At 46.5% G+C, this 67,500-nt stretch overlaps 3 protein-coding genes across 3 annotated transcripts in view; 1 reads left to right on the top strand and 2 right to left on the bottom strand.

Moving 5' to 3' along the window:
- LOC139405156 (multiple PDZ domain protein-like) overlaps positions 1-7,237 on the top strand; it is a 140,462-nt gene extending 133,225 nt beyond the window's left edge. Inside the window, 3 exon segments of the mRNA XM_071147575.1 lie at positions 2,115-2,218; positions 3,382-3,505; positions 6,646-7,237. Coding sequence (XP_071003676.1) covers positions 2,115-2,218; positions 3,382-3,505; positions 6,646-6,792 — 375 coding nt within the window. The 3' untranslated portion in view covers positions 6,793-7,237.
- Positions 7,238-14,629: 7,392 nt separating this feature from the next.
- On the bottom strand, positions 14,630-20,779 carry LOC139405159 (leucine rich adaptor protein 1-like). The gene is made up of 2 exons (XM_071147578.1): positions 20,365-20,779; positions 14,630-16,563 (listed from the first exon to the last, which is right to left on the bottom strand). Exons 1-2 carry the CDS (start codon positions 20,572-20,574, stop codon positions 16,471-16,473), a joined length of 303 nt encoding a protein of 100 aa, XP_071003679.1. The 5' UTR covers positions 20,575-20,779; the 3' UTR covers positions 14,630-16,470.
- A 9,631-nt stretch (positions 20,780-30,410) lies between these two features.
- Positions 30,411-48,094, bottom strand: LOC139405157 (5,6-dihydroxyindole-2-carboxylic acid oxidase-like). The gene is made up of 9 exons (XM_071147576.1): positions 48,030-48,094; positions 44,210-44,568; positions 41,836-41,944; positions 40,614-40,827; positions 39,825-40,029; positions 33,619-33,786; positions 32,344-32,523; positions 32,076-32,222; positions 30,411-30,661 (listed from the first exon to the last, which is right to left on the bottom strand). The coding sequence occupies exons 1-9, from the start codon at positions 48,041-48,043 to the stop codon at positions 30,462-30,464; spliced, it is 1,596 nt and encodes a 531-aa protein (XP_071003677.1). The 5' UTR covers positions 48,044-48,094; the 3' UTR covers positions 30,411-30,461.
- Between the last annotated feature and the right edge of the window lie 19,406 nt (positions 48,095-67,500).

Here is a 67,500-nt window from a genome sequence, read left to right on the forward strand (position 1 = left end):
TGCTCCAGTCACTACACTGTGGTTGTCTACTGCTCCAGTCTCTACACTGTGGTTGTCCACTACTCCAGTCTCTACACTGTGGTTGTCCACTGCTCACCAGTCTCTGCACTGTGGTTGTCTACTGCTCCAGTCTCTGCACTGTGGTTGTCCACTACTCCAGTCTCTGCACTGTGGTTGTCCACTGCTCCAGTCTCTGCACTGTGGTTGTCTACTGCTCCAGTCTCTGCACTGTGGTTGTCCACTACTCCAGTCTCTACACTGTGGTTGTCCACTGCTCATCAGTCTCTGCACTGTGGTTGTCCACTGCTCTCCAGTCTCTGCACTGTGGTTGTCCACTACTCCAGTCTCTGCACTGTGGTTGTCCACTACTCCAGTCTCTGCACTGTGGTTGTCCACTGCTCACCAGTCTCTACACTGTGGTTGTCTACTGCTCCAGTCTCTGCACTGTGGTTGTCCACTGCTCACCAGTCTCTACACTGTGGTTGTCCACTGCTCACCAGTCTCTACACTGTGGTTGTCTACTGCTCCAGTCTCTGCACTGTGGTTGTCCACTACACCAGTCTCTGCACTGTGGTTGTCCACTGCTCACCAGTCTCTACACTGTGGTTGTCTACTGCTCCATTCTCTGCACTGTGGTTGTCCACTGCTCCAGTCTCTACACTGTGGTTGTCCACTACTCCAGTCTCTACACTGTGGTTGTCTACTACTCCAGTCTCTACACTGTGGTTGTCCACTGCTCCAGTCACTACACTGTGGTTGTCTACTGCTCCAGTCTCTACACTGTGGTTGTCCACTACTCCAGTCTCTACACTGTGGTTGTCCACTGCTCACCAGTCTCTGCACTGTGGTTGTCTACTGCTCCAGTCTCTGCACTGTGGTTGTCCACTACTCCAGTCTCTGCACTGTGGTTGTCCACTGCTCCAGTCTCTGCACTGTGGTTGTCTACTGCTCCAGTCTCTGCACTGTGGTTGTCCACTACTCCAGTCTCTACACTGTGGTTGTCCACTGCTCATCAGTCTCTGCACTGTGGTTGTCCACTGCTCTCCAGTCTCTGCACTGTGGTTGTCCACTACTCCAGTCTCTGCACTGTGGTTGTCCACTGCTCTCCAGTCTCTGCACTGTGGTTATCCACTACTCCAGTCTCTGCACTGTGGTTGTCCACTGCTCTCCAGTCTCTGCACTGTGGTTGTCCACTACTCCAGTCTCTACACTGTGGTTGTCCACTACTCCAGTCTCTACACTGTGGTTGTCCACTGCTCACCAGTCTCTGCACTGTGGTTGTCCACTACTCCAGTCTCTGCACTGTGGTTGTCCACTACTCCAGTCTCTGCACTGTGGTTGTCCAGTGCTCCAGTCTCTACACTGTGGTTGTCTACTGCTCCAGTCTCTGCACTGTGGTTGTCTACTGCTCCAGTCTCTGCACTGTGGTTGTCCACTACTCCAGTCTCTGCACTGTAGTTGTCCACTACTCCAGTCTCTACACTGTGGTTGTCTACTGCTCCAGTCTCTGCACTGTGGTTGTCTACTGCTCCAGTCTCTGCACTGTGGTTGTCCACTACTCCAGTCTCTACACTGTGGTTGTCCAGTGCTCACCAGTCTCTGCACTGTGGTTGTCTACTGCTCCAGTCTCTGCACTGTGGTTGTCTACTGCTCCAGTCTCTACACTGTGGTTGTCCACTACTCCAGTCTCTGCACTGCGGTTGTCCACTACTCCAGTCTCTGCACTGTGGTTGTCCAGTGCTCCAGTCTCTCTCCAACCAATGTCTATATGTGTGTTTCAGGGGGGTTGGGTATGTTGTTATATGTAATATGTAATATATATGTCTGTAGAGTATGTTGTTATATGTAATATGTAATATATATGTCTTTAGAGTATGTTGTTATATGTAATATGTAATATATATGTCTGTACAGTATGTTGTTATATGTAATATGTAATATATATGTCTGTAGAGTATGTTGTTATATGTAATATATAATATATATGTCTGTACAGTATGTTGTTATATGTGTGTTTCAGGGGGGTTGGGTATGGTGGTACAGTATGTTGTTATATGGGGTACAGCAGAAGACACCGTTTCAATATGGATTAATAACGTCTCGTTGTTCTTCAGGTGCTGACTACAGGGTCGGTGGATGAGGACTGTGGAGGAGGACAGGGTCAGAGGGATGTAGGGCTCCCCTCCACAGGATCAGCTACCCTACACAACAACATGAGGTAGGACTCTGCTGCTATCCCATGTTATAAAGAGGGAGAAGGTAGAGGAGGCTGAGGACAGGGAGAGGGAGAGGGGGAGGAGGCTGAGGACAGGGAGAGGGAGAGTCGGTAGAGGAAGCTGAGGACAGGAAGAGGGAGATTAGGTAGAGGAGGCTGAGGACAGGGAGAGATAGAGGAGGCTGAGGACAGGGACAGGGACAGGGAGAGGAGGATGTAGGTAGAGGAGGCTGAGGACAGGGAGAGGAAGAGGGGGAGGAGGCTGAGGACAGGGAGAGGGAGATGTAGGTAGAGGAGGCTGAGGACAGGGAGAGATAAAGGAGGCTGAGGCCAGGGACAGGGAGAGGAGGATGTAGGTAGAGGAGGCTGAGGACAGGGAGAGGGAGAGTAGGTAGAGGAGGCTGAGGACAGGAAGAGGGAGAGTAGGTAGAGGAGGCTGAGGACAGGGAGAGGGAGAGTAGGTAGAGGAGGCTGAGGACAGGTCCAGGGCCAGGGGGATGTAGGTAGAGGAGGCTGAGGACAGGGTCAGGGCCAGGGGGATGTAGGTAGAGGAGGCTGAGGACAGGGCCGGGGAGAGTAGGTAGAGGAGGCTGAGGACAGGGTCAGGGAGAGGAGGCTGAGGACAGGGTCAGGGAGAGGAGGCTGAGGACAGGGAGAGGGGGATGTAGGTAGAGGAGGCTGAGGACAGGGTCAGGGAGAGGAGGCTGAGGACAGGGAGAGGGGGATGTAGGTAGAGGAGGCTGAGGACAGGGTCAGGGCCAGGGGGATGTAGGTAGAGGAGGCTGAGGACAGGGCCAGGGAGAGTAGGTAGAGGAGGCTGAGGACAGGGTCAGGGAGAGGAGGCTGAGGACAGGGAGAGGGGGATGTAGGTATCCTCTCCACAGGATCAACTACCCTTCACAACAACATGAGGTGGTTATGTACTGCTGTTTATAAATGTTTAGCTCCATAACACATTAATTCTCAACTATTTTGTCCCTCGGGGCCACCGTACAGCAATATTTTAACACTTATTTAATCAATGCTGTTATAAAAAAATGGTCACATGGCAGACAGTTTGTTTAACACTTTTCACAAATGCAAAAATGTTTGGAATGACATAATTTCAGATAGAGAACCGCAAATCTGACATGTTGTTGTTGTTGTTGTTGTTATATCTCCCACAGTCCCCAGTTTTATAGAACCATCAGTCTGGACAGAGGAGCTCTGGGTCTAGGCTTCAGTATAGTAGGAGGGTTCAGCAGTCCCCACGGAGACCTGCCCATCTACGTCAAAACTGTCTTCGGAAAGGTAACTGTCGATTTCATTTATAAAGGTAACACAGGCCTCTATTTCATTTAGAAAGGGAACACAGGCCTCTATTTCATTTAGAAAGGTAACACAGGCCTCTATTTCATTTAGAAAGGTAACACAGGCCTCTATTTCATTTAGAAAGGTAACACAGGCCTCTATTTCATTTAGAAAGGTAACACAGGCCTCTATTTCATTTAGAAAGGTAACACAGGCCTCTATTTCATTTAGAAAGGTAACTGTCGATTTCATTTAGAAAGGGAACACAGGCCTCTATTTCATTTAGAAAGGTAACACAGGCCTCTATTTCATTTCGAAAGGTAACACAGGCCTCTATTTCATTTAGAAAGGTAACTGTCTATTTCATTTCGAAAGGTAACACAGGCCTCTATTTCATTTCGAAAGGTAACACAGGCCTCTATTTCATTTAGAAAGATAACTGTCTATTTCATTTAGAAAGGTAACACAGGCCTCTATTTCATTTAGAAAGGTAACACAGGCCTCTCTTTCATTTAGAAAGGTAACACAGGCCTCTATTTCATTTAGAAAGGTAACTGTCTATTTCATTTAGAAAGGGAACACAGGCCTCTCTTTCATTTAGAAAGGTAACACAGGCCTCTATTTCATTTTAGAAAGATAACTGTCTATTTCATTTAGAAAGGTAAGACAGGCCTCTATTTCATTTAGAAAGGTAAGACAGGCCTCTATTTCATTTAGAAAGGTAACTGTCTATTTCATTTAGAAAGGTAACTGTCGATTTCATTTAGAAAGGTAACACAGGCCTCTATTTCATTTAGAAAGGTAACACAGGCCTCTATTTCATTTAGAAAGGTAACACAGGCCTCTATTTCATTTAGAAAGGTAACTGTCTATTTCATTTAGAAAGGTAACTGTCGATTTCATTTAGAAAGGTAACACAGGCCTCTATTTCATTTAGAAAGGTAACACAGGCCTCTATTTCATTTAGAAAGCTAACACAGGCCTCTCTTTCATTTAGAAAGGGAACACAGGCCTCTATTTCATTTAGAACGGTAACACAGGCCTCTATTTCATTTATAAAGGTAACACAGGCCTCTATTTCATTTATAAAGGTAACACAGGCCTCTATTTCATTTAGAAAGGTAACACAGGCCTCTATTTCATTTATAAAGGTAACACAGGCCTCTATTTCATTTAGAAAGGTAACACAGGCCTCTATTTCATTTAGAAAGGGAACTGTCTATTTCATTTAGAAAGGTAACACAGGCCTCTATTTCATTTAGAAAGGTAACACAGGTCTCTATTTCATTTAGAAAGGTAACACATTATTTTAGTCCTCAATGTCAATTCAATATACCTATCATTCTACTGTAAATTCCTTGTTTCTTACAACAACCAGTAGAAACTCAACAACCAGTAGAAACTCAACAACCAGTAGAAACTCAAACAACCAGTAGAAACTCAACAACCAGTAGAAACTCAACAACCAGTAGAAAGTCAACAACCAGTAGAAACTCAACAACCAGTAGAAACTCAACAACCAGTAGAAACTCAACAACCAGTAGAAACTCAACAACCAGTAGAAACTCAACAACCAGTAGAAACTCAACAACCAGTAGAAACGCAACAACCAGTAGAAACTCAACAACCAGTAGAAACTCAACAACCAGTAGAAACGCAACAACCAGTAGAAACTCAACAACCAGTAGAAACGCAACAACCAGTAGAAACTCAACAACCAGTAGAAACTCAATAACCAGTAGAAACTCAACAACCAGTAGAAACTCAACAACCAGTAGAAACTCAACAACCAGTAGAAACTCAAACAACCAGTAGAAACGCAACAACCAGTAGAAAGTCAACAACCAGTAGAAAGTCAACAACCAGTAGAAACTCAACAACCAGTAGAAACTCAACAACCAGTAGAAACGCAACAACCAGTAGAAACTCAACAACCAGTAGAAACTCAAACAACCAGTAAAAACTCAACAACCAGTAGAAAGTCAACAACCAGTAGAAAGTCAACAACCAGTAGAAAGTCAACAACCAGTAGAAACGCAACAACCAGTAGAAACGCAACAACCAGTAGAAACTCAACAACCAGTAGAAACTCAACAACCAGTAGAAACTCAACAACCAGTAGAAACTCAACAACCAGTAGAAACTCAACAACCAGTAGAAACTCAACAACCAGTAGAAAGTCAACAACCAGTAGAAAGTCAACAACCAGTAGAAACTCAACAACCAGTAGAAACTCAACAACCAGTAGAAACTCAACAACCAGTAGAAACGCAACAACCAGTAGAAACTCAAACAACCAGTAGAAACGCAACAACCAGTAGAAACTCAACAACCAGTAGAAAGTCAAACAATGCAGCTGTGTTTGATGCCGTGTCTCTCCCTCTGCATCTGTCTCTCCCTCTGCATCTGTCTCTCCCTCTGCATCTGTCTCTCCCTCTGCATCTGTCTCTCCCTCTGCATCTGTCTCTCCCTCTGCATCTGTCTCTCCCTCTGCATCTGTCTCTCCCTCTGCATCTGTCTCTCCCTCTGCATCTGTCTCTCCCTCTGCATCTGTCGCTCCCTCTGCATCTGTCTCTCCCTCTGCATCTGTCTCTCCCTCTGCATCTGTCTCTCCCTCTGCATCTGTCTCTCCCTCTGTCTCTCCCTCTGCATCTGTCTCTCCCTCTGCATCTGTCTCTCCCTCTGCATCTGTCTCTCCCTCTGCATCTGTCTCTCCCTCTGCATCTGTCGCTCCCTCTGCATCTGTCTCTCCCTCTGCATCTGTCTCTCCCTCTGCATCTGTCTCTCCCTCTGCATCTGTCTCTCCCTCTGCATCTGTCGCTCCCTCTGCCTCTGTCTCTCCCTCTGCATCTGTCGCTCCCTCTGCATCTGTCTCTCCCTCTGCATCTGTCTCTCCCTCTGCATCTGTCTCTCCCTCTGCATCTGTCGCTCCCTCTGCATCTGTCTCTCCCTCTGCATCTGTCTCTCCCTCTGCATCTGCATCTGTCTCTCCCTCTGCATCTGTCTCTCCCTCTGCATCTGTCTCTCCCTCTGCATCTGTCTCTCCCTCTGCATCTGTCTCTCCCTCTGCATCTGTCTCTCCCTCTGCATCTGTCTCTCCCTCTGCATCTGTCTCTCCCTCTGCATCTGTCTCTCTCCAGGGAGCAGCGATTGAGGACGGCCGGCTGCAGCGCGGGGATCAGATCCTCGCCGTGAACGGTCACAGTCTGGAGGGGGTCACCCACGCCGGCGCCGTCGCCATACTGAAGAGGACCAAGGGAACTGTAGTCCTCACCGTACTCTCCTGAGTGTCAGTCCTCACACAACCGTCTGTCGCCCTTTGATGATGTCATTAGCAGACTACATCAGGGTTGTGTTCATCAGGAAACAGACAAAACAGGGAGGGACTGTCTGAACTTTTTTTTCAATAAGAAACATTCATTTATGTGTTCTGTTGCAAAACGTTTTGCTACGGTGTGCGCGCTAATGAACACGACCCTGTTTATCTCTAGAAGGAGGTGAAGATTCTCACAGAAGAATGTCTTCTATATGTCCTCCTAGATGTAACTGGTTCTCATTGTAACAAAACTATGAACCCTGTAATGCATGTCTATGTGTCTGTGTACATCAATATGGACCTCATCATACCAGACTACTGACTACTCACATCACTGTGTCCTTCTAAATGGACCTCATCATAGCAGACTACTGACATCACTGTCTCCTTCAAAATGGACCTCATCATAGCAGACAACTGACTACTCACATCACTGTCTCCTTCTAAATGGACCTCATCATAGCAGACTACTCACATCACTGTGTCTCCTTCTAAATGGACCTCATCATACCAGACTACTCACATCACTGTGTCTCCTTCAATATGCACCTCATCATACCAGACTACTGACTACTCACATCACTGTGTCTCCTTCAAAATGTACCTCATCATACCAGACTACTGACGACTCACATCACTGTGTCTCCTTCTAAATGCACCTCATCATACCAGACTACTGACTACTCACATCACTGTCCCCTTCAATATGTACCTCATCATACCAGACTACTGACTACTCACATCACTGCCCCCTTCAATATGTACCTCATCATACCATACTACTGACTACTCACATCACTGTGTCTCCTTCAATATGCACCTCATCATACCAGACTACTGACGACTCACATCACTAACTAACACACTCTAATGACGCAAGAACAAATGTGGCAATAGATGCCAAGACTCTTCTCCAATCTTTTATATTGGCGTTTAGGTGTAGAATTTACATTCTAATTAAGAATTCAAAAGATAATTCATTTCTCTCTCTTTCTCTCTGTTTGTTAGTTGCTACCTGAACTACATGAATAGGATACGGTTTATTTCTTATTTCATTACGTAACTTCATACTTCGATCATGTTCATGAATGTTATTAATGTGACTGTTGTTTTAACCATTTATTTATTCTGTTTTATATGTTTCCTGTAGGAAGGCCTACTAACCTGTACTTTTGTTTTATTATTTTAATATGAATGTCATTTAGAAAGAAACTATTACAGTTTTAGGAGATGAATTTTCTACAGTATAGATAGAATATTGGTATTTTAAGCTCTTCGGCTGCTAATACTGAATACTTAATGTTTTGTAGTTTTCTGATATACTGCCAGCTTACTATAGCTACAGCTATTACTAATGCTATATACAGGCTGGATGACAAGGTGCCGCGTGCATCGATGAGGCAGAAGGTCACGTGGTGTTATGATTCTGAACGGTCCGATACCCTAGCAACAATGACAACAAGCCGCCACGTGGGGAATCGTAGGTGGCTCGTTTCAGCTCGTTCTATCTTGTTGTTGATACCAGGTTTTGTTTTGAGGTGTTTTGACTCATTTCACGTTTGTGCTAATATAGTAAAACATCATCTAGCTAGCTAACCAACAACTGTAAGGATGTTTTTTGTGACAACAATTGCTCATTGTGTAAATGTATTTATGTTTTCAATAAAAAAATATAGTTTACAACACGCTAAGGCAACTTAGTCCGTTTTGCCCCATAGTTGTGCACGCGTCGGTTTTGTTGCTAAACAACCAACCCGTCTACGTGAATAGATCAGTACAACCAAAGAATTGACGAATCAACCAAAGAATCGCCGAATCAACCAACCAATGATGGGCGCTGGTCTGTTTTGCATCGGTATAGAATAGATGACAACGACTTGTCAGTATCTAATTTCTGCAATGCAATAGTTATTTACTTTATTGATCTATTCATTGTGTTTTATATATTCTCTGTAGGAACCTGTTTGCCAATAGTTTTTCAGTTCTTCCCTGCTAGAACCTAAAAGGTTATTTTAGGTTCTAGAACCTTTCAGTGGAGTGTTTGTATAGGAGAAGGTGATACCTGTATTCTGTATGTTACTCCATATGTCATCTGTAGACAAGTCAGTTCTTCCCTGCTAGAACCTTTTTAGGTTCTAGAACCTTTCAGAGGAGTGTTTGTATAGGAGAAGGTGATACCTGTATTCCGTATGTTACTCCATATGTCATCTGTAGACAAGTCAGTTCGTCAAATGTGTGCCCCGCTAAGAGCTGCCTCGGTCAACTGTAAGTGCTGTTACTGTGAAGTGGAAACGTCTAGGAGCAACAACGGCTCAGCTGCGAAGTGGCAGGCTACACAAACCATTCCGGCGTTGCTTTGTCTGTATGCTTGGGGTGATTGTCCAGTTGGGACGTAAAATCCCCCCCCCCCCCCCAGTCTAAGATTGTTTGAAACTCTGAAGCAGGTTCTCATCAAAGATTTGCCTGTATTTGGCTCCATTAGTTGTTCCCTCTATCCTTACCAGTCCCTGCCGCTGAACAGCATCCCCATAACATGATGCTGCCGCCACCACCATGCTTCACGGTGGGGATGGTGTTTTAAGGGTGATGACCCGTGCCTGGTTTTCTGCAGACATAGCGCTTTGCATTCAGGCCAACAAGTAACATGTTTGTCTCATTAGAACACAGAATATTTTGCCTTATTCTCTCAGTCTTTCATGTGTCTTCATGCCATCTCTAGGCGTGCTGTCATGTGCCTTTTCAGGAGTGGCTTCCATCTGGCCACTCTCCCATAAAGCCCAGATTGATGAAGTTCTGTAGAGACTGTTGTCCTTCTGGCATATTCTCCCATCTCACCCAAGGAACTCTGTATTTCTGTCAGAATGGTCATTGAGTTCTTGGTCACCTCCCTGACCGAGGTCCTTCTTGCCCCGTTGCTTAGTCTAGTAGCACAGTCAGCTCTAGGCAGAGTCTGGGTAGTTCCATATTTTTTCAATTTCCCAATGATGGAGACCACTGTGCTCTTGGAAATGTTCAACACTTTAGCAATGGTTTTATACCCTTCCCCAGATATATGCCTCATCAAAATTCTATCTCAGATATCTATGGACAGTTCCTTGGATTTCATGGTATAGTTTCTGACATGCACTGTCAACTGTGGAACCTTATATAGACAGGTGTGTTTCTTTCTAAATCACGTCCAAACGATTGAATTGGCCACAGGTGGACTCCAATCAAGTTGTAGTGACATGTCAAGGATGATGAAAGGAAACAGGAAGTAGCTGAGCTCCGTTTGGAGCGTCAAAACAAAAGGGGTGTGAATACTTATGTAAATGAGATATTTCTGAATTTCACGTTCAATACATTTGCAATAATTTCTAAAAACATGTTTTCCTTTTGTTATTATGCGTTATTGCGTGTAGATGGGTGAGATATTTAAAAAAAAAAAAAATCCATTTTGAATTCAGGCTGTAACACAACAAAATGTGGAATAAATCAAGAGGTATTAATACTCTCTGAAGGCTCTGTATCTCACAGCAGACTGGAGCTATCAGCTCACTGCACAACCCATAATGTGTGAATGAATGGGATGGCCTGGTTAACTACGGTCCTGATGGTTGATGTAGGGAATAGGGTTTCATTTTCAACCCATAATGTGTGAATGAATGGGATGGGCTGGTTAACTACGGTCCTGATGGTGGAATCCTTTCTGAAGGAGCTGTATGTAGGGAATGGGGTTTCATTTGGGACGCACGCTTGGCCTTTTGAGGGACTGCATTACCAATTAAACACACTGCTCACAGAAAACATGTTCACAGGAGGTGAGGGACAGTAGGAACACTAAACTACAGGAGGTTATGTACAGTAGGAACACTAAACTACAGGAGGTTATGTACAGTAGGAACACACTAAACTACAGGAGGTTATGTACAGTAGGGACACTAAACCACAGGAGGTTATGTACAGTAGGAACACTCTAAACTACAGGAGGTTATGTACAGTAGGAACACACTAAACTACAGGAGGTTATGTACAGTAGGAACACTAAACTACAGGAGGTTATGTACAGTAGGAACATTAAACTACAGGAGGTTATGTACAGTAGGAACACTAAACTACAGGAGGTTATGTACAGTAGGAACACTAAACTACAGGAGGTTATGTACAGTAGGAACACTAAACTACAGGAGGTTATGTACAGTAGGAACACTAAACCACAGGAGGTTATGTACAGTAGGATCATTAAACTACAGGAGGTTATGTACAGTAGGAACACTAAACTACAGGAGGTAATGTACAGTAGGAACACTAAACTACAGGAGGTTATGTACAGTAGGAACACTAAACTACAGGAGGTTATGTACAGTAGGAACACTCTAAACCACAGGAGGTTATGTACAGTCGGAACACTAAACTACAATTATGTACAGTATGAACACTAAACTACAGGAGGTTACATACAGTAGGATCACTAAACTACAGGAGGGTATGTACAGTAGGAACACTCTAAACTACAGAAGGTTATGTACAGTAGGAACACTAAACTACAGGAGGTTATGTACAGTAGGAACATACTAAACTACAGGAGGTTGGTGTACAGTAGGAACATACTAAACTACAGGAGGTTATGTACAGTAGGAACATACTAAACTACAGGAGGTTATGTACAGTAGGAACACTAAACTACAGGAGGTTGGTGTACAGTAGGAACACTCTAACCACAGGAGGTTATGTACAGTAGGAACACTCTAAACCACAGGAGGTTATGTACAGTAGGAACACTAAACTACAGGAGGTTACATACAGTAGGATCACTAAACTACAGGAGGTTATGTACAGTAGGAACACTCTAAACCACAGGAGGTTGTGTACAGTAGGAACACTAAACTACAGGAGGTTACATACAGTAGGATCACTAAACTACAGGAGGTTATGTACAGTAGGAACACTCTAAACCACAGGAGATTGGTGTACAGTAGGAACACTCTAAACCACAGGAGGTTGGTGTACAGTAGGAACACTCTAAACCACAGGAGGTTATGTACAGTAGGAACACTAAACTACAGGAGGTTACATACAGTAGGAACACTAAACCACAGGAGGTTGGTGTACAGTAGGAACACTCTAAACCACAGGATGTTATGTACAGTAGGAACACTAAACTACAGGAGGCTATGGACAGTAGGAACACTCAACCACAGGAGGTTATGTACAGTAGGAACACTAAACTACAGGAGGTTATGTACAGTATGAACACTCTAAACCACAGGAGGTTATGTACAGTAGGAACACTCTAAACCATAGGAGATTGGTGTACAGTAGGAACACTCTAAACCACAGGAGGTTGGTGTACAGTAGGAACACTCTAAACCACAGGAGGTTATGTACAGTAGGAACACTCTAAACCACAGGAGGTTATGTACAGTAGGAACACTAAACTACAGGAGGTTATGTACAGTAGGAACACTCTAAACCACAGGAGGTTATGTACAGTGGGAACACTCTAAACCACAGGAGGTTGGTGTACAGTAGGAACACTCTAAACCACAGGAGGTTATGTACAGTAGGAACACTAAACTACAGGAGGCTATGTACAGTAGGAACACTCTAAACCACAGGAGGTTATGTACAGTAGGAACACTAAACTACAGGAGGTTATGTACAGTAGGAACACTCTAAACCACAGGAGGTTATGTACAGTGGGAACACTCTAAACCACAGGAGGTTGGTGTACAGTAGGAACACTCTAAACCACAGGAGGTTGGTGTACAGTAGGAACACTAAACTACAGGAGGCTATGTACAGTAGGAACACTCTAAACCACAGGAGGTTGGTGTACAGTAGGAACACTCTAAACCACAGGAGGTTGGTGTACAGTAGGAACACTCTAAACCACAGGAGGTTATGTACAGTAGGAACACTCTAAACCACAGGAGGTTGGTGTACAGTAGGAACACTGTAAACCACAGGAGGTTGGTGTTACCTTAATTGGGGAGGACGGGTTCGTGGTAATGGCTGGGGCAGAATGGTGGAATGGTATCAAATCAATCAAACCCATTGGTTTCCATGGTTACCATGTGTTTGATGTCACTCCGTTCCAGCCATTATGATGAGCAGTCCTCCCCTCAACAGCCTCCACTGCCATTGATCTAAACATCACATGGTTAAAGGTTGGGGGGGTGGAAGGCCTGAAATATTTAAACATCACATGGTTAAAGGTTGGGGGGGTGGAAGGCCTGAAATATTTAGCTTTTACAAAATGTTATGCAGTTTTTAAATGAAACAGAATACCTTGTTCTTGTTAAATATTTTGGAAATGTAAACCCCCTAAATCTTTAATGCCTTGAGGGAATTGTATGGTACAATACATTTCTCTCTCTCTCACTCACTCACTCTTTCTGTCCACATTTCCCCCCCTCTTTCTCTGTTTTCCCCCTCCCCCTCTCCCTCTCTGTCCACCTTTCTCCCCCCTCTTTCTCTGTTCTCCCCTCTCCCACTCTCTTTCTCTCTCTGTCCAACTTCCTCCCCCCTCTTTCTCTGTTCTCCCCTCTCCCACTCTCTTTCTCTCTCTGTCCAACCTCCTCTCCCCTCTTTCTCTGGTCTCCCCCTCTCCCACTCTTTCTCTCTCTGTCCACCTTTCTCCCCCCTCTTTCTCTGTTTTCCCCCTCTCCCTCTCTCTCTCTCTCTGTCCACCTTTCTCCCCCTTCTAGCTCCCCCTCTTTCTCTGTTCTCCCCCTCTCCCTCTCTCTCTCTGTCCAACTTCACCCCCCCTCTTTCTCTGTTCTCCCACTCTCTTTCTCTCTCTGTCCAACTTCCTCTCTACTCTTTCTCTGGTCTCCCCCTCTCCCACTCTTTCTCTCTCTGTCCACCTTTCTCCCCCCTATTTCTCTGTTTTCCCCCTCTCCCACTCTTTCTCTCTCTGTCCACCTTTCTCCCCCCTCTTTCTCTGTTTTCCCCCTCTCCCTCTCTATCTCTGTCCACCTTTCTCCCCCTTCTAGCTCCCCCGCTTTCTCTGTTCTCCCCCTCTCCCTCTCTGTCCACCTTTCTCCCCCTCTTTCTCTGTTCTCCCCTCTCCCACTCTCTTTCTCTCTCTGTCCAACTTCCTCTCCCCTCTTTCTCTGGTCTCCCCCTCTCCCACTCTTTCTCTCTCTGTCCACCTTTCTCCCCCCTCTTTCTCTGTTCTCCCCTCTCCCACTCTCTCCCTCTGTCCAACTTCCTCCCCCTCTTTCTCTGTTCTCCCCCCTCTCCCACTCTCTTTCTCTCTCTGTCCAACGTTCTCCCCCTTCTAGCTTCCCCCTCTTTCTCTGTTCTCCCCCTCTCTCTCCTTTAAAAGTTGATGGATTCGTCTAAAGGCCATATGTGGGTTACTAGAGGATGAAAGGATGATGTGTTAACATGATCTCATTCTTCTCTCTCGTTAAGAAAGAGGGAGAAACCTGATCAAGGGGAATTGGATAGAGTCAGGTTCAAATTCCTCTCCCCCTCTGTTAAATTTATGAGGTCCCATGCCTAGGGGGGGACAGAGGTACTACCGGTAGACAAGACCATGTTATTCATGAAGTGAATCTATGTGAATCTAAATGTGTGTGTGTGTGTGTGTGTGTGTGTGTGTGTCATGCCTACAGAGGACTGTGGAATGTCTCCCTCTAACGTTCTCCTCTGAATCCCTCTTGATACAGTGGTTGTCGTGGAAATTCTAATCAATAACGAGGAGAGACAAGGTCAATTTACCAATCAGGATCTTTACTTTATTCAAAACGTATTAATAACATCGATTGCAATAATGAAGCTGGTCGACGAACCACCTTTAGATGATTCGTTGAGAGCCCCGACAAACACCTTTTTATAGTAAAGATACACCCCCTTAGTCTACATGACAAACAACAGATGTGTGGAACGGGTCACAAGGTGGTGTGACTTGATACATGAGAAAGGAGTATCACCCAGCCAGATAGCATTTGCTATGAAGACGGTTCTTATTGTACAGAGTTTGGCCCCCTAAGATCTCGTCCCTGGTACCTCATAGTACAGCAACACTAACTCATTCTATGGCATAAATCAATTGTCAGCTCCAGATACCCCCATCTCAAGTAAAACCCATGTCCGTGACCACACGCCTAGACGGGCTGACTGAGGGGAGTGAGCCTCTGGGTCATACAGTATCCCAGGATAGGTGCAACATCAGAGAGGACGTACTAAGGTTCCAGACACTACCCCACACATCCTGTCTCAGACCTTATCTCCCCCAGGGCCCAACTCAGAAGACCCCAGATTGTTCAAACACCTCTATTCTATTCCAGAAAAACAACCATTTGATGCAACAACAGAATCATAACATCATCTTGTAATTTCGCTCTCACACTGTTCCTGGACTCTCACCCACTAACGTTGTCCTCTCAAACCCTCAGGATACAGTGTTCCTAGACTCTCTCCCACTAACGTTGTCCTCAAACCCTCAGGATACAGTGTTCCTGGACTCTCACCCACTAACGTTGTCCTCTCAAACCCTCAGGATACACTGTTCCTGGACTCTCTCCCACTAACGTTGTCCTCTCAAACCCTCAGGATACAGTGTTCCTGGACTCTCCCCCACTAACGTTGTCCTCTCAAACCCTCAGGATACAGTGTTCCTGGACTCTCACCCACTAACGTTGTCCTCAAACCCTCAGGATACAGTGTTCCTAGACTCTCACCCACTAACGTTGTCCTCAAACCCTCAGGATACAGTGTTCCTGGACTCTCACCCACTAACGTTGTCCTCAAACCCTCAGGATACAGTGTTCCTAGACTCTCACCCACTAACGTTGTCCTCTCAAACCCTCAGGATACAGTGTTCCTGGACTCTCACCCACTAACGTTGTCCTCAAACCCTCAGGATACAGTGTTCCTGGACTCTCTCCCACTAACGTTGTCCTCTCAAACCCTCAGGATACAGTGTTCCTGGACTCTCTCCCACTAACGTTGTCCTCAAACCCTCAGGATACAGTGTTCCTGGACTCTCCCCCACTAACGTTGTCCTCAAACCCTCAGGATACAGTGTTCCTAGATTCTCACCCACTAACGTTGTCCTCAAACCCTCAGGATACAGTGTTCCTGGACTCTCACCCACTAACGTTGTCCTCAAACCCTCAGGATACAGTGTTCCTGGACTCTCTCCCACTAACGTTGTTCTCTCAAACCCTCAGGATACAGTGTTCCTGGACTCTCTCCCTCTAACGTTGTCCTCTCAAACCCTCAGGATACAGTGTTCCTGGACAGGCACAGTACAGGTAGGTTACAATGTGAGCATGCTTTTTTTCCAGGCAGCCCAACACACCTGATTTAACTAATCATCATACCTTGATTTTAGGCCAGTATAGCTGAATCAGGTTTGTTAGAGCTGGTCTGCAATAATAGTCTGGATATGCACAGTAGTTTTCCAGGACCCAAACACAGGGTTAACTTTCCCTCCAAGCCTCCTTCTCCAACTACCCGGTCAGCGGGTGAGAGAGGGCCGGTATCACCTCTGGGTCTTCCCTCCAAGCTACCCAGATAACTCCCCACAGACATCACATCAAAACCCCATCTCTCCCCTAGTGCAGACTGGACACGCTGCTTCGCCGGGATGTAGCCTGGCCGAGAGACAGGACGCTCTCTCCTGGCTAGTCACCGCTACCATCCCCAACCTCAGTTACACCTCCAGGTCCCAGCGCGTCGCCTCGATGCCGTCGTTGATCGACAGGAGCTGGCACATCAGACGGACGTCCATGCCCCGCAGGTGTGACTGTGTTGTTAGGAGAGGACAGGACAAACAGGTGTGACTGTGTTGTTAGGAGAGAACAGGACTAACATGAGTTAGGGCAGGTGTGACTGTGTTGTTAGGAGAGGACAGGACAAACATGAGTTAGGGCAGGTGTGACTGTGTTGTTAGGAGAGGACAGGACTAACATGAGTTAGGGCAGGTGTGACTGTGTTGTTAGGAGAGAACAGGACAAACACGAGTTAGGGCAGGTGTGACTGTGTTGTTAGGAGAGGACAGGACAAACATGAGTTAGGGCAGGTGTGACTGTGTTGTTAGGAGAGGACAGGACAAACACGAGTTAGGGCAGGTGTGACTGTGTTGTTAGGAGAGAACAGGACAAACACGAGTTAGGGCAGGTGTGACTGTGTTGTTAGGAGAGAACAGGACAAACAGGTGTGACTGTGTTGTTAGGAGAGGACAGGACAAACATGAGTTAGGGCAGGTGTGGCTGTGTTGTTAGGAGAGAACAGGACAAACAGGTGTGACTGTGTTGTTAGGAGAGGACAGGACAAACATGAGTTAGGGCAGGTGTGACTGTGTTGTTAGGAGAGGACAGGACAAACAGGTGTGACTGTGTTGTTAGGAGAGGACAGGACAAACATGAGTTAGGGCAGGTGTGACTGTGTTGTTAGGAGAGGACAGGACAAACAGCTGTGACTGTGTTGTTAGGAGAGGACAGGACAAACATGAGTTAGGGCAGGTGTGACTGTGTTGTTAGGAGAGGACAGGACAAACATGAGTTAGGGCAGGTGTGACTGTGTTGTTAGGAGAGAACAGGACTAACATGAGTTAGGGCAGGTGTGACTGTGTTGTTAGGAGAGGACATGACAAACATGAGTTAGGGCAGGTGTGACTGTGTTGTTAGGAGAGAACAGGACAAACAGGTGTGACTGTGTTGTTAGGAGAGAACAGGACTAACATGAGTTAGGGCAGGTGTGACTGTGTTGTTAGGAGAGGACCGGACTAACAGGTGTGACTGTGTTGTTAGGAGAGGACAGGACTAATATGAGTTAGGGCAGGTGTGACTGTGTTGTTAGGAGAGGACAGGACTAACATGAGTTAGGGCAGGTGTGACTGTGTTGTTAGGAGAGAACAGGACTAACATGAGTTAGGGCAGGTGTGACTGTGTTGTTAGGAGAGAACAGGACTAACATGAGTTAGGGCAGGTGTGACTGTGTTGTTAGGAGAGAACAGGACTAACATGAGTTAGGGCAGGTGTGACTGTGTTGTTAGGAGAGGACAGGACTAACATGAGTTAGGGCAGGTGTGACTGTGTTGTTAGGAGAGGACAGGACTAACATGAGTTAGGGCAGGTGTGACTGTGTTGTTAGGAGAGGACAGGACTAACATGAGTTAGGGCAGGTGTGACTGTGTTGTTAGGAGAGGACAGGACAAACAGGTGTGACTGTGTTGTTAGGAGAGAACAGGACTAACATGAGTTAGGGCAGGTGTGACTGTGTTGTTAGGAGAGGACAGGACTAACATGAGTTAGGGCAGGTGTGACTGTGTTGTTAGGAGAGGACAGGACTAACATGAGTTAGGGCAGGTGTGACTGTGTTGTTAGGAGAGGACAGGACAAACATGAGTTAGGGCAGGTGTGACTGTGTTGTTAGGAGAGAACAGGACAAACATGAGTTAGGGCAGGTGTGACTGTGTTGTTAGGAGAGGACCGGACTAACAGGTGTGACTGTGTTGTTAGGAGAGGACAGGACTAATATGAGTTAGGGCAGGTGTGACTGTGTTGTTAGGAGAGGACAGGACTAACATGAGTTAGGGCAGGTGTGACTGTGTTGTTAGGAGAGAACAGGACTAACATGAGTTAGGGCAGGTGTGACTGTGTTGTTAGGAGAGAACAGGACTAACATGAGTTAGGGCAGGTGTGACTGTTGTTAGGAGAGGACATGACAAACATGAGTTAGGGCAGGTGTGACTGTGTTGTTAGGAGAGAACAGGACTAACATGAGTTAGGGCAGGTGTGACTGTGTTGTTAGGAGAGGACAGGACTAACATGAGTTAGGGCAGGTGTGACTGTGTTGTTAGGAGAGGACAGGACTAACATGAGTTAGGGCAGGTGTGACTGTGTTGTTAGGAGAGGACAGGACTAACATGAGTTAGGGCAGGTGTGACTGTGTTGTTAGGAGAGGACAGGACAAACAGGTGTGACTGTGTTGTTAGGAGAGAACAGGACTAACATGAGTTAGGGCAGGTGTGACTGTGTTGTTAGGAGAGGACAGGACTAACATGAGTTAGGGCAGGTGTGACTGTGTTGTTAGGAGAGGACAGGACTAACATGAGTTAGGGCAGGTGTGACTGTGTTGTTAGGAGAGAACAGGACTAACATGAGTTAGGGCAGGTGTGACTGTGTTGTTAGGAGAGAACAGGACTAACATGAGTTAGGGCAGGTGTGACTGTGTTGTTAGGAGAGAACAAGACTAACATGAGTTAGGGCAGGTGTGACTGTGTTGTTAGGAGAGAACAGGACTAACATGAGTTAGGGCAGGTGTGACTGTGTTGTTAGGAGAGAACAGGACTAACATGAGTTAGGGCAGGTGTGACTGTGTTGTTAGGAGAGAACAGGACTAACATGAGTTAGGGCAGGTGTGACTGTGTTGTTAGGAGAGAACAGGACTAACATGAGTTAGGGCAGGTGTGACTGTGTTGTTAGGAGAGAACAGGACTAACATGAGTTAGGGCAGGTGTGACTGTGTTGTTAGGAGAGAACAGGACAAAAATGAGTTAGGGCAGGTGTGAATGTGTTGTTAGGAGAGGACAGGACAAACAGGTGTGACTGTGTTGTTAGGAGAGAACAGGACTAACATGAGTTAGGGCAGGTGCGACTGTGTTGTTAGGAGAGGACAGGACTAACATGAGTTAGGGCAGGTGTGACTGTGTTGTTAGGAGAGAACAGGACTAACATGAGTTAGGGCAGGTGTGACTGTGTTGTTAGGAGAGAACAGGACTAACATGAGTTAGGGCAGGTGTGACTGTGTTGTTAGGATAGAACAGGACTAACATGAGTTAGGGCAGGTGTGACTGTGTTGTTAGGAGAGAACAGGACTAACATGAGTTAGGGCAGGTGTGACTGTGTTGTTAGGAGAGGACAGGACTAACATGAGTTAGGGCAGGTGTGACTGTGTTGTTAGGAGAGGACAGGACAAACATGAGTTAGGGCAGGTGTGACTGTGTTGTTAGGAGAGGACAGGACAAACAGGTGTGACTGTGTTGTTAGGAGAGAACAGGACTAACATGAGTTAGGGTAGGTGTGAACTTGAACGAGAACAGATTTTAATACCTGATTTTCCTCCCCTCCCACAGATTCCATTCCAATGCCCTATTTTCTCTCTCTAAACGTGTAAAGGCTAAACGGTATTATAGCCCATTAATGTAACTTCTTACTAACATTTAACTATTTAAAATAATACAATTATGAGGACAGTAATTAACATCTTTAAAACCAACTGTCCTCATTACATGTTTTTGTTCCTGTGACAATAAAGCCTGTAAACACTCTACAGGACTTGGATAGACACTCTACAGGACTTGGATAAACACTCTACAGGACTTGGATAAACACTCTACAGGACTTGGATAAACACTCTACAGGACTTGGATAAACACTCTACAGGACTTGGATAAACACTCTACAGGACTTGGATAAACACTCTACAGGACTTGGATAAACACTCTACAGGACTTGGATAAACACTCTACAGGACTTGGATAAACACTCTACAGGACTTGGATAGACACTTAGACACAATAAAGGTGAAATAAAATGCTTACCATTTCTTGTCTTAGGAGTCGCATGTTGCTCTGCAGACTCTGGGTGGAGGACATGTCTTCGACATGGCCAGGCCAGTCCCACTCGTCTCTACCATGTGTATTGTCGTTCATCATCCTTCCATCTGGGGCAAAAGGAAACAGACTCTCTGGAATCTCCCGACCCATCTTTCTCTCTATCTCGCTCAGATCCGTTCCGATGGTAACATCCATTACATGGGAAATACACACTCTTCACCTGATAATAGTCCACGGTAATATAACGTCATAGACTACTGTTACGCAAAGTTGTGCTGTTCCAGGGGCACACGCGTAATAAACGCGTCAGAGATCTGGCTGCGACCAATGGAAAGATACAGACGAGAGTCATACCATTCGATTCCCTCTCGACGCCAGCTGACTTTAAAACGTACTTTTGAAATGCGTTTATCGTCGAACATAAAGATAATGCGTTAACACACATTAAATGTGGGAGAGGAGGAGATGCATTTCCATATGAGGAATTCCATACGGCCAGTGACAACCGTAGGAATTCATGTTACGTCATTCAACCAACCAGCCCTATAATTGTGGGAACGAAGCATAGACTGACACAAACCTCGAGGGGTGGGTGTTCAACTATGAGTGAACACTTGACTGACTTGATTGTAGAGGTGAGTCACCCCGCTCAACACCATTGTGCTTACACAAGGTGTCACGCTGCTCAATTTGACACAATCTGCATACATTCTAGTAAGATTTAGGACCTTTCAGCATTCATATCATATCAATATACACAATAATAATTATAATAATAAACATTGAATATTGGGCAAAAGTTGACTTCCCCAATGGCGTCACACCAATCAATAACAGTGCGCACTTGTGGCATGCGACCTTCTTTGGCTGAATCATAGAGATAGATAGAGGACTCATCTTTGTATCTCTGCTATTAAGGCATATGTGACAGCATGGGCAACGCTATTGAGGCTTTCTCTAATTTTAAAGTAGTCCATTTTCTTATTCACAATTGGCTGATCCTTCCCGATGACTCGGTTGGACATGACTCCAAAAGGGTCACGAGGAGGGATCAGCCAATGAAGTTGAAAGTCCCACCCAGTTGTCTACATTAAAATGGTGGAAGCCCTCAATGGCGCTGCCTATGCTAACACAGGCCTATTGGCTACTAGAGGCCTCTATCATTCTCTATGGGCTGAGCGGGAGGAAAACAGTTGATCAGAACCAGGAAATAGTCATGAGTTTGAACTGTTTGTTAGATCGCGCTAAACAACAACAAAACACGAGTTTTGCAAACATATGGTCCCAATAAATATATGTTAACAACAAGTATATGTGTTTTCCTACTGAATTGTAGGATGTGGAAACGGTGACAAATGCTGAACAACTATAAAAACCTAAACGCACGTTGGACTGTCACTATAGAATCATTGTAGCCTATTGGGCTCGAGGAAGTCCTAAATAGCGATGTTACGTAGAGTAGTCTAAGAAAACACATTTACAAGTTGTAAATTGACAGGTTATATTAAGACGGGAATGTTTTAGTCCGTGAGCAGGTTGTCAAAAGAGGAGAATTGGCATTTTTCTAAACTAAATGCGTAAGTGATTTCAGACCTACTGGCTACGGTCCACATCGTCACTGGCAATCGGAAAATATTAGTTTTCTTATTAGCAGGCGACCTATTTTCATTTGAATTGTTTTTCTTCCATTACTGTCACGTAAAGCATGTTAATGTGGTGCCTCGGGTTCAGACTAGCAGCTACAATGCCTGTCTGATGGGTGGTGCCTTGGGTTCAGACTAGCAGCTACAATGCCTGTCTGATGGGTGGTGTTGTGAAGCGCTGGACAGTATGTCTGTCTGATGGGTGGTGTTGTGAAGCGTAGGACAGTATGTCTGTCTGATGGGTGGTGTTGTGAAGCGCTGGACAGTATGTCTGTCTGATGGGTGGTGCTGTGAAGCGTAGGACAGTATGTCTGTCTGATGGGTGGTGTTGTGAAGCATAGGACAGTATGCCTGTCTGATGGGTGGTGTTGTGTTGTGAAGCGTAGAACAGTATGTCTGTCTGATGGGTGGTGTTGTGTTGTGAAGCGTAGGACAGTATGTCTGTCTGATGGGTGGTGTTGTGTTGTGAAGCATAGGACAGTATGCCTGTCTGATGGGTGGTGTTGTGTTGTGAAGCGTAGGACAGTATGCCTGTCTGATGGGTGGTGTTGTGTTGTGAAGCGTAGGACAGTATGTCTGTCTGATGGGTGGTGTTGTGTTGTGAAGTGCAGGACAGTATGCCTGTCTGATGGGTGGTGCTGTGAAGCGTAGGACAGTATGTCTGTCTGATGGGTGGTGCTGTGAAGCGTAGGACAGTATGCCTGTCTGATGGGTGGTGTTGTGTTGTGAAGTGCAGGACAGTATGCCTGTCTGATGGGTGGTGTTGTGAAGCGTAGGACAGTATGCCTGTCTGATGGGTGGTGTTGTGAAGCGTAGGACAGTATGTCTGTCTGATGGGTGGTGTTGAGAAGCGTAGGACAGTATGCCTGTCTGATGGGTGGTGTTGTGTTGTGAAGTGCAGGACAGTATGCCTGTCTGATGGGTGGTGTTGTGAAGCGTAGGACAGTATGCCTGTCTGATGGGTGGTGTTGTGTTGTGAAGTGCAGGACAGTATGTCTGTCTGATGGGTGGTGTTGAGAAGCGTAGGACAGTATGCCTGTCTGATGGGTGGTGTTGAGAAGCGTAGGACAGTATGCCTGTCTGATGGGTGGTGTTGTGTTGTGAAGTGCAGGACAGTATGCCTGTCTGATGGGTGGTGTTGTGAAGCGTAGGACAGTATGCCTGTCTGATGGGTGGTGTTGTGAAGCGTAGGACAGTATGCCTGTCTGATGGGTGGTGTTGTGAAGCGTAGGACAGTATGTCTGTCTGATGGGTGGTGTTGAGAAGCGTAGGACAGTATGCCTGTCTGATGGGTGGTGTTGAGAAGCGTAGGACAGTATGCCTGTCTGATGGGTGGTGTTGAGAAGCGTAGGACAGTATGCCTGTCTGATGGGTGGTGCTGTGAAGCGTAGGACAGTATGTCTGTCTGATGGGTGGTGTTGAGAAGCGTAGGACAGTATGCCTGTCTGATGGGTGGTGCTGTGAAGCGTAGGACAGTATGCCTGTCTGATGGGTGGTGTTGTGTTGTGAAGTGCAGGACAGTATGCCTGTCTGATGGGTGGTGTTGTGAAGCGTAGGACAGTATGCCTGTCTGATGGGTGGTGTTGTGTTGTGAAGTGCAGGACAGTATGCCTGTCTGATGGGTGGTGTTGTGAAGCGTAGGACAGTATGCCTGTCTGATGGGTGGTGTTGTGTTGTGAAGTGCAGGACAGTATGCCTGTCTGATGGGTGGTGTTGAGAAGCGTAGGACAGTATGCCTGTCTGATGGGTGGTGTTGTGTTGTGAAGTGCAGGACAGTATGCCTGTCTGATGGGTGGTGTTGTGAAGCGTAGGACAGTATGCCTGTCTGATGGGTGGTGTTGTGAAGCGTAGGACAGTATGTCTGTCTGATGGGTGGTGTTGAGAAGCGTAGGACAGTATGCCTGTCTGATGGGTGGTGTTGAGAAGCGTAGGACAGTATGCCTGTCTGATGGGTGGTGCTGTGAAGCGTAGGACAGTATGCCTGTCTGATGGGTGGTGTTGTGTTGTGAAGTGCAGGACAGTATGCCTGTCTGATGGGTGGTGTTGTGAAGCGTAGGACAGTATGCCTGTCTGATGGGTGGTGTTGTGAAGCGTAGGACAGTATGTCTGTCTGATGGGTGGTGTTGAGAAGCGTAGGACAGTATGCCTGTCTGATGGGTGGTGTTGAGAAGCGTAGGACAGTATGCCTGTCTGATGGGTGGTGCTGTGAAGCGTAGGACAGTATGTCTGTCTGATGGGTGGTGTTGAGAAGCGTAGGACAGTATGTCTGTCTGATGGGTGGTGCAGTGAAGTGCAGGACAGTATGCCTGTCTGATGGGTGGTGTTGTGTTGTGAAGTGCAGGACAGTATGCCTGTCTGATGGGTGGTGTTGTGAAGCGTAGGACAGTATGCCTGTCTGATGGGTGGTGTTGTGTTGTGAAGTGCAGGACAGTATGCCTGTCTGATGGGTGGTGTTGTGAAGCGTAGGACAGTATGCCTGTCTGATGGGTGGTGTTGTGAAGCGTAGGACAGTATGTCTGTCTGATGAAGCGTAGGACAGTATGCCTGTCTGATGAAGCGTAGGACAGTATGCCTGTCTGATGGGTGGTGTTGTGAAGCGTAGGACAGTATGCCTGTCTGATGGGTGGTGTTGTGAAGCGTAGGACAGTATGTCTGTCTGATGGGTGGTGTTGAGAAGCGTAGGACAGTATGCCTGTCTGATGGGTGGTGTTGTGTTGTGAAGTGCAGGACAGTATGCCTGTCTGATGGGTGGTGTTGTGAAGCGTAGGACAGTATGCCTGTCTGATGGGTGGTGTTGTGTTGTGAAGTGCAGGACAGTATGTCTGTCTGATGGGTGGTGTTGAGAAGCGTAGGACAGTATGCCTGTCTGATGGGTGGTGTTGAGAAGCGTAGGACAGTATGCCTGTCTGATGGGTGGTGTTGTGTTGTGAAGTGCAGGACAGTATGCCTGTCTGATGGGTGGTGTTGTGAAGCGTAGGACAGTATGCCTGTCTGATGGGTGGTGTTGTGAAGCGTAGGACAGTATGCCTGTCTGATGGGTGGTGTTGTGAAGCGTAGGACAGTATGTCTGTCTGATGGGTGGTGTTGAGAAGCGTAGGACAGTATGCCTGTCTGATGGGTGGTGTTGAGAAGCGTAGGACAGTATGCCTGTCTGATGGGTGGTGTTGAGAAGCGTAGGACAGTATGCCTGTCTGATGGGTGGTGCTGTGAAGCGTAGGACAGTATGTCTGTCTGATGGGTGGTGTTGAGAAGCGTAGGACAGTATGCCTGTCTGATGGGTGGTGCTGTGAAGCGTAGGACAGTATGCCTGTCTGATGGGTGGTGTTGTGTTGTGAAGTGCAGGACAGTATGCCTGTCTGATGGGTGGTGTTGTGAAGCGTAGGACAGTATGCCTGTCTGATGGGTGGTGTTGTGTTGTGAAGTGCAGGACAGTATGCCTGTCTGATGGGTGGTGTTGTGAAGCGTAGGACAGTATGCCTGTCTGATGGGTGGTGTTGTGTTGTGAAGTGCAGGACAGTATGCCTGTCTGATGGGTGGTGTTGAGAAGCGTAGGACAGTATGCCTGTCTGATGGGTGGTGTTGTGTTGTGAAGTGCAGGACAGTATGCCTGTCTGATGGGTGGTGTTGTGAAGCGTAGGACAGTATGCCTGTCTGATGGGTGGTGTTGTGAAGCGTAGGACAGTATGTCTGTCTGATGGGTGGTGTTGAGAAGCGTAGGACAGTATGCCTGTCTGATGGGTGGTGTTGAGAAGCGTAGGACAGTATGCCTGTCTGATGGGTGGTGCTGTGAAGCGTAGGACAGTATGCCTGTCTGATGGGTGGTGTTGTGTTGTGAAGTGCAGGACAGTATGCCTGTCTGATGGGTGGTGTTGTGAAGCGTAGGACAGTATGCCTGTCTGATGGGTGGTGTTGTGAAGCGTAGGACAGTATGTCTGTCTGATGGGTGGTGTTGAGAAGCGTAGGACAGTATGCCTGTCTGATGGGTGGTGTTGAGAAGCGTAGGACAGTATGCCTGTCTGATGGGTGGTGCTGTGAAGCGTAGGACAGTATGTCTGTCTGATGGGTGGTGTTGAGAAGCGTAGGACAGTATGTCTGTCTGATGGGTGGTGCAGTGAAGTGCAGGACAGTATGCCTGTCTGATGGGTGGTGTTGTGTTGTGAAGTGCAGGACAGTATGCCTGTCTGATGGGTGGTGTTGAGAAGCGTAGGACAGTATGCCTGTCTGATGGGTGGTGCTGTGAAGCGTAGGACAGTATGCCTGTCTGATGGGTGGTGTTGTGTTGTGAAGTGCAGGACAGTATGCCTGTCTGATGGGTGGTGTTGTGAAGCGTAGGACAGTATGCCTGTCTGATGGGTGGTGTTGTGAAGCGTAGGACAGTATGTCTGTCTGATGGGTGGTGTTGAGAAGCGTAGGACAGTATGCCTGTCTGATGGGTGGTGTTGAGAAGCGTAGGACAGTATGCCTGTCTGATGGGTGGTGCTGTGAAGCGTAGGACAGTATGTCTGTCTGATGGGTGGTGTTGAGAAGCGTAGGACAGTATGTCTGTCTGATGGGTGGTGCAGTGAAGTGCAGGACAGTATGCCTGTCTGATGGGTGGTGTTGTGTTGTGAAGTGCAGGACAGTATGCCTGTCTGATGGGTGGTGTTGTGAAGCGTAGGACAGTATGCCTGTCTGATGGGTGGTGTTGTGTTGTGAAGTGCAGGACAGTATGCCTGTCTGATGGGTGGTGTTGTGAAGCGTAGGACAGTATGCCTGTCTGATGGGTGGTGTTGTGAAGCGTAGGACAGTATGTCTGTCTGATGGGTGGTGTTGAGAAGCGTAGGACAGTATGCCTGTCTGATGGGTGGTGTTGTGAAGCGTAGGACAGTATGCCTGTCTGATGGGTGGTGTTGTGAAGCGTAGGACAGTATGTCTGTCTGATGGGTGGTGTTGAGAAGCGTAGGACAGTATGCCTGTCTGATGGGTGGTGTTGTGTTGTGAAGTGCAGGACAGTATGCCTGTCTGATGGGTGGTGTTGTGAAGCGTAGGACAGTATGCCTGTCTGATGGGTGGTGTTGTGTTGTGAAGTGCAGGACAGTATGTCTGTCTGATGGGTGGTGTTGAGAAGCGTAGGACAGTATGCCTGTCTGATGGGTGGTGTTGAGAAGCGTAGGACAGTATGCCTGTCTGATGGGTGGTGTTGTGTTGTGAAGTGCAGGACAGTATGCCTGTCTGATGGGTGGTGTTGTGAAGCGTAGGACAGTATGCCTGTCTGATGGGTGGTGTTGTGAAGCGTAGGACAGTATGCCTGTCTGATGGGTGGTGTTGTGAAGCGTAGGACAGTATGTCTGTCTGATGGGTGGTGTTGAGAAGCGTAGGACAGTATGCCTGTCTGATGGGTGGTGTTGAGAAGCGTAGGACAGTATGCCTGTCTGATGGGTGGTGTTGAGAAGCGTAGGACAGTATGCCTGTCTGATGGGTGGTGCTGTGAAGCGTAGGACAGTATGTCTGTCTGATGGGTGGTGTTGAGAGAAGCGTAGGACAGTATGCCTGTCTGATGGGTGGTGCTGTGAAGCGTAGGACAGTATGCCTGTCTGATGGGTGGTGTTGTGTTGTGAAGTGCAGGACAGTATGCCTGTCTGATGGGTGGTGTTGTGAAGCGTAGGACAGTATGCCTGTCTGATGGGTGGTGTTGTGTTGTGAAGTGCAGGACAGTATGCCTGTCTGATGGGTGGTGTTGTGAAGCGTAGGACAGTATGCCTGTCTGATGGGTGGTGTTGTGTTGTGAAGTGCAGGACAGTATGCCTGTCTGATGGGTGGTGTTGAGAAGCGTAGGACAGTATGCCTGTCTGATGGGTGGTGTTGTGTTGTGAAGTGCAGGACAGTATGCCTGTCTGATGGGTGGTGTTGTGAAGCGTAGGACAGTATGCCTGTCTGATGGGTGGTGTTGTGAAGCGTAGGACAGTATGTCTGTCTGATGGGTGGTGTTGAGAAGCGTAGGACAGTATGCCTGTCTGATGGGTGGTGTTGAGAAGCGTAGGACAGTATGCCTGTCTGATGGGTGGTGCTGTGAAGCGTAGGACAGTATGCCTGTCTGATGGGTGGTGTTGTGTTGTGAAGTGCAGGACAGTATGCCTGTCTGATGGGTGGTGTTGTGAAGCGTAGGACAGTATGCCTGTCTGATGGGTGGTGTTGTGAAGCGTAGGACAGTATGTCTGTCTGATGGGTGGTGTTGAGAAGCGTAGGACAGTATGCCTGTCTGATGGGTGGTGTTGAGAAGCGTAGGACAGTATGCCTGTCTGATGGGTGGTGCTGTGAAGCGTAGGACAGTATGTCTGTCTGATGGGTGGTGTTGAGAAGCGTAGGACAGTATGTCTGTCTGATGGGTGGTGCAGTGAAGTGCAGGACAGTATGCCTGTCTGATGGGTGGTGTTGTGTTGTGAAGTGCAGGACAGTATGCCTGTCTGATGGGTGGTGTTGTGAAGCGTAGGACAGTATGCCTGTCTGATGGGTGGTGTTGTGTTGTGAAGTGCAGGACAGTATGCCTGTCTGATGGGTGGTGTTGTGAAGCGTAGGACAGTATGCCTGTCTGATGGGTGGTGTTGTGAAGCGTAGGACAGTATGTCTGTCTGATGGGTGGTGTTGAGAAGCGTAGGACAGTATGCCTGTCTGATGGGTGGTGTTGAGAAGCGTAGGACAGTATGCCTGTCTGATGGGTGGTGCTGTGAAGCGTAGGACAGTATGTCTGTCTGATGGGTGGTGTTGAGAAGCGTAGGACAGTATGTATGTCTGATGGGTGGTGCAGTGAAGTGCAGGACAGTATTTTCTCCACCAGAGGGCGCCCCATACACTGTTATGAAGGAACTGCTGACTACAGTCCTGGGATAAAAGGCGCTGGACCAGGTTTACTAAACCAGAGGCCCGTATCCACAAAACCCCTCAGGGTCTCAGTCTCCGTGGAAACGGGCCAATGAGTAGTGAATGTTATGAAAACATAGACCAAGCGGCTCGGGACACAGGTTTTCAAAACCAGTACAACTTTATTAGAGATGGGAGAAGGAATACAAACAGCATAAACTATAGACAGGGTTCTGGTTTAATAGCACCCTAACCTAAATATAGTGCACTACTTTTAACCAGAACTCTATGGGTACCCAAGGGCACCATTCCCTCTATAGTGCACTACTGTTGACCAGGGATCGTATGCTAAAGTAATGCATTAGCCTAGTGGTTAGAGTGTTGGGCCAGTATGCTAAAGTAGTGCATTAGCCTAGTGGTTAGAGTGTTGGGCCAGTAACCCCAAGATCGAATCCCCCGAGCTGACAAGGTAAAAATCTGTTCGTTCTGCCCCTGAACAAGTCAGTTAACCCCACTGTTCCCCAGTAGGCCGTGATTGTAATTAAGTATTTGTTCTTAACTGACTTGCCTAGTTAAATTAAGGTTAAATAAAAAAATATTATATAGGCTATGGTCCCTGGCCTAAAGTAGTGCACTATATAGGGAATAGGGCCCTGGTCTAAAGTAGTGCACTATATAGGGAATAGGGCTCTGGTCACTAGTAGTGCACTATATAGGGAATAGGGCTCTGGTCACTAGTAGTGCACTATATAGGGTATAGGGCTCTGGTCACTAGTAGTGCACTATATAGGGAATAGGGCCCTGGTCTAAAGTAGTGCACTATATAGGGAATAGGGCTCTGGTCACTAGTAGTGCACTATATAGGGAATAGGGCTCTGGTCACTAGTAGTGCACTATATAGGGAATAGGGCCCTGGTCTAAAGTAGTGCACTATATAGGGAATAGGGCTCTGGTCACTAGTAGTGCACTATATAGGGAATAGGGTTCTGGTCACTAGTAGTTCACTATATATAGGGAATAGGGCTCTCGTCACTAGTAGTGCACTATATAGGGAATAGGGCCCTGGTCTAAAGTAGTGCACTATATAGGGAATAGGGCTCTGGTCACTAGTAGTGCACTATATAGGGAATAGGGCTCTGGTCACTAGTAGTGCACTATATAGGGAATAGGGCCCTGGTCTAAAGTAGTGCACTATATAGGGAATAGGGCTCTGGTCACTAGTAGTGCACTATATAGGGAATAGGGCTCTGGTCATTAGTAGTGCACTATATAGGGAATAGGGCCCTGGTCTAAAGTAGTGCACTATATAGGGAATAGGGCTCTGGTCACTAGTAGTGCACTATATAGGGAATAGGGTTCTGGTCACTAGTAGTTCACTATATATAGGGAATATGGCTCTCGTCACTAGTAGTGCACTATATAGGGAATAGGGCCCTGGTCTAAAGTAGTGCACTATATAGGGAATAGGGCTCTGGTCACTAGTAGTGCACTATATAGGGAATAGGGCTCTGGTCACTAGTAGTGCACTATATAGGGAATAGGGCCCTGGTCTAAAGTAGTGCACTACATAGGGAATATGGTGCCGGTGGAGACACATGATCTCTACACGACAGACTGGCTGTTGTCCGGCCGTCTGTCTGAGTAGCGACGGAAGGTCTCCCCTAGCAACGGCTCCAGTCCCTCAGCCGAGCGGAAGTAGCGAGCACGCATGGCACACGCGATGACCCCCGACACCACCGCAGCCACCAGCACCGCGGCGACGATCGCTATGGTGATGATCTCCGACAGCGTGTAGGGGCGAGCTGTACGGGGGGGGAAGAGAGAAAAGCAACAGTTGGCTAAATAAAATACATATATATATATATGAGAACAGCTGTGCAGGTTTTTGCTCTATCCCTGCGCTAGGGTTATCAATATTACAGTTAACAATTAGACTACAGTTACGTCCCAAATGGTATCCTATTCCGTGAGTAGTCCACACTATTGGGAATAGGGCCCTGGTCACTAGTAGTGGACTATATAGGGAATAGGGCCCTGGTCTACAGTAGTGCACTATATAGGGAATAGGGCTCTGGTCACTAGTAGTGCACTATATAGGGAATAGGGCCCTGGTCACTAGTAGTGCACTATATAGGGAATAGGTCCCTGGTCTAAAGTAGTGCACTATATAGGGAATAGGGCTCTGGTCACTAGTAGTGCACTATATAGGGAATAGGGCCCTGGTCTATAGTAGTTCACTATATAGGGAATAGGGCCCTGGTCTAAAGTAGTGCACTATATAGGGAATAGGGCTCTGGTCACTAGTAGTGCACTATATAGGGAATAGGGCCCTGGTCACTAGTAGTGCACTATATAGGGAATAGGTCCCTGGTCACTAGTAGTGCACTATATAGGGAATAGGTCCCTGGTCTAAAGTAGTGCACTATATAGGGAATAGGGCCCTGGTCACTAGTAGTTCACTATATAGGGAATAGGGCCCTGGTCTAAAGTAGTGCACTATATAGGGAATAGGGCTCTGGTCTAAAGTAGTTCACTATATAGGGAATAGGGCCCTGGTCTAAAGTAGTGCACTATATAGGGAATAGGGCTCTGGTCTAAAGTAGTTCACTATATAGGGAATAGGGCCCTGGTCTAAAGTAGTGCACTATATAGGGAATAGGGCTCTGGTCACTAGTTGTTCACTATAGAGGGAATAGGGCTCTGGTCATTAGTAGTTCACTATATAGGGAATAGTGCTCTGGTCACTAGTTGTTCACTATATAGGGAATAGGGCTCTGGTCACTAGTAGTTCACTATATAGGGAATAGGGCCCTGGTCATTAGTAGTTCACTATATAGGGAATAGGGCTCTGGTCACTAGTAGTGCACTACATAGGGAATAGGGCTCTGGTCACTAGTAGTTCACTATATAGGGAATAGGGCTCTGGTCACTAGTAGTGCACTATATAGGGAATAGGGCTCTGGTCACTAGTAGTGCATTATATAGGGAATAGGGCTCTGGTCACTAGTAGTGCACTATATAGGGAATAGGGCTCTGGTCACTAGTAGTGCACTACATAGGGAATAGGGCTCTGGTCACTAGTAGTTCACTATATAGGGAATGGGGGGCATTTGGAATATAATCATAGAGTTCAAAGGTCATACATTCTCTGTGTATGACTCACTGTGCTGTGTGACCTATATTCTGTCTGTCTGTCTGTCTGTCTGTGTGACTCACTGGGCCATGTGACCTCGTAGGTGTATCCCAGGTTCTCGGGGGCTGTGACGAACATCTCAGCGTTGGTGACGGGTGGCCAGAAGGGAACCATGTTGAACTGTCTGTTGTGACCAATAGGAGCATCCTCCTCCGGGTACACTGCCTCCCCTGGGGGACGACATGAACCTTAGCCGAGAGCTGGGTGTGGGTCTGCAGACACTTTCCCCATTGGTCTGTTTGACTGAATTGTTTGTGTTCTGTGATTGGCTGCAGTTGTGACATACTATACCTGGGGCGTGTCGGCTCAGCCACTCATCAAAGATGGCGTCAGTGAAGGTGTGGAGCAGGACAAAGATGGGGTCGTTAGGGGACAGGTGTGTCTGCCCTCCCGTCCCGTTGAGGAACAGGTGAGCCAGGTTATGGAGGCTGCGCACCACTGGGTCATAGCCACCCTGAGGGGCACTGTAGCCTGGAGGGAGGGGAGGAGAGGGGGAGGAGAGAGGAGAGGAGAGGAGGAGAGGAGAGGGGGAGGAGAGGGGCAGAGAGAGAGGAGAGAGGAGGAGGAGAGAGAGGAGAGGGGGAGGAGAGAGGAGAGGGGAGAGAGGAGAGAGGGAGGAGAGGGGGAGGAGGGAGAGGAGAGGGGGGGAGAGAGAGGGGGAGGAGAGAAAGGAGAGGGGGGAGAGGGAGGAGAGAGAGGAGAGGATAGAGAGGGGGAGGAGAGGGAGAGGGGGAGGAGGGAGAGGAGAGGGGGAGGAGAGGAGAGGGGAGAGAGGAGAGGAGAGAGGGAGGAGAGGAGGGAGAGGAGAGGGGGGAGAGGGAGGGGGAGGAGAGAGAGGAGAGGAGAGGGGGGAGGAGGGAGAGGAGAGGGGGAGGAGAGGAGAGGGAGGAAAGGGGGAGGAGAGGGAGGAGAGGGGGAGGAGAGAGAGAGGAGAGGGAGGAGAGAGAAGAGAGGAGAGGAGAGAAGAGAAGAAGGGGAGAGAGAGAGAGAGGGGAGAGAGAAGAGAGGAGAGGGGGAGGAGAGAGAGAGAGAGAGGAGGGGGGTGGGAGAGGAGAGGAGAGGAGAGGAGAGAGAGAGAGAGAGAGAGAGAGAGAGAGAGAGAGAGAGAGAGAATGAATCCTGACCCTCTACGGTTTTCCTGAAACCTCACCCTCTACGGTGTTCATGAAACCTCACCCTCTACTGTGTTCCTGAATCCTCACCCTCTACGGTGTTCCTGAATCCTCACCCTCTATGGTGTTCCTGAATCCTCACCCTCTACGGTGTTCCTGAATCCTCACCCTCTACTGTGTTCCTGAATCCTCACCCTCTACGGTGTTCCTGAATCCTCACCCTCTACGGTGTTCATGAAACCTCACCCTCTACTGTGTTCCTGAATCCTCACCCTCTACGGTGTTCCTGAATCCTAACCCTCTACGGTGTTCCTGAATCCTCACCCTCTACGGTGTTCCTGAATCCTCACCCTCTACGGTGTTCCTGAATCCTCACCCTCTACGGTGTTCATGAAACCTCACCCTCTACTGTGTTCCTGAATCCTCACCCTCTACGGTGTTCCTGAATCCTCACCCTCTACGGTGTTCCTGAAGCTCTCTGAAGAGGTGGAGTAGTAAGGTGGGGAATCGAAGGTTTTCAGGTCCAGACAGTCCACTACATCCTGGGGTTCAGGCAGCCTCTGCACCATGGGTCGCGCCACGTTACCGGCTGGGTTCCTCCTGATGGGACTGGTCTCTGAATCTATAGGGTCATAGGTTAGGTATCACAGGTCTCTGAATCTATAAAGTCATAGGTTAGGGTTTAGGGGTCAGAGGTCTCTGAATCTATATTGTCATAGGTTAGGGGTCACACGTCTCTGAATCTATAGGGTCATAGGTTAGGGTTTAGGGGTCAGAGGTCTCTGAATCTATAGGGTCATAGGTTAGGGTTTAGGGGTCAGAGGTCTCTGAATCCATAGGGTCATAGGTTAGGGTTTAGGGGTCACAGGTCTCTGAATCTATAGGGGTCATAGGTTAGGGTTTGGGCATCACAGGTCTCTGAATCTACAGGGGTCATAGGTTAGGGGTCACAGGTCTCTGAATCTATAGGGGTCATAGGTTAGGGTTTGGGGTCACAGGTCTCTGAAATCTATAGGGTCATAGGTTAGGGGTCACAGGTCTCTGAATCTATAGTGGTCATAGGTTAGGCTTTAGGCGTCACAGGTCTCTGAATCAATACGGGTTAGGGGTTAGGGGTCACAGGTCTCTGAATTTATAGGGCACAGAGGGTTGACATGTCAAAACAAGTATTGGACTAGTCTCTTAACTTAGAGATGGTCAACGTCCACATTTAACATGGATGCATCACAAATGGCACCCTATTCACAGTGTAGTGCACTTCTGTTGACAGAACTCTATGGGTACCCAAGGGCACCATTCCCTCTATAGTGCACTTCTGTTGACAGAACTCTATGGGTACCCAAGGGCACCATTCCCTCTATAGTGCACTTCTGTTGACAGAACTCTATGGGTACCCAAGGGCACCATTCCCTCTATAGTGTACTTCTGTTGACAGAACTCTATGGGTACCCAAGGGCACCATTCCCTCTATAGTGCACTTCTGTTGACAGAACTCTATGGGTACACAAGGGCACCATTCCCTCTATAGTGCACTTCTGTTGACAGAACTCTATGGGTACCCAAGGGCACCATTCCCTCTATAGTGCACTTCTGTTGACAGAACTCTATGGGTACCCAAGGGCACCATTCCCTCTATAGTGCACTTCTGTTGACAGAACTCTATGGGTACCCAAGGGCACCATTCCCTCTATAGTGCACTTCTGTTGACAGAACTCTATGGGTACCCAAGGGCACCATTCCCTCTATAGTGCACTTCTGTTGACAGAACTCTATGGGTACCCAAGGGCACCATTCCCTCTATAGTGCACTTCTGTTGACAGAACTCTATGGGTACCCAAGGGCACCATTCCCTCTATAGTGCACTTCTGTTGACAGAACTCTATGGGTACCCAAGGGCACCATTCCCTCTATAGTGCACTTCTGTTGACAGAACTCTATGGGTACCCAAGGGCACCATTCCCTCTATAGTACACTTCTGTTGACAGAACTCTATGGGTACCCAAGGGCACCATTCCCTCTATAGTGCACTTCTGTTGACAGAAGTAGGGCACTATAAAGGGAATAGGGAGGTGGGAATAGGGAACTCCTTGGCTCTGTCTGAAAACGTAGGCTTAACTAGCCTTTAAACCCTTGATTCCTTCTGTCCTTGATTCCTCCTGTCCTTGATTCCTCCTGTCCTTGATTCCTCCTGTCCTTGATTCCCCCTGTCCTTGATTCCTCCTGTCCTTGATTCCTCCTGTCCTTGATTCCTCCTGTACTTGATTCCTTCTGTCCTTGATTCCTTCTGGCCTTGATTCCTTCTGGCCTTGATTCCTTCTGTCCTTGATTCCTTCTGTCCTTGATTCCTTCTGTCCTTGATTCCTCCTGACCTTGATTCCTTCTGTCCTTGATTCCTTCTGTCCTTGATTCCTTCTGTCCTTGATTCCTTAATTATTACTCACCTTCCTCTCAAAGGTCACTGGAGGAGGGGCTCAAAGTGGAAGAACACCTTGATTGGATCCTTTCCTCCAATGAGCTTTGAGAGGGAGGCAAGGAATTTAGGAATCAAATCAAGGATTCAACGGTTAGTTCTGATTTCAGATAAAGACGTTTTCTGAGTTTTCTCACTGGTTAGGTCATGTGGTCACTGGTCAGGAAAATCTCTCACTCACTCACTCACTCACTGACTCACTCACACACACACACACACACACACACACACACACACACACACACACACACACACACACACACACACACACACACACACACACACACACACACACACACACACACACACACACACACACACACACACACACACACACACACACACACGAGGAGATATTGCATAGCTGTGTGCTATCTATCTGTCCATTTGAGTGTAATTCCTCTTGATCAAAGAGAACCAGTAGACTGGCAGACTTCTTCCTCCTTAGCCTCATAACGCCCATATTAGGAAGTCACATGACCACAATGTGTTGTTCCCTGTGTACTGAGGTAAAGAGGATCAGCTAGGAGACAGACTGGAAAGCTACTAGATATCACTGAGCAGGTCACACACCCTCACTCCTCTCATGTTCTGTCAGGTCACACACCCTCACTCCTCTGATGTTCTGTCAGGTCACACACCCGCACTCCTCTCATGTTCTGTCAGGTCACACACCCTCACTCCTCTGATGTTCTGTCAGGTCACACACCCTCACTCTTCTCATGTTCTGTCAGGTCACACACCCTCACTCCTCTCATGTTCTGTCAGGTCACACACCCTCACTCCTCTCATGTTCTGTCAGGTCACACACCCTCACTCCTCTGTTGTTCTGTCAGGTCACACACCCTCACTCCTCTGATGTTCTGTCAGGTCACACACCCTCACTCCTCTCATGTTCTGTCAGGTCACACACCCTCACTCCTCTGATGTTCTGTCAGGTCACACACCTTCACTCCTCTCATGTTCTGTCAGGTCACACACCCTCACTCCTCTGATGTTCTGTCAGGTCACACACCCTCACTCCTCTCATGTTCTGTCAGGTCACACACCCTCACTCCTCTCATGTTCTGTCAGGTCACACACCCTCACTCCTCTGATGTTCTGTCAGGTCACACACCCTCACTCTTCTCATCTTCTGTCAGGTCACACACCCTCACTCCTCTCATGTTCTGTCAGGTCACACACCCTCACTCCTCTCATGTTCTGTCAGGTCACACACCCTCACTCTTCTCATCTTCTGTCAGGTCACACACCCTCACTCCTCTCATGTTCTGTCAGGTCACACACCCCCACTCCTCTCATGTTCTGTCAGGTCACAATTCTAACTCAATTCTCCCCAATTTGAATCTCTAGGAAATTGTAGGACATTTCCTGAGACGAAAGTAGGGAGGAAGTGAGTGTTGTAATCTGGCCCAGATTATACATACCAACCAGACTAATCTCCTAATCTGGAGTCATGTGGATGTAGATTATACTACTGATTCCTTAGTCCAGACCTTCAGAACCCTGTTGTTCATTGTGTTTTAGTTATAATTCCTTCCAAAGCCCAGAGAAATCACATGTCAGCACTACTTCTAACAGGTCCAACCAAAATCACTGTTACAGATGGTTCCCTCTATCCAGAGTGGCACAGTCTGGGGTGTGTTTCTGTCAGTTTCCCTGGGCCAGATCAGTCTGGGGTTTGTTTCTGTCAGTTTCCCTGGCCCAGATCAGTCTGGGGTGTGTTATTGTCATTTTCCAACCTCAGATCAGTCTGGGATGTGTTTCTGTCGGTTTCCCTGCATCAGATCAGTCTGGTGTGTGTTACTGTCAGTTTCCCTGGCCCAGATCAGTCTGGGGTGTGTTACTGTCAGTTTCCCTGCCCCAGATCAGTCTGGGGTGTGTTACTGTCAGTTTCCCTGCCCATGATCAGTCTGGGGTGAGTTTCTGTAAGTTTCCCTGGCCCAGATCAGTCTGGGGTGTGTTACTGTCAGTTACCCTGCATCAGATTTAGCCTAGTGCTGGACTAGAAAAGCATGCTCAGTCACCAAGCACAGGGTTAGTAAAAAGGGTTAGTCATCACTGTTCCAGATGGTTCCCAGAGTGTCGTAGTGTTTACAAGGTGTTGGGACATATCATGCTCACTGTTACAGATGGTTCCTATAGTGTCGTAGTGTTTACAAGGTGTTAGGGCATTACATGCTCACTGTTACAGATGGTTCCCAGAGTGTCGTAGTGTTTACAAGGTGTTGGGACATATCATGCTCACTGTTACAGATGGTTCCCAGAGTGTCGTAGTGTTTACAAGGTGTTAGGGCATATCATGCTCACTGTTACAGATGGTTCCTATAGTGTCGTAGTGTTTACAAGGTGTTGGGACATATCATGCTCACTGTTACAGATGGTTCCCAGAGTGTCGTAGTGTTTACAAGGTGTTAGGGCATATCATGCTCACTGTTACAGATGGTTCCCAGTGTCGTAGTGTTTACAAGGTGTTGGGACATATCATGCTCACTGTTACAGATGGTTCCCAGAGTGTCGTAGTGTTTACAAGGTGTTGGGACATATCATGCTCACTGTTACAGATGGTTCCCAGAGTGTCGTAGTGTTTACAAGGTGTTAGGGCATATCATGCTCACTGTTACAGATGGTTCCCAGAGTGTCGTAGTGTTTACAAGGTGTTGGGACATATCATGCTCACTGTTACAGATGGTTCCTATAGTGTCGTAGTGTTTACAAGGTGTTAGGACATATCATGCTCACTGTTACAGATGGTTCCCAGAGTGTCGTAGTGTTTACAAGGTGTTAGGGCATATCATGCTCACTGTTACAGATGGTTCCTATAGTGTCGTAGTGTTTACAAGTTGTTGGGACATATCATGGTCACTGTTCCAGATGGTTCCTATAGTGTCGTAGTGTTTACAAGTTGTTGGGACATATCATGCTCACTGTTCCAGATGGTTCCTATAGTGTCGTAGTGTTTACAAGGTGTTAGGACATATCATGCTCACTGTTACAGATGGTTCCTATAGTGTCGTAGTGTTTACAAGTTGTTAGGACATATCATGCTCACTGTTACAGATGGTTCCCAGAGTGTCGTATGTTACAGATGGTTCCCAGAGTGTCGTAGTGTTTACAAGGTGTTAGGGCATATCATGCTCACTGTTACAGATGGTTCCTATAGTGTCGTAGTGTTTACAAGGTGTTAGGGCATATCATGCTCACTGTTACAGATGGTTCCTATAGTGTCGTAGTGTTTACAAGGTGTTAGGACATATCATGCTCACTGTTACAGATGGTTCCCAGAGTGTCGTATGTTACAGATGGTTCCCAGAGTGTCGTAGTGTTTACAAGGTGTTAGGACATATCATGCTCACTGTTACAGATGGTTCCCAGAGTGTCGTATGTTACAGATGGTTCCCAGAGTGTCGTAGTGTTTACAAGGTGTTAGGGCATATCATGCTCACTGTTACAGATGGTTCCTATAGTGTCGTAGTGTTTACAAGGTGTTAGGGCATCTCATGCTCACTGTTACAGATGGTTCCCAGAGTGTCGTAGTGTTTACAAGGTGTTAGGACATCTCATGCTCACTGTTACAGATGGTTCCCAGAGTGTCGTAGTGTTTACAAGGTGTTAGGACATCTCATGCTCACTGTTACAGATGGTTCATATAGTGTCGTAGTGTTTACAAGGTGTTAGGACATATCATGCTCACTGTTACAGATGGTTCCCAGAGTGTCGTAGTGTTTACAAGGTGTTAGGACATATCATGCTCACTTTTACAGATGGTTCCTATAGTGTCGTAGTGTTTACAAGGTGTTAGGGCATATCATGCTCACTGTTACAGATGGTTCCTATAGTGTCGTAGTGTTTACAAGGTGTTAGGGCATATCATGCTCACTGTTACAGATGGTTCCTATAGTGTCGTAGTGTTTACAAGGTGTTAGGGCATCTCATGCTCACTGTTACAGATGGTTCCTATAGTGTCGTAGTGTTTACAAGGTGTTAGGGCATATCATGCTCACTGTTACAGATGGTTCCCAGAGTGTCGTAGTGTTTACAAGGTGTTAGGACATATCATGGTCACTGTTACAGATGGTTCCTATAGTGTCGTAGTGTTTACAAGGTGTTAGGGCATATCATGCTCACTGTTACAGATGGTTCCTATAGTGTCGTAGTGTTTACAAGGTGTTAGGACATATCATGCTCACTGTTACAGATGGTTCCCAGAGTGTCGTAGTCCTCTACACTCTCACAGATCACCCTCCACTGGGAGAAGACAGAGTTGGGGCTGAGGCTGTTCATATCGAAGGCAGACCTGGCTCCTAGGAGTTCGTCAGTACACACGTCACACTCACTGCCGCCGATGGCAAAGTTCCAGTAGGGGAGGGCAAAAGTGGCATCACCCAACATGTCCTGGAGAGGATGGAGAGATGGAGGGGATGGAGAGATGGAGGGGATGGAGAGATGGAGAGATTTAGGGGATGGAGAGATGGAGAGATTGAGGGGATGGTGAAATGGTGAGATGAAGAGATGGAGGGGATGGAGAGATGGAGAGATTTAGGGGATGGAGAGATGGAGGGATGGAGAGATTGAGGGGATGGAGAGGATGGGAGGGATGGAGAGATGGAGGAATGGAGGAATGGAGTGATGGAGGGATGAATGGGGTGGAGAGATTGAGGGGATGGAGAGATTGAGGGAATGGAGAGATTGAGGGGATGGAGAGATTGAGGGAATGGAGAGATTGAGGAGATGGAGAGATTGGAGAGATGGAGAGATTGAGGAGGTGGCGAGATACTCAATTCTGATTGGTTGAGAGAGTGTTTTACAATGTTTGAATATACAACAATATTGAACACACACGCACACACACTCTCTCTTTCTTTTCTCTCTCTCACACACACACACACACACACACACACACACACACACACACACACACACACACACACACACACACACACACACACATACACTTCGTACCCCCTTCTCTCACTCACCTGCATATCTCTCTCCAGCTGCAGCAGGTGGAACCTGTGCCAGGTGACGAATCCCGGGCCTTCGTGAGAAAAGTCCACACCCCCAAAGCTAGCCTGCCCCGCCCCCATGTAGGTCTTGCTGACAGAGTAGTAGTGGGTCCACACAAAGTAGTTATAGATGGTGACGTTGTCAAACTGAGGGGTGTTACCGTCCGGACCGTACACTTCCTGGTAACTGTAGAGAGATGAGGATTTATCAGTGACAATGTGGCAAAGTGGAGTTTAATGCACAACCAAGCTCCCACCCAATTCTCTAACCTCTAGCCTCTAAATCTATAACCTCCAATCTCTTACCTATAGCCTCCAAAATCTCTAACCTACAGCCTCCAATTCTCTAACCTCTAGCCTCCAATTCTCTAACCTCTAGCCTCCAATTCTCTTACCTCTAGCTTCCAATTCTCTAACCTCTAGCCTCAATTCTCTAACCTCTAGCCTCCAATTCTCTAACCTCTAGCCTCCAATGCTCTAACCTCTAGCCTCCAATTCTCTAACCTCTAGCCTCCAATTCTCTAACCTCTAGCTTCCAATTCTCTAACCTCTAGCTTCCAATTCTCTAACCTCTAGCTTCCAATTCTCTTAACCTCTAGCCTCCAATTCTCTAACCTACAGCCTCCAATTCTCTAACCTACAGCCTCCAATTCTCTAACCTACAGCCTCCAATTATCTTACCTCTAGCCTCCAATTCTCTAACCTACAGCCTCCAATTCTCTAACCTACAGCCTCCAATTCTCTAACCTACAGCCTCCAATTCTCTAACCTACAGCCTCCAATTCTCTAACCTACAGCCTCCAATTCTCTATTCTACAGCCTCCAATTCTCTAACCTACAGCCTCCAATTCTCTAACCTACAGCCTCCAATTCTCTAACCTACAGCCTCCAATTCTCTAACCTACAGCCTCCAATTCTCTAACCTACAGCCTCCAATTCTCTAACCTCTAGCCTCCAATTCTCTAACCTCTAGCTTCCAATTCTCTAATCTATAGCCTCCAATCCTCTAACCTACAGCCTCCAAATCTCTAATCTCTAGCCTCCAATTCTCCAACGAATGAGATTATATTTGATCAGATGAGATGAGTGGTGAGTGGTGATGAAGTTTCAGTTATTTGGTTCCGATGCACAATCAGATCGAAGCAATCGATCTGCGATCATTAAGATAAGATCACAGCACCATCAAACTGGTTACCGTCGTGTGCAGATGACCAGGTCAGGGTGGACGGTCCTCTTGGCCTGGTCCAGAGAGTTCACAAACGCCTGCTTCTCTGCTGAACTCATCTGCATCACATTCCTCCTGACTGGAGGGAGGCAGGGAGGAGGGAGGATGAAGGGAGGGAGGGAGGGAAGGAGGATGGATGGAGGGAGGGAGGGAGGGAGGGAAGCAGGAAGGATGGAGGGAGGGAGGGAAGCAGGGAGGATGGAGGGAGGGAGGGAAGCATGGAGGGAGGGAGGGAGGGAGGGAGGAGGGAGGGAAGCAGGAAGGATGGAGGGAGGGAGGGAGGGAGGGAGGGAGGAGGGAAGCAGGAAGGATGGAGGGAGGGAAGCAGGAAGGATGGAGGGAGGGAGGAGGGATGCAGGGAGGATGGAGGGAGGGAGGGAAGCAGGGAGGATGGAGGGAGGAAGGATGGAGGGAGGGAGGGAGGATGGAGGGAGGGAGGCAGGGAGGATGGAGTAAGGGAGGAGAAAGGAAGGGAGAAGAGAGGGAGAGTGAAAGGGGGAAGGGAAGAGGGAGGAGAAAGGAAGGGAGATGCATCAAATATTGTACGTTAGAAACTGTAGATGGTCCCTGATAAAGAAATACAGTGCCTTGCGAAAGTATTCGGCCCCCTTGAACTTTGCGACCTTTTGCCACATTTCAGGCTTCAAACATAAAGATATAAAACTGTATTTTTTGTGAAGAATCAACAACAAGTGGGACACAAACATGAAGTGGAACGACATTTATTGGATATTTCAAACTTTTTTAACAAATCAAAAACTGAAAAATTGGGCTTGCAGAATTATTCAGCCCCTTTACTTTCAGTGCAGCAAACTCTCTCCAGAAGTTCAGTGAGGATCTCTGAATGATCCAATGTTGACCTAAATGACTAATGATGATAAATACAATCCACCTGTGTGTAATCAAGTCTCCGTATAAATGCACCTGCACTGTGATAGTCTCAGAGGTCCGTTAAAAGCACAGAGAGCATCATGAAGAACAAGGAACACACCAGGCAGGTCCGAGATACTGTTGTGAAGAAGTTTAAAGCCGGATTTGGATACAAAAAGATTTCCCAAGCTTTAAACATCCCAAGGAGCACTGTGCAAGCGATAATATTGAAATGGAAGGAGTGTCAGACCACTGCAAATCTACCAAGACCTGGCCGTCCCTCTAAACTTTCAGCTCATACAAGGAGAAGACTGATCAGAGATGCAGCCAAGAGGCCCATGATCACTTTGGATGAACTGCAGAGATCTACAGCTGAGGTGGGAGACTCTGTCCATAGAACAACAATCAGTCGTATATTGCACAAATCTGGCCTTTATGGAAGAGTGGCAAGAAGAAAGCCATTTCTTAAAGATATCCATAAAAAGTGTCGTTTAAAGTTTGCCACAAGCCACCTGGGAGACACACCAAACATGTGGAAGAAGATGCTCTGGTCAGATGAAACCAAAATTGAACTTTTTGGCAACAATGCAAAACGTTATGTTTGGCGTAAAAGCAACACAGCTCATCAACCTGAACACACCATCCCCACTGTCAAACATGGTGGTGGCAGCATCATGGTTTGGGCCTGCTTTTCTTCACCAGGGACAGGGAAGATGGTTAAAATGGATGGGAAGATGGATGGAGCCAAATACAGGACCATTCTGGAAGAAAACCTGATGGAGTCTGCAAAAGACCTGAGACTGGGACGGAGATTTGTCTTCCAACAAAACAATGATCCAAAACATAAAGCAAAATCTACAATGGAATGGTTCAAAAATAAACATATCCAGGTGTTAGAATGGCCAAGTCAAAGTCCAGACCTGAATCCAATCGAGAATCTGTGGAAAGAACTGAAAACTGCTGTTCACAAATGCTCTCCATCCAACCTCACTGAGCTCGAGCTGTTTTGCAAGGAGGAATGGGAAAGAATGTCAGTCACTCGATGTGCAAAACTGATAGAGACATACCCCAAGCGACTTACAGCTGTAATCGCAGCAAAAGGTGGCGCTACAAAGTATTAACTTAAGGGGGCTGAATAATTTTGCACGCCCAATTTTTCCGTTTTTGATTTGTTAAAAAAGTTTGAAATATCTAATAAATGTCGTTCCACTTCATGATTGTGTCCCACTTGTTGTTGATTCTTCACAAAAAAATACAGTTTTATATCTTTATGTTTGAAGCCTGAAATGTTGCAAAAGGTCGCAAAGTTCAAGGGGGCCGAATACTTTCGCAAGGCACTGTATATGGATGTATGAAGAAAATAAATATATTTATTCTAGGTTATCTATTTTATTTCATTTTAAAGGAAGTAGGAAAGAGTCTCTTTCTTCACTCTATCTAATCAGATAAATAAATCCACCTCCCTCTCTCTTACCCACAGATATCCTCTGATCACAGTTAGGTCCGGTGAGTCCATACCGGCACCGGCCACAGTTATACCCCGCAAAGCTCCCGTTACACCGGCACGTCCGGTTAAAGAACCTTAACGGCCAGCGTTCCCGGTCGTCCCGGCCGTCATGTGGGTACTGGGGGCCGTGGCGGTGGCTGTCGGCAGCTACGGACACACACTGACCCCTCGCTGTGGCAGAACCACACTCGTCGTCCAGGGCTCCAGTGGGAGAGGGGCAGCACTGGCCGCTCCGTAGCCCCGCTGAGGTGACACATTCTCTGGGGAACTGTGCCAGGGTCCACGGGGTCAGAGCCACCACCACCAGGAGACCCAGCCAACACATACTGGAGCAGGGAGAGAGAGAGAGAGATCATTACAACTCTGTATATATACGTAATATGACATTTGCAATGTCTTTATTCTTTTGGAACTTCTATTAGTGTAATGTTTACTCTAAATGTGTTTATTTCACTTTTGTTTATTATATTCTTCACTTTCTTTGGCAATGTAAACATATGTTTCCAAGCCCTTTAATTGAATTGAGAGATGGCGAGAGAGAGAGGAAGTGAGAGACAGAGGAGAGCAGAGCAGAGAGAGAGAGAGAGAGAGGAAGTGAGAGACAAAGGAGAGCAGAGCAGAGAGAGAGAGGAAGTGAGAGACAAAGGAGAGCAGAGCAGAGAGAGAGAGAGAGGAAGTGAGAGACAGAGGAGAGCAGAGCAGAGAGAGAGAGGAAGTGAGAGACAGAGGAGAGCAGAGAGAGAGAGAGAGAGAGAGAGAGGAAGTGAGAGACAGAGGAGAGCAGAGCAGAGAGAGAGAGAGACAGAGGAGAGCAGAGCAGAGAGAGAGAGAGAGAGGAAGTGAGAGACAGAGGAGAGCAGAGAGAGAGAGAGAGGAAGTGAGAGACAGAGGAGAGCAGAGAGAGAGGAGAGCGTCAACAGGGATATGCATCAACAGCAACCTTGGGAAAATCCTCTGCATTATCATTAACAACAGACTCGTACCTTTCCTCAGTGAAAACAATGTACTGAGCAAATGTCAAAATGGCTTTTTACCAAATTATTGTACGACAGACCAAATATTCACCCTGCACACCCTAATTGACAACCAAACAAACCAAAACAAAGGCAAAGTCTTCTCATGCTTTGTTGATTTCAAAAAAGCCTTCGACTCAATCTGGCACGAGGGTCTGCTATACAAATTGATGGAAAGTGGTGTTGGGGGTAAAACATACGACATTATAAAATCCATGTACACAAACAAGTGTTTTTTTTGGGGGGGGGGGGATCTGGCTAAAAATACTTGAATCAGTTATAGAACCCATTGCCCTTTATGGTTGTGGGTTCTGGGGTCCGCTCACCAACCAAGAATTCACAAAATGGGACAAACACCAAATATATATATTTATTTAACTTGGCAAGTCAGTTAAGAACAAATTCTTATTTTCAATGACGGCCTAGGAACAGTGGGTTAACTGCCTTGTTCAGGACAACAGATTTTTACATTGTCAGCTCAGAGATTTGATCTTGCAACCTTTCGGTTATTAATTCAACGCTCTAACCACTAGGCTACCTGCCGCCCTGAACCTGAGACTCAAAGCAAGCTGGTCCTGGGGCGCTGTTCACAAACACACCTCACAGAGCCCCAGGACAGCAGCACAATTAGACATTACACATGTTTACTGTTCATTTTTATATTTTATTGTTTTATTGTTTTTATTGTTTATTTCACTTTATATATTCACTTTATATATTATCTACCTCACTTGTTTTGGCAATGTCAACACATGTTTCCCATGACAATAGAGCCCCTTGAATTGAATTGAATTGAGAGAGAAAGATGTAGTTAGAGAGTTGAAGGCTGGTCCATTTTTTGAGTGCCAAGCCCTGCTCAGCCTAGACTCCACACTCATCAGATATCAGATTTTCACAAAGGATTGGCGATGTTTTCTTGCCCAGACGTATGCCAGCTCCAGGCACATCTCTTTTATCTCTGAAATTAATCTTTCCCTTTGTTATTATTCCCAATAATTCCCTCCGAATAACTTATCGAGCCAAAGACAACAAACAACTTCTACTTTCTAAACAATTATCAAAGGACCCTGTTAATACGCCCCCCCCCCCCCCCCCCCCCCCCCAAAAAAACACAATCACATAGACATGTAAAAAAGCAACTAGATAACAGATTGACGGCTGTGTCTTGATTCTGTGGGTGGTTGTGCGACACACAAATCTCTCCTCCAACTCAGAGAGACAAATCATACGTGAGCTTGGTTCCGCAACTGATTATCACGAGTGGCACAGCGGTCTGAGACACTGCATTTCAGTGCTACAGGCGTCACTACAGACACCCTGGTTCAAATCCAGGCTGTATAATAGTCCCATAGTGAGATGCACAATTGGCCCAGCATCGTCCGGGTTATGCTGTTGTAAACCGTCAATGTAAATAATAATTTGTTCTTAACTGATTTGTTAAATAAAGTTTTTTTTTTTTAATCCCACCGCCTATAAGATTCTCAGTTTCTCTCAGTGATGTTTCACTGAATGGAAACGATGTCCAGCTGTCTGACGAAGGAGAATCTCCTTCACCCATAAACTCAATCCACTGTCTTTGTAGCCTACTATAAATAAACCAGCGATCTGTTGTTCTCCCATATAATACCAGACAATTTAAATGTCTATAGACCCATAAAATAAATATCAATATATAATTCCTCATCAAACCTGTCGCTGTGTTTCATTAGTTAGCTAGGCAAGTCAGTAAAGAACACACAGACTAGGAACAGTGGGTTAACTGCCTTGTTCAGGGGCAGAACGACCGGTTTTTACCTTGTCGGCTCAGGGATTTGATCTAGCAACCTTCTGGTTACTAGTCCAACACTCTAACCACTAGGCTACCTGCCTCCTCTAACCACTAGGCTACTAGGCTACCTGCCGCCCCTCTAACCACTAGGCTACTAGGCTACCTGCCGCCCCTCTAACCACTAGGCTACTAGGCTACCTGCCGCCCCTCTAACCACTAGGCTACTAGGCTACCTGCCGCCCCTCTAACCACTAGGCTACCTGCCACCCCTCTAACCACTAGGCTACCTGCCACCCCTCTAACCACTAGGCTACCTGCCACCCCTCTAACCACTAGGCTACTAGGCTACCTGCCGCCCCTGTATCGTAGTGACATCAATACGATACAAATATACAGATCATACAAAACCAATGATGGTAAGTCAATAAATTAGTTAAATAGATGAATGAATTAACAACTAACCTGTTGCTGTTTCCTACCTGTTGCTGTTTCCTACCTGTTGCTGTTTCCTACCTGTTGCTGTTTCCTACCTGTTGCTGTTTCCTACCTGTTGCTGTCTCCTACCTGTTGCTGTTTCCTACCTGTTGCTGGTTCCTACCTGTTGCTGGTTCCTACATGTTGCTGTCTCCTACCTGTTGCTGTATCCTACCTGTTGCTGTTTCCTACCTGTTGCTGTTTCCTACCTGTTGCTGGTTCCTACATGTTGCTGTTTCCTACCTGTTGTTGTCTCCTACCTGTTGTTGTCTCCTACCTGTTGCTGTTTCCTACCTGTTGTTGTCTCCTACCTGTTGTTGTCTCCTACCTGTTGCTGTTTCCTACCCGTTGCTGTTTCCTACCCGTTGCTGGTTCCTACCCGTTGCTGGTTCCTACCCGTTGCTGGTTCCTACTCGTTGCTGTTTCCTACCCGTTGTTGTTTCCTACCCGTTGCTGTTTCCTACCCGTTGCTGTCTCCAACCTGTTGCTGGTTCCTACCTGTTGCTGTCTCCTACTTGTTGCTGTATCCTACCTGTGGTAGTGCATGCTGTTCCTCTGTCTCAGTCCAACTGATCACCCACTAGGGACGGCCCATTGGCCCCTTCTCTCTCATATAGCCTACTGCTCACACACACACACACTCTGCCGCATGACTAGGCCTTTCCTCCCTGAGCCCCCCACACACACACACACACACCACACCTCGCCTCGTGATTCAACCCAACCCAGCTGGAGGCCAATCTGGGAGTTCACTCACACACAAACCCGAGATCCTACTACCATGGAACCCACACACACACCCTGAGGAAATACCACAGGATGGCCCATACCGAGATCCTACTACCATGGAACCCACACACACACACCCTGAGGAAATACCACAGGACGGCCCATACCTTTGAAGATGATTTTATTGTGCACACGTCAATCAACAAAATGGCCATCAGAAGGTTGTAGTTTGGTATTGTGGTATTTGATTAGGATCCCCATGAGCTGTTTCTAAAGCAGCAGATAGTCTTCCTGGGGTTTATTTAGGATCCCCATGAGCTGTTTCTAAAGCAGCAGATAGTCTTCCTGGCGTTCCACACAAAACAGGAAACATGACATAATACAGAACATCAATAGACAAGAACAGCTGAAGGACAGAAATACATCCATTTAAATAAATATATTTAACAATACACACTACATATCAATACACTCTACATATCAATACACAAACTATCTAGGTCAAATATGGGAGAGGCGTTGTGCCACGAGATGTTGCTTTATCTGTTTTATGAAACCAGGTTTGTTGTTTATTTCAGCGATATGAGATGGGAGGAAGTTCCATGCAATAAGGGCTCTATATAATACTGTACGCTTTCTTCAATTTGTTCTGGATTAGAGAAGGGGGGGAGAGGGACACAGGAACAGGGGAGGGAGAGAAGGGGGAGAGAGGGACACAGGAACAGGGGAGGGAGAGAAGGGGAGAGGGACACAGGAACAGGGGAGGGAGAGAAGGGGAGAGGGACACAGGAACAGGGGCAGGGGGGTTGGGGGAGAGGGACACAGGAACAGGGGAGGGAGAGAAGGGGAGAGGGACACAAGAACAGGGGAGGGAGAGAAGGGGAGAGGGACACAGGAACAGGGGAGGGAGAGAAGGGGAGAGGGACACAGGAACAGGGGAGGGAGAGAAGGGGAGAGGGACACAGGAACAGGGGAGGGAGAGAAGGGGGGAGAGGGACACAGGAACGGGGGGAGAGGGACACAGGAACAGGGGAGGGAGAGAAGGGAGGAACAGGGGGAAGGAGTGTCAGCTGACTGTGTAGATCTATAGAACTGAAGTCTGGACATCATGTGACAGATCTACTGGTCTGTTGGTCAGGTCCTCTATGGAGGTGAGCTGTAGATCTGAAATGTCTACCTCCTCCTCCTCCTGCTGCAGCTGCTGTTGGGTTAGAGAGGGGTCCAGGTCCCACGGGTCCAGAACAGCAATTCTAGAGGAGAGAAGGAAGTAGAATGGGTTAAAGAAACAATAGGAGAGATAAGCAGGGTAGAAAATACAGAGAGAGAAGGACTGGGAGAGAGGGGAGAGATGGGGAAAGAGGAGGAGAGAGAGAGGGAATAGAGAAAGAGAGGGAGATAGTGGGAGGAGCTGGGCGAGAGAGAGAGAGGGGAGAGGGGGGAAAGAGGAGGAGAGAGAGAGAGGGAGAAGAGAAAGAGAGGGATATAATGAGAGGAGCTGGGCGTGAGAGAGAGAGAGAGAGGGGTGGGAAAGAGGAGGGGAGAGATGGGGAAAGAGGAGGAGAGAGGGGGAAAGAGGAGGAAAGAGGAGGAGAGAGAAGAGAGGGAGATAGTGTGAGGAGCTGGGCGAGAGAGAGAGAGAGAGGAGAGGGGGTACAAGGAGGGGGAAAGAAGAGGGAGGATCAGAGAGAAAAATATAGAAAGAGGAAGAGAGAAAATGACAGAAAGAGACTACTTTTTCCTAATCTCTAACCTTCTTTCTTAGTGTACTTTCCTTGATGTGGATTAGGTCTGCAGTAAGGCAGTATAATACTCTGGCTTCAGCTGGACTGAGGTCTGTGGTAAGGCAGTATAATACTCTGGCTTCAGCTGGATTGAGGTCTGCAGTAAGGCAGTATAATACTCTGGCTTCAGCTGGACTGAGGTCTGCAGTAAGGCAGTATAATACTCTGGCTTCAGCTGGACTGAGGTAAGGCAGTATAATACTCTGGCTTCAGCTGGACTGAGGTCTGTAGTAAGGCAGTATAATACTCTGGCTTCAGCTGGACTGAGGTCTGTAGGAAGGCAGTATAATACTCTGGCTTCAGCTGGACTGAGGTCTGTGGTAAGGCAGTATAATACTCTGGCTTCAGCTGGATTGAGGTCTGCAGTAAGGCAGTATAATACTCTGGCTTCAGCTGGACTGAGGTCTGTAGTAAGGCAGCATAATACTCTGACTTCAGCTGGACTGAGGTAAGGCAGTATAATACTCTGGCTTCAGCTGGACTGAGGTCTGCAGTAAGGCAGTATAATACTCTGGCTTCAGCTGGACTGAGGTAAGGCAGTATAATACTCTGGCTTCAGCTGGACTGAGGTCTGCAGTAAGGCAGTATAATACTCTGGCTTCAGCTGGACTGAGGTCTGTAGGAAGGCAGTATAATACTCTGGCTTCAGCTGGACTGAGGTCTGCGGTAAGGCAGTATAATACTCTGGCTTCAGCTGGACTGAGGTCTGTAGTAAGGCAGTATAATACTCTGGCTTCAGCTGGACTGAGGTCTGTAGCAAGGCAGTGTAATACTCTGGCTTCAGCTGGACTGAGGTCTGTGGTAAGGCAGTATTATACTCTGGCTTCAGCTGGACTGAGGTCTGTGGTAAGGCAGTATTATACTCTGGCTTCAGCTGGACTGAGGTCTGCAGTAAGGCAGTATAATACTCTGGTTTCAGCTGGACTGAGGTCGGCAGTAAGGCAGTATAATACTCTGCCTTCAGCTGGACTGAGGTCTGTGGTAAGGCAGTATAATACTCTGGTTTCAGCTGGACTGAGGTCGGCAGTAAAGCAGTATAATACTCTGGTTTCAGCTGGACTGAGGTCGGCAGTAAGGCAGTATAATACTCTAGCTTCAGCTGGACTGAGGTCTGTAGTAAGGCAGTATAATACTCTGTCTTCAGCTGGACTGAGGTCTGTAGTAAGGCAGTATAATACTGTGGTTTCAGCTGGACTGAGGTCTGCAGTAAGGCAATATAATACTCTGGCTTCAGCTGGACTGAGGTCTGCAGTAAGGCAGTATAATACTCTGGCTTCAGCTGGACTGAGGTCTGCGGTAAGGCAGTATATAACTCTGGCTTCAGCTGGACTGAGGTCTGCAGTAAGGCAGTATAATACTCTGGCTTCAGCTGGACTGAGGTCTGCGGTAAGGCAGTATAATACTCTGGCTTCAGCTGGACTGAGGTCTGCAGTAAGGCAGTATAATACTCTGGCTTCAGCTGGACTGAGGTCTGCGGTAAGGCAGTATAATACTCTGGCTTCAGCTGGACTGAGGTCTGCAGTAAGGCAGTATAATACTCTGGCTTCAGCTGGACTGAGGTCTGTAGTAAGGCAGTATAATACTCTGGCTTCAGCTGGACTGAGGTCTGCAGTAAGGCAGTATAATACTCTGGCTTCAGCTGGACCAACTAACTCATGTAATGTGACCTCCTGGGCACTGACTACAGATCAACAGACCTAGAACAGACTTTACCCAAGACTCAGAGGCAGGAAACCATGTTGAGACACACAGGTAATAGATAAAATGTACACTGATATACGCTGAGTTTACAAAAACATTAAGAACACCTTCCTGATATTGAGTTGTTACTTTTTTAAACTGTGCATTTGTTGGTTAAGGGCTTGTCAGTAAGTATTTCACAGTGAAGTCTACACCTGTTGTATTCTGCACCTCACTATGTTGTTGTTGTTGTTGTTGTTGTTGTTGTTGGGCTTTGGTCATAAACACTGGTTCTGAAGAGCTACAGGGCTGTGCAGGCTTCTGTTACAGCCCAACACTAACACTCTTGATTCAGCTTATTGTTATCTTGAGGACTGGTTGAATCGGGTGGTCTTCAGTGCAGGGTTGGAACTAAAGCCTGCACTCCCTGTACCTCTTCAGGACCAGGTTAGGAAACCAACATATCTGTATTGAGTAAAAGACAGACTGCAGGGTTGGAACTAAAGCCTGCACTCCCTGTACCTCTTCAGGACCAGGTTAGGAAACCAACATATCTGTATTGAGTAAAAGACAGACTGCAGGGTTGGAACTAAAGCCTGCACTCCCTGTACCTCTTCAGGACCAGGTTAGGAAACCAACATATCTGTATTGAGTAAAAGACAGACTGCAGGGTTGGAACTAAAGCCTGCACTCCCTGTACCTCTTCAGGACCAGGTTAGGAAACCAACATATCTGTATTGAGTAAAAGACAGACTGCAGGGTTGGAACTAAAGCCTGCACTCCCTGTACCTCTTCAGGAGAAAAACAACCTTATTCTTTACTCTGATTAAACCACAAAATGTTAAGCAAAGAATCATGGGTAATGTAGTTCCATGCACAATTCTTGAGATGAGTAAAAAAAAAAAAAAAAATGCTATGTAAATCGACATTCTTTATACTGCATTGCTGATAGGAGCCTCTTTCAGAGTTCTCACACCGCCTGGTAGAGCTCTGTCATTTCCAAAGTAAACATTGTTGTAAAAAGAGAAGAAGAAGAAGTATTGGAAGTTTTTTTTTTTGCGTCGTTAGCAAATAGGAATTTAAGGTGGGATATTTGTTTCGACGGTTAAAACCTGTTAAGTCTACCCCCTCCTTTTTCGAACATTCTGTTAAAAATCGCGCAACTTTTCAGCGTCCTGCTACTCATGCCAGGAATATAGTATATGCATATGATTAGTATGTGTGGATAGAAAACACTCTGAAGTTTCTAAAACTGGTTCAATCACGGCTGTGACTATAACAGATCGTGTGTTTCATTGAAAAGCGCAAGAAAAACTGCTCTCTGAAAGCTAAAAATTATTTCCATGCGTCACTTTCATGGTTGTTAAAAGGGCACAAAATGTATTATCGACCTGCATGCAATTCCTACAGATTCCACACGATATCGCCATTGTTGTCATTTTCAATGGAGTTTTTTCTTGGTAAATCCAACTAACTGGATTCCGTTTCTTCTGGTCTCCACCAGGATGTTTTGAATGTGCACATTGGCAGCCATTGATTTGCAGACGAGGAGCTATTGAATATACATCGCCCTGTAATCATTTTGATAGATTATAAACGTTTACTAATACCTAAAGTTGGATTACAAAAGTATTTCGAAGTGTTTTGTGAAAGTTTATCGTCGACTTTTTTAATTTTAAAAAATGACGCAGCGTTTAAAAACGATGTTTTTTTCTGAATGACACAGCTTCCATAGAAAGCTATTTTGGGTATAGATGGACCGATTTAAACGAAAAAAAGACCCAATAGTGATGTTTATGGGGCATATAAGAGTGCCAAGAAAGAAGCTCGTCAAAGGTAATGAATGTTTTATATTTTATTTCTGCGTTTTGTGTAGCGCCGGATAAGCAAAGTCTTTGTTTACGTCGCATTCAGGCATTTTGAGGTGTTGCATGCTATCAGATAATAGCTTCTCATGCTTTCGCCGAAAAGCATTTTAAAAATCTGACTTGTTGGCTAGGTTCACAACGAGTGTAGCTTTAATTCAATACCCTGCATGGGAATTTTGATTAAGGTTTGAGTTTTAACGAGTACATTTAGCATTTAGCGTAGCGCATTTGCATTTCCAGGTGTCTACTTGAGACATCTGCGTCTCAAGTAGGAGCAAGAAGTTAAAGGGTTAATGGGGGTTGATTACAGTTTGGACATGGACACCTGGGTTGTGTTCAGTAACCAAGTAATTAAAATACAGGAGTTCTTTTTTATTTTGTTAAACCTTTATTTAACTAGGCAAGTCAGGAACAAATTCTTATTTACAATGACGGCCTACCCCGGCCAAACCTGGACGATGCTGGGCCAATTGTGTACCGTCATATGGGACTCCCAATCACGGCCGGATGTGACACAGCCTGGATAATGTTAAGGTAATGTAGCTTCAGGACTCACTGTTGGCATTGTCCATCTCCGGCTGGTAGAGTCTCTTCATTACACAGTGCTGTACGTGTCCCCTCCTCACACAGCCTGGCTGGGGCTGGGCTGCTACACAGAGACGCAGTTTCACACATCAACCCTGCATCCTAACCAGACACTTTACAGAAACCTCAACCCTCATTTTAACTATAACCTCAATTTCCAAGAAAGAGAAGACATTTAAAGAAGATGTTCCAGAATGGGTATATTTCATAGTTCTAAGGTAGAATGTTAAGGTGTTCCAGAATGGGTATATTTCATAGTTCTAGTGTAGAACGTTAAGGTGTTCCAGAATGGGTACATTTCATAGTTCTAAGGTAGAACGTTAAGGTGTTACAGAATGTGTATATTTCATAGTTCTAATGTAGAACGTTAAGGTGTTCCAGAATGGGTACATTTCACAGCTCTAAGGTAGAATGTCAAGGTGTTCCAGAATGGGTATATTTCATAGTTCTAAGGTAGCATGTTTAATGTATTTCCCATTATTTACTAGTCCCTCATCTCTACCTCTTGTTCCAGGCTTAGTACAGTACCAACAGACCCACCTGTTAGTTTGGTTTGTACCTACAGGACCCACCTGTTAGTTTGGTTCCTACCTACAGACCCACCTATTAGTTTGGTTTCTACCTACAGACCCACCTGTTAGTTTGGTTTGTACCTACAGACCCACCTGTTAGTTTGGTTTCTACCTACAGACCCACCTGTTAGTTTGGTTTCTACCTACAGACCCACCTGTTAGATTGATCTCTACCTACAGACCCACCTGTTAGTTTGGTTTCTACCTACAGACCCACCTGTTAGATTGATCTCTACCTACAGGCCCACCTGTTAGTTTCATCTCTACCTACAGACCTACCTGTTAGTTTGGTTTCTACCTACAGACCCACCTGTTAGTTTGGTTTCTACCTACAGACCCACCTGCTAGTTTGATCTCTACCTACAGACCCACCTGTTAGTTTGGTTTCTACCTACAGACCCACCTGTTAGTTTGATCTCTACCTACAGACCCACCTGTTAGTTTGGTTTCTACCTACAGACCCACCTGTTAGTTTGGTTTCTACCTACAGACCCACCTGTTAGTTTGGTTCCTACCTACAGACCCACCTATTAGTTTGGTTTCTACCTACAGACCCACCTGTTAGTTTGGTTTGTACCTACAGACCCACCTGTTAGTTTGGTTTCTACCTACAGACCCACCTCTTAGTTTGGTTTCTACCTACAGACCTACCTGTTAGTTTCATCTCTACCTACAGACCCACCTGTTAGTTTGGTTTCTACCTACAGACCCACCTGTTAGATTGATCTCTACCTACAGACCCACCTGTTAGTTTGGTTTCTACCTGTAAGTTCCATCTCTACCTACAGACCCACCTGTTAGTTTGGTTTCTACCTACAGGCCCACCTGTTAGTTTTGCTACGACACTTGAGGACGTAGACAATGATGACGATGGTCTCCAGCACCAGAAACACAGCAGCAGAGATGGCTCCTATCTTCCAGGCTTCCAGACCTGATTCTGAACAGGGGATGAGAGGAGGAGAGGAGAAGAGAGGAGAGAGAGGTACATTAACACAGCAGCAGAGATGGCTCCTATCTTCCAGGCTTCCAGACCTGATTCTGAACAGGAGACGAGAGGAGGAGAGGAGAAGAGAGGAGATGAGAGGAGAAGAGAGGAGATGAGAGGAGGAGAGGAGAAGAGAGGAGAGAGAGGTACATTAACACAGCAGCAGAGATGGCTCATATCTTCCAGGCTTCCAGACCTGATTATGAACAGGGGATGAGAGGAGGAGAGGAGAAGAGAGGAGAGGAGAAGAGAGGAGAGAGAGGTACATTAACACAGCATCAGACATGGCTCCAATCGTACAAGCTTCCAGGCCTGATTCTGAACAGGAAATGAGAGGAGGAGAGGAGAAGAGAGGAGACGAGAGGAGGAGAGGAGAAGAGAGGAGAGAGAGGTACATTAACACAGCATCAGACATGGCTCCTATCTTCCAGGCTTCCAGACCTGATTCTGAACAGGGGATGAGAGGAGGAGAGGAGAAGAGAGGAGATGAGAGGTAGGTTAACACAGCATCAGACATGGCTCCTATCTTCCAGGCTTCCAGACCTGATTCTGAACAGGAGATGAGAGGAGGAGAGGAGAAGAGAGGAGAGAGAGGTACATTAACACAGCATCAGACATGGCTCCTATCTTCCAGGCTTCCAGGCCTGATTCTGAACAGGAGATGAGAGGAGGAGAGGAGAAGAGAGGAGAGAGAGGTACGTTAACACAGCATCAGACATGGCTCCAATCGTACAAGCTTCCAGACCTGATTCTGAACAGGAGATGAGAGGAGGAGAGGAGAAGAGAGGACAGAGAGGTACGTTAACACAGCATCAGACATGGCTCCTATCGTACAAGCTTCCAGACCTGATTCTGAACAGGGGATGAGAGGAGGAGAGGAGAAGAGAGGAGAGAGAGGAGAAGAGAGGAGATGAGAGGTAGGTTAACACAGCATCAGACATGGCTCCTATCGTACAAGCTTCCAGACCTGATTCTGAACAGGAGATGAGAGGAGGAGAGGAGAAGAGAGGAGAGAGAGGAGAAGAGAGGAGATGAGAGGTAGGTTAACACAGCATCAGACATGGCTCCTATCGTACAAGCTTCCAGACCTGATTCTGAACAGGGGATGAGAGGAGGAGAGGAGAAGAGAGGAGATGAGAGGTACGTTAACACAGCATCAGACATGGCTCCTATCTTCCAGGCTTCCAGGCCTGATTCTGAACAGGAGATGAGAGGAGGAGAGGAGAAGAGAGGAGAGAGAGGTACATTAACACAGCATCAGACATGGCTCCTATCGTACAAGCTTCCAAGCATCAGATTTTTACAATGTTGTGTAGAGGGTAAAAAGCTGCTCTTGAAATATTTTATATATGTTTGTCAAAAGAGAGATCAGGGTCCAGAGTAACGCAGAGGTCCTTCACAGTTTAATTTAGACTACCGCACAACCTTTCGAGATTCATTGGAAGATCTGACAACTGATCTCTTTGTTTATTGGGGCCTAAAACTAGCAAATCCGTTTGTCCGAGTTTGAAAGTAATACATTAATCCTCCTTATGACTGAAACACAGGACACTAGTCTATCTCCTGTTTCTGTAGTGAGACAGCTTGATGTACAGTACACCCCCTGGACAGGACACTAGTCTATCTCCTGTTTCTGTAGGGAGACAGCTTGATGTACAGGACACCCCCTGGACAGGACACTAGTCTATCTCCTGTTTCTGTAGTGAGACAGCTTGATGTACAGTACACCCCCTGGACAGGACACTAGTCTATCTCCTGTTTCTGTAGGGAGACAGCTTGATGTACCAGGACACCCCCTGGACAGGACACTAGTCTATCTCCTGTTTCTGTAGTGTGAGACAGCTTGATGTAACAGGACACCCCATGGACAGGACACTAGTCTATCTCCTGTTTCTGTAGGGAGACAGCTTGATGTACCAGGACACCCCCTGGACAGGACACTAGTCTATCTCCTGTTTCTGTAGTGTGAGACAGCTTGATGTAACAGGACACCCCATGGACAGGACACTAGTCTATCTCCTGTTTCTGTAGTGTGAGACAGCTTGATGTAACAGGACACCCCATGGACAGGACACTAGTCTATCTCCTGTTTCTATAGGGAGACAGCTTGATGTACAGGACACCCCCTGGACAGGACACTAGTCTATCTCCTGTTTCTGTAGTGAGACAGCTTGATGTACAGTACACCCCCTGGACAGGACACTAGTCTATCTCCTGTTTCTGTAGGGAGACAGCTTGATGTACCAGGACACCCCCTGGACAGGACACTAGTCTATCTCCTGTTTCTGTAGTGTGAGACAGCTTGATGTAACAGGACACCCCATGGACAGGACACTAGTCTATCTCCTGTTTCTGTAGGGAGACAGCTTGATGTACCAGGACACCCCCTGGACAGGACACTAGTCTATCTCCTGTTTCTGTAGTGTGAGACAGCTTGATGTAACAGGACACCCCATGGACAGGACACTAGTCTATCTCCTGTTTCTGTAGTGTGAGACAGCTTGATGTAACAGGACACCCCATGGACAGGACACTAGTCTATCTCCTGTTTCTATAGGGAGACAGCTTGATGTACAGGACACCCCCTGGACAGGACACTAGTCTATCTCCTGTTTCTGTAGTGAGACAGCTTGATGTACAGTACACCCCCTGGACAGGACACTAGTCTATCTCCTGTTTCTGTAGTGTGAGACAGCTTGATGTACCAGTACACCCCCTGGACAGGACACTAGTCTATCTCCTGTTTCTGTAGTGTGAGACAGCTTGATGTACCAGTACACCGCCTGGACAGGACACTAGTCTATCTCCTGTTTCTGTAGTGAGACAGCTTGATGTACCAGGACACCCCATGGACAGGACACTAGTCTATCTCCTGTTTCTGTAGGGAGACAGCTTGATGTACCAGGACAGCCCCTGGACAGGACACTAGTCTATCTCCTGTTTCTGTAGGGAGACAGCTTGATGTACAGGACACCCCCTGGACAGGACACTAGTCTATCTCCTGTTTCTGTAGTGTGAGACAGCTTGATGTAACAGGACACTAGTCTAAATCCTGTTTCTGTAGGGAGACAGCTTGATGTACCAGGACAGCCCCTGGACAGGACACTAGTCTATCTCCTGTTACAGTAGTGAGACAGCGTGATGTACCAGGACACCCCCTGGACAGGACACTAGTCTATCTCCTGTTTCTGTAGTGTGAGACAGCTTGATGTACAGGACACCCCCTGGACAGGACACTAGTCTATCTCCTGTTTCTATCGGGAGACAGCTTGATGTGCAGGACACCCCCTGGACAGGACACTAGTCTATCTCCTGTTACACTAGTGTGGTAAACCAAAGTGTGCCATTGGTTTTCCGTTGTCCTGTCGATTATTGTTACCATGTCCGTTGGTTCGTGTGAGTACCTGTGCTGTGTTGTTTGGGATTTCGTGCCACGTATTTTGTGCAGATGATTACGGGTCTCGTCCCGTGGTGTTAATCATTGTGTTATTTATTCGAGCTACTCCTCGCTCTTTTGTTTGGGATTCAACCCTGTGTTTTGTTTACGTTTTTGTTTGGTTTTCGGTCCCGTGCCGTCGCACTGCACGCTGTAATTTGGGAAATAAAAACCCCTATTACGCTTTCCTGCGCCTGTCTCCCGACACATTTAAACCAGCGTGATAAATACAGCCCTTAGCTGTGGTATATTGGCCATATACCAGAAACCACAGATCTGCCTTATTGCTATAATACAGTTAGTTACCCATCGTCAGTAGTTATAATACAGGATACAGTTCCCTGTTGTCAGTAGTTATAATACAGGATACAGTTCCCTGTTGTCTGTAGTTATAATACAGTTAGTTTACCTGTTGTCAGTAGTTATAATACAGGATACAGTTCCCTGTTGTCAGTAGTTATAATACAGTTAGTTTACCTGTTGTCAGTAGTTATAATACAGGATACAGTTCCCTGTTGTCAGTAGTTATAATACAGTTAGTTTACCTGTTGTCAGTAGTTATAATACAGGATACAGTTCCCTGTTGTCAGTAGTTATAATACAGGATACAGTTCCCTGTTGTCAGTAGTTATAATACAGTTAGTTTACCTGTTGTCAGTAGTTATAATACAGGATACAGTTCCCTGTTGTCAGTAGTTATAATACAGTTAGTTTACCTGTTGTCAGTAGTTATAATACAGGATACAGTTCCCTGTTGTCAGTAGTTATAATACAGGATACAGTTCCCTGTTGTCAGTAGTTATAATACAGTTAGTTTACCTGTTGTCTGTAGTTATAATACAGGATACAGTTCCCTGAGTTGTCAGTACCTGTAGTGACCTCCACCACCTTATTGGTCTCTCCTGGCTCCTCCTCATTGGCCATGGCAGGAATGTCCTCCACAAAGTTATCCAGAGTAGAAATGACCTCATCAGGGTCAAAGTTCAAAAGGTTGTCCTGAAACGTGATGATCTTGTTGGCGTCGTTCGACTCCAGATCCACACCCTCCAGGATCTCCTCCCCTCCCATGGTGTTGCTCTCCGTCTCTCCCCGAGGACGGTGGGGGCTGAGTGGGCTAGCGGGGTCCCGAGACTTCCCTGGTATGGATCTCATGGAGCCTTCAACTGGGTCCAGCAGCACTTCTAGAGGAGGGGTCAGATATTTGGCACACATGTGTGAATGAGAGTGAGAAGGGCCCAAAGCTGAGGGTAGGGGCACTATAGAGTGGACCTATGGAATGTAGGGGCTAACGTGTGTGTATGTGTGTGTGTGTGTGTGTATGTGTGTGTGTATGTGTGTGTGTGTGTGTGTGTGTGTGTGTATGTGTGTGTGTGTGTGGAGTAATCTCAGTCAGAAAATTCAGTGCCTTATGAATGATTACATCGTCTCTGTAACCAACACATACGATCCCTCAGTCAAGCAGTGAATTTCAAACACAGGTTCAAACACAGATTCAAACACAGGTTCAAACACAAAGACCAGGGAGGTTTTTCAACGCCTCACAAAGGGCACCTGTTGGTAAATTGGTCAAAAGCATTGAACACGCCTTTGAGCATGTTGAAGTTATTAATTACACTTTGAATGGTGTATCAATACACCCAGTCACTACAAAGATACAGGCATCCTTCCTAACTCAGTTGCCGGAGAGGAGGGAAACTGCTCAGGGATTTCACCATGAGGCCTATGGTGATTTTAAAACAGTTACAGAGTTTAATGGCTGTGAAAGGAGAAAACTGAGGATGGATCAACAACATTGTAGTTACTCCTCAATACTAACGTAAATGACAGAGTGAAAAGAAGGAAGCCTGTACAGAATACAAATAATTGCAACAAGGCACTAAACTACTACAAAGAATGTGGCAAAGCAATTCACTTTTATCCTAAATACAAAGTGTTATGTTTGGGTCAAATCCAATACATTGCTAAGTACCACTCTCCATATTTTCAAGAATAGTGTTGGCTGCATCATGTTATGGGTATGCTTGTCATCGTTAAGCACTGGGGAGTTTTTTTAGGATAAAAAAGAAACGGAATTCAGCTAAACAGGCAAAATCCTAGAAGAAAACCTGGATCAGTCTGCTTTCCAACAGACACTGGGTGTCACGTTCGTTGAATGGAGGAGACCAAGGCGCAGCGTGAGATGAACACATCTTATTTTAATGAAGACAAAGAAACATGACGCTAAATATAGTGCTGACACAGGCAACTAACACATAGACAATGACCCACGAATTACCCAAGGAATATGGCTGCCTAAATATGGTTCCCAATCAGAGACAACGAGAAAGAGCTGCCTCTGATTGAGAACCAATCTAGGCAACCATAGACATACAAAACACCTAGACAGGACCAAAAACACATACATCACCCATGTCACACCCTGACCTCACCAAAACAATAAAGAAAACCAAGAGTACTAATGTTTAAATATTGTAGTAGGAGTATTTTAATGATGTCACAATGTAGAATGTTTTAACATTGTAGTAAGAGTATTTTAATGATGTCACAATGTAGAATGTTTTTACATTGTAGTAGGAGTATTTTAATGATGTCACAATGTAGAATGTTTTAACATTGTAGTAGGAGTATTTTAATGATGTCACAATGTAGAATGTTTTAACATTGTAGTAGCAGTATTTTAATGATGTCACAATGTAGAATGTTTTAACATTGTAGTAGGAGTATTTTAATGATGTCACAATGTAGAATGTTTAAACATTGTAGTGGGAGTATTTTAATGATGTCACAATGTAGAATGTTTTAACATTGTAGTGGGAGTATTTTAATGATGTCACAATGTAGAATGTTTTAACCCTTTAACGTAACTCCTAAACAACCTCTTACTTCTACCCCTTCCTTTTTCGAAAATTCTGTTAAAAATCGCGCAACTTTTCAGCGTCCTGCTACTCATGCCAGGAATATAGTATATGCATATGATTAGTATGTGTGGATAGAAAACACTCTGAAGTTTATAAAACTGGTTAAATCATGGCTGTGACTATAACAGATCGTGTGTTTCATTGAAAAACGCAAGAAAAACTGCTCTCTGAAAGCAAAAAATAATTTCCATAAGTCACTTCCACCAGTTGTTAAAAGAGAACAGAATTTAATGGCAATCTGCCTGCAATTCATACAAATTCCGCACGATGTCCTAATTTTCAATTGAATTAATTGTTGGAAAATCCTTCTATCTGAACTCCATTTTCCCAGTCTTCACCCGGATGCAGTTGAGGGAGATATCAGATGGCATTGTTTTTGAAGTGAAGACCTATTGAAGAGACATCGCCCTGTAATCATTTTGATAGATTATAAACGTTTACTAATACCTAAAGTTGGATTACAAAAGGATTTCGAAGTGTTTTGTGAAAGTTTATCGTCGACTTTTTTAATTTAAAAAAATTACGCAGCGTTTAAAAACGATGATTTTTTCTGAATGACACAACTTCCATACAAAGCTATTTTGGGTATATATGGACCGATTTAAACGAAAAAAAGACCCAATAGTGATGTTTATGGGGCATATAGGAGTGCCAAGAAAGAAGCTCGTCTAAGGTAATGAATGTTTTATATTTTATTTCTGCGTTTTGGGTAGCGCCGGCTATCGCAAAATCTGTTGTTTACGTGTCGAGCTGGCATTTTGGGGGGTGCATGCTATCAGATAATAGCTTCTGATGCTTTCGCCGAAAAGCATTTTAAAAATCTGACTTGCTGGCTAGGTTCACAACGAGTGTAGCTTTAATTCAATACCCTGCTTGTGAATTTTGATCAAAGATTGAGTTGTAACGAGTACATTTAGCATTTAGCGTAGCGCATTTGCATTTCCAGGGGCATACTTGGGACGTCTGCGTGTCAAGTATTCTCAAGAAGTTAACATTGTAGTAGGAGTATTTTAATGATGTCACAATGTAGAATGTTTAAACATTGTAGTAGGAGTATTTTAATGATGTCACAATGTAGAATGTTTAAACATTGTAGTAGGAGTATTTTAATGATGTCACAATGTAGAATGTTTTAACATTGTAGAAGGAGTATTTTAATGATGTTGTGAGGGCGTGACACTGGGAGATGAATTCACATTTCACATTCACACCTAAAACACAAGGCCAAATCTACACTGGAGTCGATTACGAAGAATACTGTGAATGTTCATGAGCGTCCGAGTTACAGTTTTGACTGAAATCTACATGAAAATCTATGGAAAGACCTGAAAATGGTTGTCTAACAATGATCAACAACCAATTTGACAGAACTTTAAGAATTTTGAAAAGACAATGGGCACAATCCAGGTGTGTAAATCTCTTAGAAACTTTTCCAGAGACTTCCAGCTGTAATGGCTGCCAAAGGTGATTCTAACATGTATTGACTCCGGGGGTTGAACACTTATCTAATCAAGATATTTTTATTTTGTTTTTCATGTTCCACTATAGGTTACCTTGGTTCTCTGCTTGACTGGTTTCTGGTGTCTCCTCTTCAACGGCCTCTCCTCCTTCTCCTCCTCCTGCTGCACCTCCTCCTCCTTCTCCTCCTCCTGCTGCACCTCCTCCTCCTTCTCCTCCTCCTGTTTCACCTCCTCCTCCTTCTCCTCCTCCTGCTTCACCTCCAAGCTGGTCTGCAGCTCCTATCATCACTCCTTCATCTCTCTCTTCCTCTTCCACACTCTCTCCATCACTTTCCTCCTCTCCCCCTATCGCCTCACCCCCTGCGTCCCCAATCACTACTTCAGCTCCAGCCTCTTCCTCCTCCACAACCACCACACTTTCCTCCATCCTTCCCTCCTCCCCCTCTCCTCCCACCACCACCACCTCCTCCTTCCCTCCCTCCTCTTCGACTGGCTCCCCCACTACCGACTGAGTAGTATTCATTTCCTCATAGTCTTCCACCCCCACCTCCCCACCTAGCCCCTCACCTCCCTCATCTTCCACCTCCCCCTCCCCCTCCCCCTCTCGCTCCTTCTCTCCTCCAGCCTCCTCAGTCACAGTCTCCTGCTCTGTCTGCACCTCGTCCTCCTCCACCATTTCGGTTGCTAATTTCTCCTCTATTGCCTCCTCCTCTCCCGCCGCCTCCTCCTCCTCTCCATCCGTCTCCTCTACGTCTACCTCTCTTCCTCCCTCCTCCTCCTCTTCTTCTGGGAGGGTAGTTTCCTCCTCCTCATTTTCTAGGAAGGTAGTATCCTGCACAACCTTTCCCTCAGTGAGGGGAAAAACAGGGGCCTCCACTAGTTGATCTTCCACCTCTGCTATACTCTCCTCCTCAGACTCAGCTGCTGTCTCTCCCAGCACCTCCTCTCTCCCCGCCTCCTCTTCTACAGACACAGCTTCATTGGCCTCCCCTTCTCCTCCAACCTCCACCTCCTCTTCCACCACTTCAGTCAAGGCATCCTCCTGTTCTCCTTGCTCCTCCACCTCTCCTTCCTCCTCTACCTCCACCACCTCCTGCTCCCCTCCTCCTCCTCCTCCTCCAAACTCCTCCTCCACTCCATCCTCTACTTCAACCAGCTCCTCCTTCCCCTCCCCTTGTACCTCCTTCAGCACTTCTCCCATAGCGGCCTCCACCACCCTCTCTACCAGCTCCTTCAGCACCTCCTCGACCCCCGGCTCCTCGGCCAGCTCCGAGGCCTCCTGCACGGCGTCCTCCACCTCCTTCAGGCTGGGCGTAGCACCCTCCGGGAGCACCTCCTCCTGCTCTGGTTCCGGAGGAATCTCTGGTGCCTCTTGGAGGGTTACTTCCATAGAGGGCAAGGTGGATGTTGACAGGTCTGCATAGGGGAAATACACATATATTTTACATGTATAAATGTATTTTATAATATACAGGACCAGTCAAATGTTTGGACACACCGACTCATTCAAAGGTTTTTATTTATTTGGACTATGTTCTACATTGTAGAATAATAGTGAAGACATCAAAACTATGAAATAACACATATGGATTCATGTAGTAACCAAAAAAGTGTTAAACAAATCAAACAATATGTTATATTCTTCAAAGTAGCCACCCTTGTTTGTCTACTGTCTCTCTTGTTTTCTACTGTCTCTTGTGTTTCTATTGTATCTCTTGTTTTCTACTGTCTCTTGTTTCTCTACTGTGCCTCTTGTTTTTCTACTGTGTCTTTATTGTGATGTTATCTAACTGTAATTAATTATTCATAGTAATAAGTAATGGTGCTTAGTTGTGGCCCATCAGTGTCCATGGACTTTGATGTGGTGATATTAACCCACATTTTGTTTTCTTTTAAGTCCTCTCCAAATGAAACACCCCATCATAAACGCAATGTGATTTATCTAAACAATATAACATTTTATAAATGTTCCTTACTTGTTTGAAAGACAATAAACCAAAATAGTAGATTTATACCAACCCAGCCTTTTCCAGCAGAGAGACTGGCGAGAGTCAGGCAACACGATACTTTGTACTAGCTAGTCAACTACTACTATTTATATTTTACTGTTGGCATTTCTCTCCCAAGCCAACAAAGACCCAGGGTCCAACCCAGCTCAACCACTAGTCAAATCAAATCAAATCTAATTTATTTATATAGCCCTTCTTACATCAGCTGATATCTCAAAGTGCTGTACAGAAACCCAGCCTGAAACCCCAAACAGCAAGCAATGTAGGTGTAGAAGCACAGTGGCTAGGAAAAACTCCCTAGAAAGGCCAAAACCTAGGAAGAAACCTAGAGAGGAACCAGGCTATGAGGGATGGCCAGTACATAAGAGCACAAACATTCTCATAAAATTCTCACTATAATTCTCACAACATTCCCAAGAGGACCCCAATCCATCTTACCTTGAGACTTGCATTGACGTATCAGGTAAACAACAACAACAACAACAACAACAATCAATCCTTTCAGAAAACTGGAAGCCATTTTGTCAAAACAAAACTCACAGAAACACCCCAAAACTAAACTCCAATCACAGTCCCCGCTGCCTCTCTTTCTCCTCGTCCAGTCAGTGTGTCTGTTTGTCCAACAGAACGTGTTGAGCTGACAGCCCTGGGCAATCAGATAGTAAGACGTGCAGGCCCAGGTTGGGTGATGTCATCATGTGACGTCAGACAGACGAGAGAACAGAGGGACGGAACAGACAACACCATGTTACATATAATCTATACCCCTGGACGTCCCGCTAACTGTGTGTGTGTGTGTGTGTGTGTGTTTTCGTCCATGTGAGTGTGTGTGTGCCTGCATCTGTGTGTGTGTGTGTGTGTATCTGTGTGTGTCCGTGTGTGTGTGTGCTCGTATGCATCTGTGCGTCTCTCGCTCTTTCTCTGTGGAAGGGGGAAAAGTGTCATGCTGGCGTGAAATGCTGGTGGGGTTCTTAGCACACAGATCATGAACCCTACTCTAATTATAGGACTACTGTGAGTTACACTGTGGAGGGTCAGGGAGGCTAAGGTAGAGATAAGACTGCTGTGAGGTAGAGAGGCTACAGTAGAGACAGGACTGGTGTGGAGGGTCAGGGAGGCTACAGTAGAGATAGGACTGCTGTGAGTTAGAGAGGCTACAGTAGAGATAGGACTGCTGTGAGTTAGAGAGGCTACAGTAGAGATAGGACTGGTGTGAGTTAGAGAGGCTACAGTAGCGATAGGACTGTTGTGAGTTAGAGAGGCTACAGTAGATATAGGACTGCTGTGAGTTAGAGAGGCTACAGTAGAGATAGGACTGCTGTGAGTTAGAGAGGCTACAGTAGGCCTGAACATAGAGATAGGACTGCTGGGAGTTAGAGAGGCTACAGTAGAGATAGGACTGCTGTGAGTTAGAGAGGCTACAGTAGAGATAGGATTGTCGTGAGTTAGAGAGGCTACAGTAGAGATAGGACTGGTGTGAGTTAGACAGGCTACAGTAGAGATAGGACTGCTGGGAGTTAGGGAGGCTACAGTAGAGATAGGACTGGTGTGAGTTAGAGAGGCTACAGTAGCGATAGGACTGTTGTGAGTTAGAGAGGCTACAGTAGATATAGGACTGCTGTGAGTTAGAGAGGCTACAGTAGAGATAGGACTGCTGTGAGTTAGAGAGGCTACAGTAGGCCTGAACATAGAGATAGGACTGCTGGGAGTTAGAGAGGCTACAGTAGAGATAGGACTGCTGTGAGTTAGACAGGCTACAGTAGAGATAGGACTGCTGGGAGTTAGAGAGGCTACAGTAGAGATAGGACTGCTGTGAGTTAGAGAGGCTACAGTAGAGATAGGACTGCTGTGAGTTAGAGAGGCTACAGTAGAGATAGGACTGGTGTGAGGTAGGGAAGCTACAGTAGAGATAGGACTGCTGGGAGTTAGGGAGGCTACAATAGAGATACTGTAGGACTGCTGTGAGTTAGAGAGGCTACA

Source organism: Oncorhynchus clarkii, unplaced genomic scaffold, assembly GCF_045791955.1.
Source record: "Oncorhynchus clarkii lewisi isolate Uvic-CL-2024 unplaced genomic scaffold, UVic_Ocla_1.0 unplaced_contig_2530_pilon_pilon, whole genome shotgun sequence".
In the NCBI taxonomy this organism is placed as follows: domain Eukaryota; kingdom Metazoa; phylum Chordata; class Actinopteri; order Salmoniformes; family Salmonidae; genus Oncorhynchus; species Oncorhynchus clarkii.

Bases quoted from the DNA above. Each gene is read 5' to 3' on its own strand.
- LOC139405157 (XM_071147576.1), bottom strand. The intron at 41,945-44,209 runs GTAAGAGAGAGG...GCCTCCCTCCAG, and splicing joins TGATCAGAGGATATCTGTGG to TCAGGAGGAATGTGATGCAG. The intron at 33,787-39,824 runs GTGAGCATGATA...ATGACCCTATAG, and splicing joins TCTGGGAACCATCTGTAACA to ATTCAGAGACCAGTCCCATC.
- LOC139405159 (XM_071147578.1), bottom strand. From the start codon at position 20,574: ATGGATGTTACCATCGGAACGGATCTGAGCGAGATAGAGAGAAAGATG. The intron at 16,564-20,364 runs GTAAGCATTTTA...CTAACAACACAG, and splicing joins GACTCCTAAGACAAGAAATG to TCACACCTGCGGGGCATGGA.